We start from the raw sequence: 72,089 nt of genomic DNA on the forward strand, positions 1-72,089 counted from the left end.
ACATCAGTCACTGGCTTCATCAATAAGTACATCAATATCGTTGTCCCCACAGTGACGTACATACATACCCCAACCAGAAGCCATGGATTACAGGCAACATCCACACTGAGCTTAAGGGTAGAGCTGCCGCTTTCAAGGAATGGGACTCGAGGCCGGAAGCTTATAAGAAATCCCATAATGCCCTCCGACGAACCATCAAACAGACAAAGCATCAATACAGGACTAAGATTGAATCATACTACACCGGTTCCGACGCTCGTCAGATGTGGCAGGGCTTGCAAACTATCATAGTCTACAAAGGGAAGCACAGCCACGAGCTGCCCAGTGACACGAACCTACCAGACAAATCCACAGATGATGCAATATCTACCGCACACAACACTGCCCTTTCCCTCCTGGACAAAAGGAACACCTATGTGAAAATGCTATTCATTGACTATAGCTCAGCATTCTACACCATAACACCACTCATCACTAAGCTAAGGACCTTGGGACTAAACACCTCCCTCTGCAAATGGATCTTGCACTTCCTGACAGGCCACCCCCAGGTGGTAAGTGTAAGGAACAACACATCCGCCACGCTGATTGTCAACATGGGGGCACCTCAGGGGTGTATGCTCAGTCCCCTCCTGTACTCCCTGTTCACTCATGACTGCATGGCCAGGCACGACTCCAACACCATCATCAAGTTTGCCGATGACACAACAGTGGTAGGCCTGATCACCGACAACAATGAGACAGCCTATAGGGAGGAGGTCAGAGACCTGGCCGTGAGGAAAAGGAAGACCGAGCATGCCCCCATTTTCATCAACTGGGTTGTAATGGAACAGGTTGAGAGCTTCAAGTTCCTTGGTGTACACATCACCAACACCAATCACCAATAAAGGTAACATAAAATATACTCCAGTATGAATTTAAACGACTACAACCAGAAGTGTGTCGAAATAATGGACCTATACATTTAGAAATTATTTCATCTATAAAAATGTTTTTCTTTAAGCGTGATAAAGTTGTGAGCGGCACATTATTGTGGTCTCAAACCAGTGAGCATAACCTACATTCTTCAAGAATATGAGCAGTCTGGAATTATTTACTGCAGTCAATTGCTGCAGTTATTAAAAAGTGCTGTGAATGACACACTTCCTCACCGAGACCAATTTCCTCTTCTCTCCGCATACATCTGAGAATCACCATGAACCAACATCACCCATTGTGAGTCAAGAATGGGACAGTGACATTTCAATTTCCATAGCGTCGCTGTAAAGTTTTAACAAAGGGCATTTCAGATCCACTCTGATAGCTAGATGCTGGCATAAAAACAGTGGTGTAGTGGTAAAAAAATTGCTGATCCCAGGTTGCAGTGAAAAAAGTTATGCTCCCTATACTTTCAATTCATTTTTCTGTAAAAGGTGGATAAACGCTCACGTAAAATGAAGGTGAGTAAATTACATTTAGGCTACCCTCCACTACACTGTAAAATAGATTCATAATAATTTATGCCAACACAATCTTTCAATGGGATGATCATACCACTGAATGACACCACCGTTGCATGTTTTCAGGTAGATTACAGAACTATAGTTTAATAGTGGATCCCAAATCAATGGTAGGAAAGGGATGCGAGGCCTCATTTTACCATCGTATTGAGAAAAACAAACACCATAAGGACAGTGAGTGAGAGAATGCCAATGAATGCTCTGACTGCTGCGAGAGGGACACCTTGTGGTCAGGTGTTAACATGGCCACTGGGAGAAGGATGGTAACAGAAAAATAGTTTCGAGATTACATTCATTTAGACACACTGACATTCACATTTTATTAATAATATGGAACACTAAAATACAGGAAACAAGTGTATTAAAATACATTTAAAAAATCAGAGCCATGCATTTTTACATGACCAGTATTTAGATTTGAGTGTGTTCTTACATAGGGAATTTGTTTTTTTGGCAATATTTTGATCTGTGTAATAATAAATACATAAATAAATAGTAACCTCACCACATCACTGCTCTAAAAATCTCCCAATGGTACACTCTACAGATCACAGGCAAGCCATGCAATGTAGTAGCCCACCAGTTCCACCTTTTACACCGCCAAAACATCAGCTATGGTGGTGTCGGCTATACCCGGTTAACACCTGCCTTTCGTGCCCTGTCGTCCATGTCATGTGCCAAAGATGAAGATTGGCAATGACAATGAGTGGAATGTTCGCTCTAACACTAGCACTGTAGCACACGATTGGCAAACACCACACACACACACACACACACACACACACACACACACACACACACACACACACACACACACACACACACACACACACACACACACACACACACACACACACACACACACACACACACACACACACACACACGATCAGATCTTCTTCTAGTCCATGGGCTCAAACAGCTTCATTCTCTCCTTTGTCAGACTTTGACAAAGAGATGACACAGACGGATAAAAAGCGAAGAAATAAGGCACAAGATCAGTGTTTTGTTTTTAGTTATTGAAGAGTATTATTAAATTGGGATTGGGTGAGAGTTACCTTACCCCTGTATGCAGATGACCTCTCACCTTTGACCTGACCCCTCTGATTTGCCTAGTGAGTGTCGACCTCTCCTTCTTCAGGAAATCAGGGTTGCTTGTCAACTTCACTATGTCTTCAGTGTATGCACAGAGAGAAGACCTAAGTAACTATACATGCCAGTACGCCAGTAGTACATGCCAATAAGTGTCTATGTAGGTGTGCACATGTGAGTGTGAAGAGGTTGCACTGTGTGGGGTGGGGGTGTTTGTGTGTGTACGTCTTATTGTATACCTGAGCAGCATTGGGGCCGTCGCCGCCCCTGCCCTCATCCCTGGCAGACCCTGTTGCAGTCTGGAGCTCCTCTCGCAGTTTGGGAATGTCACATTGGACCTTGGACCGGCTGAAGCTCAGCTCAGCATACAGGGCTTTGAGCTTGTCTGTGGTGTATGCCTTATCCTGCATACACACATAGGAAAGATTGAAGTTTTGCCAGATTCCCTTTAACGGTCTATTGACAAAAAATCTGGTGAAATGGAGCGGATGGTTACAGAACCCCTGTGGAACAGGGAACCAATCATTTATTATAGACTACTTGAAACTACAGATGTGCACTGTTATTTGAATATTCAAATGTAAGTATTAATTTATGCGCTAAATAAAATTAAAACACTGAAAAATATTTTTTCGGAATTACATAAAAATATTCATGTGACATAGTTACATAGTATATACCATGACATTTTCAATTATTCATTTAATAAAAAATGGTATTTTCAATGTAGTTTTGTAGTTTTTATGACATGCACTGCACCCCATAAAAAAGACCTGTAGCCATCTGGTAGCCTTCATGTGTGTAGCTTTTTGTTTGTTGGCCAATGAAAGTGTAGTATGATCTAAAATAAGGACACGCGTCAACGAGGTTCTAGCTCCAGCCTGTTTATTAACCTAACCCTCGCATGTCATACATAGGTACGGATACCCCCAAGGGACATCCTACTACATCGTCCCCTCTCCCATGAACAAGAACTCAACATGTATAACCACTGAAGCATAACTGAAATGCAATTTGGAAACCAGTATTATTCTCTAACATGTTACTTTACATCCTAAAACAGTATGAAAACATTAAATCACACAGTATGAACATTAACTTAGGTACAGTCTCTTTTTGCTGGGTATAGTCCCCAACAGTATGTTTTCTCTTCATGTAACATAGTCTTTCAGCCACTCTGGTGGCTTCACATCCCTTTTTGGGTGCGCTTAGGGCTCTGTGAGCATTCTCTCTCCTTCACCCTCTTTTTGTGCATTTTCTGTGGCCTCAGTCTGTGTGGCTGGTAGATCTGGAAGAGCTCTGATGTGTGTTTTGTTCCTTCGTACCTCTTCTGAGCATGTGTCCACCACATAGGAGCGTGGGGCTTTCCTCAGTGCTATTGCTGGTGTCTTTGAGTTTGTAATCCACACACGTTGACCTTCGGTCAGCTCTGGCCTCTCCTTAGCACGGTGTCTCCGATTAAAGTCTCCAGTTTGCGTTTGTTCCAGCCGTTTGTCCCTTTCGGCGAAGGTCTTCCTGTTAGGCCATCGGGGTTTAAGCTGAGCCGGCGAGACAGGCAATGGGGAACGCAGCCTCCTACCCATCAGGAGCTCGGCAGGCGACGGCCCATGATGCAGTGGTGTAACTCTGTAAGCTAACAGAGCCCTGTATGGATCCTTGTTATTTTTCAGCAGTCCCTTGACTGTTTTCACAGCTCTCTCTGCCTCACCATTACTCTGTGCATGGTAGGGGCTACTGGTCACATGTGTGAAGTCATATTCTGCGGCAAAAGCAGAAAAGGAGCTTGCAGAGAACTGGGGAGCGTTATCTGTAACCAGGACCTCAGCGACCCCTTGCCTGGAAAAAATGTACTTTAATCCATTGATAACACTAGCTGATGTGGTTATGGGTGTCTTTGCTATTTCAATGTATCTTCAGTAGTAATCTACCACTAGCAGATAAGTGTCATTTTTCCAATAGAACATATCTGCCCCTACCTTTTGCCATGGCCGTTTTGGCAGCTCCGTTGCCATCATTGGCTCCGCTCAAGGTTGACATTTTGTACAGACCTCACACTGGGCCACCAGCTTGGCAATCTGAGTACTCAGACCAAGCCACCACACTGACTGTTGAGCCCTCAGTCTGCATTTGGTTATCCCCATGTGTCCATCATGCACTCTGTCTAGCATTTCTGGTTGTAGAGTCTCTGGGATAACTATCCGTTGTCCTTTCATGAGAAGGTCTCCATTACAGTGGAAGTCACTTTGGTGCACCCAATAGGGCTTCAGCAGCTGAGGCAGTTCCTCCTGCCTGGGCCATCCCCTTTTGCACTGCTGCACTATCTGTCGGCAGATGTGGTCTCATTGTTGCTCCTCTGCAATCTGCTGCAGTTTGGTCTGAGATGCAGGTAGGCTGTCCCTTATTGCATTAATGGACACCTGTACCTCACCCTCTAGACATTGCTCCTCCTCCGATAATGGGCGTTTAATTGGGGCCCTGGAGAGTGCATCTGCTGTGATCAGTGCCTTCCCTGGCACATACACCATCTTGTAGGTGAACCTCAGTAATCTGAGGCGGAAGCGCAGAACTCTGGGAGGCAAGTCGTCCAGTGCTTTTGTCCCTAACAGAGCCAACAGTGGTTTGTGGTCAGTCTCTGCTGTAAACTGCAGGCCAATAAGGTATTGGCTGAGCCTTTCACATGCCCGTGTGATAGCCAACTCCTCCTTCTCCACTTGAGCATACCTTTGCTCTGTGTCGGATAAGCTTCGGGAGATGTATGCTATTGGATGCCACTCCATGTTGTCCTGCATCTGTGTGAGGACCGCCCCTAGCCCAAAGGACGATGCATCTGCTGATACTTTTGTCTTAGTATGGGGACGGTACTGGGCCAGCACTCTCTGTGAGGCCAGGTCTCCTTTGATTTTGTCAAACGCTACCTGTTGCATGTGACCCCATGACCAGTCATTCTCTTTGGCTAGTAGGTCTCTCAGAGGTTTGGTTGTATCTGAGAACTGTGGGAGGAACTTACCCACAAATGTGGCCATGCCTAAGAAGGTCCTGACTTTAGCCACATTCTGGGGTCTGGGCATATCTGTGATGGCGCTGATCTTCTCCAGGTCCGGCTCTATTCCAGCTGCACTGATTTTGTGTCCCAAGAACAAGACCTCTGACTTTGCAAAAGTGTATTTTTCATTGAGTGTCAGGCCAGTCTCCTGGAGTCGGGTCAGAACTGCTGTGAGCCTTTACATCATGTTCTGCTCTGTCCCTTCCGAGCACATCGTCCGCGTGGACTATGACGCCACTCAGCCCATCCAACAGCTGGGACATGCGTCTTTGGAAATGCTCAGGACCGGAAGCGATTCCAAATGGCAAAACATTAAAACAGTAACGGCCAAACAGTGTTATAAACGTTGTGAGTGCCCTGCTCTCTGATGACAGCAGTTCTGACCCGCCATCCAACTGCCAGAAACCTGAGCGGGCATCCAGCTTTGTGAAGACTTGTGAGCCATCCAACTGAGCCAGTGACTGCTCCACTGATGGTAAGATGTCTCTCTCTGCAGAGTGCCTCATTCAAGTTAGTCATGTCCACACAGATCCTTATGTCCCCATTGGCTTTTGGGACCACTACCATCCGTGCACACCAGTCTGTGGGACTCTCTATTTTAGACACCGCCCCAATTTCTTCCATCCTCCCTAACTCTTCCTTTACTCTGGCCAATAAAGGGATAGGCACACGGCGAGGGGTGGTAAGGGCATAGGGGACAGCATCCTCTTTCAGGTGGATTTTGTAGTCACTTTATATCCTTCCTAGACCAGAAAACACTTTTGGGAATTTCTTTTTGAAAACCTCACCTGGGTCCTCCAGTTCGCTCACTCTCTCAATGAGTTGCAATGCTTCAATTGCTGGCAGCCCCAGCAACGGTCTGGCTAGAGAGTCAGTGACGAAGACAGGCTGGATGGCACTTTTGTCTTTACTCTCCAGTTTAATCACCAACTGCCCAACCACTGGTAAAATCTTATTACTGGGCCCGTACAGTTTTTTGTTTGTCGAGAGCAAAGGGCCATCTCTGCTATAGCTATACAGTCTAGTTGGGATAGCTGTCACTGCTGCCCCAGTGTCTAGTTTAAATGACACAACCTCCTCATTGAGTTTAATGTCTGAATGCCAGCCAGCATTATTTTCCTTTACTTCCCCCAGAAAGATGCTGTCCTGCTGTACCTCCTCTGAGACCTCATGCATTTGCTTTAATCGACAGACAGCTGAAAAGTGTCCTCTCCTGTGACGTTTCCTGCGTTCCGCATCCTTTGCTGGGCAATCTTTCCATCTGTGGAAAGGGGATTTCCCACATTTGCGACAAACACTTGAACTAGCTACTGCTGCTGTCTGTGATTGTTTTCTCCAAGTCTGTCTCTGTTTTGTGTTCCCCTCCGTTTTTTTAGCTCGTATGAAAATGCATTTATTTCCTCACTCTCTTCGCTCTGCAAGCAGCTGCTGTCGAGTAGTATCGTCTGCTGTCTTTTTACTGTCTCACTCTGCCTAACCTGGTTTACAGCTTTGGACAAGGTAAGCTGGGAATCCAACTGTAACTTTTCAGAAAGTGATATATTTCTTATTCCCACTACAATCCGATCTCGGATCAGCTCTTCACTGAGCACGCCAAACTGACAATGTTTTGCTAGTTTGTGAACAGCGGTGATAAAACTGTTGGTGGTTTCACCCTGCTCCTGTTTGCGCATATTAAACCTAACTCTGTCAAATATAATGTTGTGTCTCCCTACAAAATGCGTTTCAAAACAGTCTTTAACGGCACTGTAGTTAAGTTTCTCTCCCTCAGTCAACGTTGAAGCATTTAATATATCCTCGGCTTCATCACCCATAGAGTAGATCAGTGTATTAACTTGAAATGCCTCATTTTTCACATTTAAGCATGATGCTACCCTGTACCTTTCAAAGCGCCTGATCCATTTCGGCCAGTTTTGAATGTCCATACAAACAAAATTCTCTGGGGGACTAATGCGAAGTCCGTCAGCACTAGCCACTGGCCTGTCCGTGTTTGCGCCAGAGCCCGTTGAACTTGGAGTCGCAAACCCTGAAATCCTGCCAGCTTCTTCCTCTTGCAACATGTTGCTTAGCAGTAACTTAGTCCTTGCTCGTTAGCTAGCAAAATAATGATATGCGCTGTTTTATCTCCAACACTGTGCCCTCCCTGCTTTGAAACAGCCTGAATGTATGATTTACTTGGTACGTCCTTCACGTTTATGTGAATTTTAAAACCACTTCTGACACAATGTAGTATGATCTAAAATAAGGAGGCGTGACAACGAGGTTCTAGCTCCAGCCTGTTTATTAACCTAACCCTCGCATGTCATACATAGGTACGGATACCCCCAAGGGACATCCTACTACACAAAGAGGCTCATTGTGTAGCAAGTGTAGTGAGAGTTCACTAATGCAATGCAAGATTATGGAATTAAAAGCTAAAATAAACAACTTCCCATCCTGCTGCTGATAAAGGACAGCTCCAAGGCCCTTCTCTGAAGCATCGGTTTGCAGTACGAGTGGTAAGTCTAAGTTAGGGTATGCTAATACAGGTGGGTTTACAAGCATGTTAACAATTTGTTCAAGTGTGCTCTGGTGTTTGCCTGTCCAATCCACAGGGGTCCTGGAGGACAGCTGGGGCCGTTGGTCTTTTCTCTGCGCGGCTGGACTTTGGCATTCCAGATTTCATTTGGAGCAGCTCATAGTGGTTTGGACATATGATCTGTAGTAGCTGAGGAAACCAAGGTTCCTCCTGACGCCACCCACTGTCTGTGGTGTCTTGGTTTTCAGGGAGAGCACAGCTTTCAGGTCCTTAGGGTCAATCCTCACCCCTTTGGCCGACACGAGGCGCCCCATGTACCAGGTCTCAAGGCGGAAGAGTTCGCACTTCTCTGGCCTGAGTTTCACTCCATGATGTTGGAGAGTCTTGTTGACTTTACGGATTCCGTCCACAAGCTAGTCAAAGGACATTGTCCAGGTACGGAATACAGCATTCGTCCCTGAGGGAGCTCAGCATCTCCTCCATGCTAGGCCTTGGAGGACTGACATTTCAGTAAAAGCATTCTTCCCCAATACAAAGAAACAATACATAAACACAAATGTGACCATACATTTTGTGTGAGTCATATACACATACGATCTTGCTTCCATTCAGCCACAAGAGCATTAGCGAGGTCGGGCACTGATGTTGGGTGCTTAGGCCAGGCTCGCAGTCGGCATTCAAATTCATCCGAAAGGTGTTCTATGGAGTTGAGTTCAGGGCTTCGTGCAGGCCAGTCAAGTTCTTCCACACTGATCTCGACAAACCATTTATGTACGGATCTCGCTTTGTGCATGGGGGCATTGTCATGCTGAAACAGGAAAGGGCCTTCTCTAAACTGTTGCCACAAAGTTGGAAGCACAGAATCGTCTACAATGTAATTGTTTGCTGTGTAATACTAATTCGCTAGCTAGCTAACTAACTGATTTTAGCTGTCTGGCAGCTAACATGTTCCTGATGTGTTCAACAACTTTAGCTAAATAGTAATTACATATTAATACCTAACATCACATTTTGATAATATGCACCAAGTGTAGAACAACTTTGCAACAAATAAAATAACATTTGATTAATTGTTCAGCAGTCTTATGACTTGGGGGAACAACCTGTTAAGGAGCCTTTTGGACCTAGACTTGGCCCTCCGGTACCGCTTGCCCTGCGGTAGCAGAGAGAAAAGTCTATGACTTGGGTGACTGGAGTCTTTGACAATTTTATGGGCCTTCTTCTGACACGCCTAGTAAATAGGTCCTGGATGGCAGGAAGCTTAGCCCCATGATGTACTGGGCCGTAAGCATTACTCTCTGTAGAGCCTTACGGTCGGATGATGAGCAGTTGCCATACCAGGCAGTGATGCAACTAATCAGGATGCTCTCAATGGTGCAGCTGTAGAACTTTTTGAGGATCTGTGCCAAATATTTTCAGTCTCCTGAGGGGAAAAAGGTGTTGTCGTGCCTTCTTCATGACTATCTTGGTGTGTTTGGACCATGATAGTTTGTTGGTGATGTGGACACCAAGGAACTTGAAACTCTTCTTCTCCACTGCAGCCCCTGTCGATGAGAACGGCCCTCCTTTTCCTGTAGTCCACGATCAACTCCTTTGTCTTGCTCATGTTGACGGAGAAGTTGTTGTCCTGGCACCACACTGCCAGGTCTCTGACCTCCTCCCTATAGGCTGACTCATCATTGTCGGTGATCAGGCCTACCACTATTGTGTCGTCAGCAAACTTAATGATGGTTTTGGAGTCGATCTTGGCCACGCAGTCCTGGGTGAGCAGGGAGTACAGGAGGGAACTAAGCACTTCATGGCTACAGACGTGAGTGCTACAGGGCGATAAACATTTAGGCAGGTTACCTTCGCTTTCTTGGGCACAGGGACTATGGTGATCTGCTTGAAACAGTAGGTATTACAGACTCAGTCAGGGAGAGGTTGAAAATGTCAGTGAAGTCACTTGCCAGTTGGTCCGCGCATGCTTAATAGGCTCGCGTCACTGGGCAGCTCATGGCTGGGTTTCCCTTTGTAGTCCGTAATAGTTTGCAAGTCCTGCCACATCCGATGAGCGTCAGAGCCGATGTAGTAGGATTCAATCTTAGTCCTGTATTGACACTTTGCCTGTTTGATTGTTCGTCTGAGGGCATGAAGGGATTTCTTATAAGCGTCCGGGTTAGTGTCCCGCTCCTTGAATGCGGCAGCTCTAACCTTTACCTCGGTGCAGATGTTGCCTGTAATCCTTGACTTCTGGTTGGGATATGTACGTATGGTCACTGTGGGGATGATGTCGTCGATGCACTTATTGATGTAGCCTGTGACGGAGGTGGTATACTCCTCAATGCCATTGGATGAATCCCAGAACATATTCCAGTCTGTGCTAGCAAAACAGTTCTGTAGCGTAGCATCCACGTCATCTGACCACTTCCATATTGAGCGAGTCACTGTTACTTCCTGATTTAGTTTTTGCTTGTAAGCAGGAATCAGGAGGATATAATTATGGTCAGATTTTGCAAGTGGAGGGCGAGGGAGAACTTTGTATGAGTCTCTGTGTGTGGAGTAAAGGTGGTCTAGAGTTTATTTTCCCTCTTGTTGCATATGTGACATTCTGGAAGAAATTAGGTAAAACATATTTAAGTTTTACTGCATTATAGTCCTCGGCCACTAGGAGCACAGCTTCTGGATGAGCATTTTCTTGTTTGCTTGTGGCATTATACAGCTCGTTGAGTGTGGTCTTAGTGCCAACATCGGTTTGTGGTGGTAAATAGATGGCTATGAATAATATATATGAAAACTCTCTTGGTAAATAGTGTGGTCTACAGATTATCATGAGGTACTCTACCTCAGGTGAGCAATAGCTCGAGACTTCCTTACTATTAGACATTGCTGTTATTGACAAATACACACACACACACACCCACCCCTCGTCTTACCAGCCGTAGCTGTTCTGTCCTGCCGATGCACAGAAAACCCAATCAACTGTATATTATCCGTGTCGTCATTCAGCCACAATTCGGTGAAACATAAGATATTATAGTTTTTAATGTCCCGTTGGTAGGATAGTCTGGAACGGAGATCATCCAGTTTATTATCCAGTGATTGCACATTGGCCAATAGAACGGATGGTAGAGGCGGGTTACACACTCACCGACTAATTCTCACAAGGCACTCTGATCTCTGCCCTCTGTAGTTCCATCTTTTCTTCAAGCAAATGACGGGCATTTGGGCCTGGTCTCGGAGAAGCAGTATATCCTTTGAGTCGGACTCATTAAATAAAAGGTCTTTGTCCAGTTCAAGGTGAGTAATCGCTGTTTCGGTCATAAGAGATGGTAGCAGCAACATTATGTACAAAAAAGTTACAAACAATGCGAAAAAACATCCCCCCCCCGGGGCCATTATACAAACAAATATGTAGCTAGTTTCCTGTGTCACAGGAGTTGGGGGAAAAAGTGGGCATAGCTACAGTGGGTGAAAAAAGTATTTGATCCCCTGCTGATTTTGTACGTTTGCCCACTTACAAAGAAATGATCAGTCTATAATTTTAATAGTAGGTTTATTTGAACAGTGAGAGACAGAATAACAACAACAAAAAAATCCAGAAAAATGCATGTCAAAAATGTTATAAAATAATTTTTCCCCCACTGTAAGAGCTATTGTCTATCCGATCAGAGACATTGTGCTCACAACTATCTTCTAAATGCTGGTGTATTTTGTGAAAGAAATTGAACAAATTGCGCAATATATGACATTTTTAACAGGCTCGACTCAACAAACCGCCTATGACAAGAAATGTAGCGAACTTTCACCCACCTTTTAGATGGCCATTCTGTCATGTCAACCATCCATCCAAATCAAATAATTCCATGTGTCCTCCTTTTGTCTTTATATGTGGCTAATCCCGGGCCCAGGTCCACGAGGGGGCCCCTCAGTTTTATAAAAACAAAATTTGTACCCCCTTTTTCTCCCCAATTTCGATCTTGTCTCATCGCTGCAACTTCCCAACGGGCTCAAGAGGCGAAGGTCGAGTCATGCATCCTCCGAAACATGACCCGCCAAACTGCGCTTCTTAACACCCACCTGCTTAACCCAGAAGCCAGCCGCACCAATGTGTCAGAGTGCTAGAGGCGTCGCTACAGACCCGTGTTCGTGATCAGGAGTCCCATAGGGTGGCGCACAATTGGCCCAGTGTAGTCCGGGTTAGGGGAAGGTTTGGCCGGGGGGGCTTTACTTAGACCGCTGTGCCACACGGGAGACCTCAGTTTATGTTTTATGTCCCTATATAAAAATAGCAAAAAAGTTTCAATGATTGAGTTACAGGTTGGTGCAAAATCTGTATATCCACTGCGCTGTGTCAGCACAATGGACAGAGTGAGCCGTGGTGTGTTTAGGGGGCTATGGAAAGCCACTGGACCGGGTAGGTATGACTCCTTTGGGTTGCCATAAAAAGCGAGAAAAATGCTTCTCATTTGTCATCGGCTAAGTCAACAACATACGCCTCCATCTGTAATATTTGCCACTGCCACAATGGATATCAGAAATTAGCCTCAACAAAGTATCTAAAAAAAAGCCAAAGTAAACGTAAACAACTGGCTACTGTGTCAGTGGTTGTTAAATGTTATGACAGCATTGTGATGTTCCTCTCTGAACATCGAATGCACGCGATCGTACAACACAGAAGTAAGATGCAACGCTACAGGGCAGCTGAAGGCAGTGACTGACCCCAGCTTTAAGTTTACAGCCACCATGGTGTACAGAATCATCAGGCTTCTCGATTCTCTAAACAAATTACTCCAGGCAAAAGCAACAGATCTTTACGCTGGAGTCAAAGTGGTCCACAGTGCATCGAGAAGCTGAGGTGTGACAGCGAGTTCGAAGTCATTTAGGCACTGACGCACCACCAGCTCCAAACAAACAATGACATTATGTCAGTACAAATCTCCAGCAATACGTGGTGGACAGTACAGTAGGCCAGTAAGACAGAAGAGACTGAGTGTAAAAGACTGTTCTTGGATGCTGTCATTGGTGAAATGTCAGAACAATTCAGCTAATGCAAACATCCAACTGATGAAGGCCCTATGTGCCTTTGACCCAGAGAGCCATGACTTTCTTGATGTGAAAAAGGTGAAACCACTGCTGGATCAAAGCAAAACAGATTCGGTGGAAACTGAGTTTAGTGTTGTTTGACAGTTTTTGCACACTGAAATCGCCCGGTCCAGATCAAATGAGGACAAATGGACCCCACTTGATGTCCTGCAACAATTCTCTGGGCCTCTCTCCAGTATGCTGACCATGCTTACTGCACTTTCACATGGATTGACTTTTGGGGCGTCCACAACTACTCATCTAATCCAACTGGCATTTGAGTGGGATCTAACAAGAATGTTTCATGGGCTGAAATAAAAGATCCCAGAAATGTTCCATATGCACAAAAGGTTTATTTCTCTAAAATGTTGTGTACATATTTGTTTACATCTCTATTAGTGAGCATTTCTCCTTTGCCAAGATAATACATCCACCTGACAAGTGTGGCATATCATAAAGCTGATTAAACAGAACGATCATTACACAGGTGCACCTTGTACTGGGAACAATAAAAGGCCACTCTAAAATGTGCAGTTTTGTCACACAACACAATGCTCAAATGTATCAAGTTTTCAGGGGGTGTTAAACTGGCATGCTGACTGCAGGAATGTCCACCAGAGCTGTTGCCAGGGAAGCCGCCTCCAACGTCATTTTAGTGAATTTGGAAGTACATCCAACCGGCCTCACAACCACAGACCACATGTAACCATGCCAGCCCAGGACCCCCACATCCGGCTTCTTCACCTGCAGGATCGTCTGAGACCAGCCACCTAAACAGCTGATGAAACTGAGGAGTATTTCTGTCTGTAATAAAGCCCATTTGTGGGGAAAACGTATTCTTATTGGCTGGGCCTGGCTCCTAAGTGGATGAGCCTATGCCCTCCCAGGCCCACCCATGGCTGCGCGCCTGCCTAGTCATGTGAAATCCATAGATTAGGGTCTATGAATTTATTTCAATTGACTGATTTCCTTATATGAACTGTAACTGAGTAAAATAGTTGAAATTGTTGCATGTTGCATTTATATTTTTGTTCACTATAGAACCATGCAGTTACCGCAAGTCACAAAGAAAACAGGATCTGCCTCCACTCTTCCAGCACCATTTCAACTTCAACATTTCAACACAATCAAAACACCTATGCTTAGTCTAATACAGTGACAACTAAAAGACACCCAAAACTATTTAGTACAATCAACGTAAGCTAAATATGATGTGGCTGTCCATTGTACTGATTTCTACAATCCTCCTCTTTCATGTTGCCAAAACAGCCTATGACTCCATCATACAGTACACGCTTTTAGTTTTTGTTGTCCTAGGCCACCTGACTAAAATGCTTGCTTCTAGCCTAACTTCCTTACATGGGCAACGGCCAGCCAGGCCAGCTAGTTAACGTTAGCATACTACAAATAGCTACATTTTGAACTTCCATCCTCTGAGGCCAGGAGCACAATGTATGAATTAGAGTTGGATCAGAATCACCGTTGTAATCATTGGCCAGTACGGAGAATTAAGTAAAACCACAAGTCCACATTTTTAGGTAGCTAGCTAGCCAACAGAGGACAAGGACACAACAAGATGCAACAACTTAAGTTTTTTCTGTCAAGCCAAATCTAAACTGGCTTTCCTTGACACTTTTTTGAGGTGCACCAGGACCATTCACAGCTAACTTCACTCAGTTTAGTTCAACGCTGATTGGCTATTATTTTATTTAAAAAAATATCAAGGGATGCCAAATGCTTACATTAAATGCTAGGGCTGGCAACACTTTCATACTCTTTTTGACCAGAGAGCATCAGATAGATACGCTACAAATACTGAGACAGAGGGGCTCTGTTTTGCTCGCTTGGATGCTTTCTCCGGTGAGATACATTCAGTCTCTTGCGAAGTGATGGAAATGTATGAAACACAGAGTTGAAAGATACATTATTTGGTATCTTTTTTTCTTGGTACATTTTTGGGGGAAGCCTGGCTTCCCTTGGTATCCATGAATACATGCCACTGGCATCAAGGAGGCTGCAGCTCTTCTGATAAGTTAAGAAACAATCTAGCTGTTTGGTTTTTATCAAAATCTTAGTGGTATAGCCAGTGGTGTCATTTCAGGAAAAACCTAGGGTATGGAATGGCAAAATGACTTCCTTAGCCACCAGCCTAGGTTTCCAATGGCTTTGCTTCAATGTGTAGGGCGGTCTCCATGTTGTTGATAGAGTACGCTGGAGATTACACGCCAACCTGTCACTTCTTGGTCAAAAGCACTCAATGGTCTCAGCATTTGAACTTTTATGTATAATTATCTATATAATTCCAATGCAAGAACCCAAATGATGCCTCTGGGTATAGCTACATATCGGTGTGTTTCATCATACAAATAGATACATTTGCCTCCTGAGTGGCGCAGTGGTCTAAGGCACTGCATCGCAGTGCTAGCTGTGCCACTAGAGATTCTGGGTTCGAGTCCAGGCTCTGTCGCAGCTGGCTGCGACCAGGAGACCCATGGGGCGGCGCACAATTGGCCCAGCATCATCCGGGTTAGGGGAGGATTTGGCCAGCAGGGATATCCTTGTCTCATTGCACACTAGTGACTCCTGTGGTGGGCCGGGCGCAATGCATGCTGACACGGTCACCAGGTGTACAGTGTTTCCTCTGACACATTGGTGCGGTTGGCTTCCGGGTTAAGTGGGCATTTTGTCAAGAAGCAGTGCGGCTTGGTTGGGTTGCGTTTCGGAGGACGCACAGCTCTTGACCTTCACCTCTCCCGAGTTCGTACAGGAGTTTCAGCGATGAGACAAGGCTGTAACTACAAATTCTTATTTACAATGACAGCCTACTGGGGAACAGTGGGTTCAGGGGCCGAGATGCAGTGCCTTTGAACTTTATATTTATTATGATTCCAATGCAAGAACCCCAAAAAATTGTGCGCCCTCACTGATTTCAACTGCCCCCTTAGTCATTTTATCCTGGTGCCAGATGTGGGTAATGCAAAGATACCCAGAGAGCACCGTCCGACAACATCCATGGATGTTGAAAAGATGTTGCAATTTGGTCCTGGCTTTGATTTCAATTTCAACAGATGTCCGGACCGGACGAAATCTGAAGTAATAATAGACAATATGTGGTAACACTTTACTTGACACCTAGAGTCATAACCATGTCATAATATGTCATAACAGCTGACATAACTTGTCATAACCTGTCATAATATGGTCATAACTCTGTCATGACCTTTTGTGACATATATTACATTATTCTATTCAAATAATTTTTTTCCCAAGAAGTTTCCTTTCGTTGGAGAGTTTGTTTCTTAAATCTTTTGTCGTTGTTGTTGTTGTTTTTTCATCATATTATAAATAACTTTAAATACACTTTGACACTCACTTGGACTAAGAAAATACAATTTATGACACTTTCAAGATGCATTATGACCATCATAATCATATTGTTACATCTGCTACTCCCACGTCCTCTACTGCTCCTCCTGGATTCCCCACTCTACTGCTCCCTTGGATTCCCCTCCGGACCTGCTTACCCTGTCCCAACCCCTCTCGCTCCAGCCTCAGCCTCAGCCTCCGCACCTGGTTTCCTGCAACCCGCCCGAGCTTCCCCTGGCCTGCACTCCATCTTCCCCCTGTGTTTCAATAAATACCTTGGTTACTTCATCCCAGTCTCCTCATCTGAGTCTGCTCTTGGGTTTCCCAGTTCCACTCCGCGTAACACATATAAGCCAGATAGGCCTATCAAGTACATGCACTTATATCAGTCATCAGTCACAAAGAGGGTGTCTTGACCAGCTCCTGAAATCTGCTCCTGCATTCATTCTATTCATCAGCAACAGAGCATTGGGGTCGGTGCATGTCTGACATCAATGTGTGCGCAATTACAGTGATAATTTAACATGGTCAATTTAAAATCTGTATATATGTAACAAATATATTGTTGATGTGTAGGCTATGGTGTATTGGAATGGTAGATTCTGTGGGGTTTTACACTCTTATGTAGGTGTCATAACCAGCCATAAAATAACTACCATGGTAGATTTTGTGGGTTTTTAAACTCTTATGTAGTTGTCATAACCAACCATAAAATAACACAATATATGTCACAAAAGGTCTAAATATATGTCATGACTGTGTTATGACCATATTTTAAGAGGTTATGACAAGTTATGTCAGCTGTTACAACATATTATGACATGGTTATGATTGTGTCATAACGTGTTATGACGCTGGGTGTCAAGTAAAGTGTTACACTATGTTTGATTCTGGTCCGGCCTCGATTTCGCCGAAACATAGACATCTATGACTTGTTCAGATTTGATCTGGTCCTGACATCTGTGAAAGGTGAAATCAAGGCCAGTCCGGATGGGACCTAATCTGAACCAATTAGGATTGAGCGTATCCAGATATCCAGATATCGATATACAGTCCTTCTCTCATCCCGGGATTTAGGGTATTACCAATTTAGTACACAAGGGAGCGCCAAAAACCGCAAAAAAGTAATAGTAATCGCAAAAAAGTAATAGTACATCACTAGGGGTTGACTGCAAGCATAATAAAACAACTCGGACCCTTTCCTATTTTGCAGAACATACTCGGAAACATGCGTGCTATGTTCCCGTTATCAACTTCTGTCTGCAATTGCATTAATAAAGGTTTTTGATTGATTTACTTAAATATATTGTCTGAATACTGATTTCACCAATAAGCAAATGATTGACAAGGAACAAGAAACCTACCCCAACACTTGGCGAGCTCGCCAGGAGTGCGTTTCCACCCCGGTTGGAGGAGATTCTACACCATGGTGCCAGAGCTCCAAATTAAACAAGGTAAGCAGACACCTGTTTATTCTAAGTCTGTAATTAATTGGCATTCACTAGTGTGGTTTCCCTCTAACAAGTAAGTGGCACCTCACTCATTCTAAAATTATACATACACTTTGAATATGACATAGTCGAATTCTAGAAATTACATAATGGGCTATTGGAGAAATGCATGATGTCAATTTATGATGAATGAAATGAATGATTGATAAATTTTATTTCAGGTGGAAATGAGAGGTGATTCAGTAATAATCATCTATTTTATTTTGGGTTGTAATGCGGGCGACCATTACTTAATACTAGTTATTTTGGTTTTGGAGAGGTGGTGTCACGATTCTCTAAGACAGAACCCAGAAGCAGACCAGGACAAGGTGAGTAAAATGAAGGTGAGTATTTATTGGTAGTCTTGATGTGTAAATTGAATAATCCAGGAGACGGAACGGCAGCGGAGGTGAGTTGATGAGAGTGAATGGGTTGATCCAATGAAGTCACTGAATCCACCGACGGCCAGGCAAGGGAGTCGAATGTTCTGGGAGAATGACTGTAGACAGAGTAAACGGGAGTGAGTAACCGGCAACAAGTACAGAATAACAGAACTATCTCAGGAAACATGAGGCTGATACGCTGGCACAACATACTGTTCGTTGCTAACGATCCGGCAGGGAATGGATGTCAGGTCAGGGCTTATGAAGAGGTGATGATCAGGACCAGGTGTGCAGATGGTTGATGAGATGCAGGTGCGGGTAATCAAAAGTTCTCCCGCCTAGCTTCGTTGCCTGGCAACCAGACAGGGTGCGTTCAGGAACCTCAGACAAAAGACTCCAAAACAAAAAACAGTCAGCTCAGGCAAAAAACAGACTCAGGAAGCGGGATTCCTGACAGGTGGTTCTATAATAATCATCTCTTCTATTTTATTTCGGGTTGTAATGCTTATATTTTATTTCGACCATTACTGAATACTAGTTATTTTATTTTGGAGAGGTGGTTCAGCGATAATAATCATCTATTTCTTATTTTGTAGAGGTAATTCAGTGACAATTACCCAGGCCACCTTGACCTATGGGGGGGTGGTTTATTTTTTTTGTAGAGGTACCCAGTGAATGAGTTGAGTTGTTTATGAATAGTGGTAATTCTGTGTGAAATTTACCCAGTGAATGAGTTGAGTTGTTTATGAATAGTGCGTTGTATGTTTCATTGTTTGTTTGTCTGTGGATTATGGCGGGGTTTATTGGGTAATGGCCCAATGGTGGAATAAAAACTTAGGAGTAGGACAGAAGTTATTTGAATAAAAGGTTGAACATATTTGTTAGTGGCACTTTCCTACCATAGGACAGTATAGGAAATGTACAACCCTTAGTATACCAGTAAAATAATTACAAGGAAGTTCTGTAGAGATTTTCATAGAAAATTATTTTGTGATGCTATCACCAGGGGGCAATGGTGTATAACATAATACTGTTACTCTACACCCTTAAGGTATAATATTAGGAATTTAAGTCTGTCATGCGGTTGTCTCTATGAGGCCCGTGTGTGAAATATATTTGAGTTTAGTAGAACCATTCAATATAGCCTGGATTAAGTGAGAGTAGAATTAGGATTACAGTATCACCCACTGTTGTTTAACACACACTGAAAGGAGATAGAGAATAATTTATATAGACATATTCCTACATATTACACCCACTTTAGGATAACCTTATAGAAATCGGACAACCCATTACAAGCAGACTGTCTAAATAAAAAGCCAAAGCACCATAGCAGTCAAACCAGAATAACCAGAATAAGGAGATAGGAGCAATGAAGCCTGTCACAGCTGTTGAATATATGCAAAATAAGTTTCCCGCTGTGGAATTTACATTCACTTTTAACTCTTACATCTAGATGTTCCGCTAGCGGAACGCCTCGCCAATATCCAATGAATTACAAACTCCTCAAAAATCCCAAAACTTCAATTTTTCAAACATATGACTATTTTACACCATTTTAAAGACAAGACTCTCCTTTATCTAACCACATTGTCCGATTTCAAAAAGGCTTTACAACGAAAGCAAAACATTAGATTATGTCAGGAGAGTACCCAGCCAGAAATAATCAGACACCCATTTTTCAAGCTAGCATATAATGTCACAAAAACCAAAACCACAGCTAAATGCAGCACTAACCTTTGATGATCTTCATCAGATGACACTCCTAGGACATTATGTTATACAATACATGCATGTTTTGTTCAATCAAGTTCATATTTATATAAAAAACCAGCTTTTTACATTAGGTGAATTTACTAAATTACTCACGATAAACGTTCACAAAAAACATAACAATTATTTTAAGAATTATAGATACAGAACTCCTTTATGCAATCGCGGTGTCCGATTTTAAAATAGCTTTTCGGTGAAAGCACATTTTGCAATATTCTGAGTAGATAGCCCGGCCATCATGGCTAGCTATTTTGACACCCACCAAGTTTGGCACTCACCAAACTCAGATTTACTATAAGAAAAATTGGATTACCTTTGCTGTTCTTCGCAGAATGCACTCCCAGGACTTCTACTTCAACACCCAATGTTGTTTTGGTTCCAAATAATCCATAGTTATATCCAAATAGCGGCGTTTTGTTCTTGCGTTCAAGACACTATCCGAAGGGTGACGCGCCGGCGCGTATAGTGACAAAATTTCGAAATATTCCATTACCGTACTTCGAAGCATGTCAAACGCTGTTTAAAATCCATTTTTATGCGATTTTTCTCGTAAAATAGCGATAATATTCCGACCGGGAGACGTTGTATCCGTTCAAACACTGAAAGAAGAAAATGGTGTCTTCACATGCACGCGCGCGCCCGTGTCATTGTTCTCAGATCGACCACTTTCCAAATCCCCTACTGTTTTTCGCCCAGGGACTGCAGAGTCATCATTCCCCATTCTGGCGCCTTCTGAGAGCCTATGGGAGCCTTATAAAATGTCACGTTACAGCAGAGATCCTCTATTTTCCATAAAGAGGCTATAGAAGGACAAAAAATGGTCAGAGAGGGCACTTCCTGTATTTAATCTTCTCAGGTTTTGGCCTGCCATATGAGTTCTGTTATACTCAGACACCATTCAAACAGTTTTAGAAACTTTAGGGTGTTTTCTATCCAAATCAAACAATTATATGCATATTCTAGTTTCTGGGCAGCAGTAATAACCAGATTAAATCGGGTACGTTTTTTATCCGGCCGTGAAAATACTGCCCCCTATCCTAAACAGGTTAAGAAATGGCATATCTGGACAGATGGCAGGAGAAAATAGATATCCAATGGATGGTTCATTCAACAAGACTAGGTTGGATTTAGTCAAGGAGATAATTCAGACAAGAAAAATGGACACAAAGAAGGGGATAAAGAAAAGTACCCTTGTATCAGAAACTGTGATAGGAATAATGATGCTTCATAAACAAGGCTACCGTGACCAAACTAAAGCTGGAGAGAACAATAGAGAGTGGGAGGAAAGAAATGAGTCAGGACAGAGGCAGAACATGAGAACTCCCCACCGCCCCGTTGCCGTAGGAGAATCAACCCAAAGGACCCCCGGGTGACTATATATATCTACCCTCTCATACCACTGACAGAACAAAATGGAGAAGCAACCACGATTATCCTCAAGGGGACTCTGATGAAGGAGGTGGATGACACAACAGCAGCAACAAGTGACATGAGAACAATAGAATTTGATGAAAAAAGGAGGCACAGTTCCTGGAGGGAGTTTCCCTCACCACCCCAACTCACTCCACAAAAAGGAACAGACTGGAAGACCCTAGACATATGGCCGCCTGTAGAAAACAAACTAACTACTAAAGAAGTAAGAGAAAAGTACAAAGTGTTACCATCCATGGGTGACCTATTCAGAGACCAGAGAGAAAGGGAAAAAAGAAAGAGAGAAGAAAGACTGGAAAATTATGTATACATTATGACAAGAGAAGAGGAAGTTGATAGAAGATCTGCAGGTGCTAATTGCTGATAAGATTAAAGAGACAATGGACACAGATGTGGACAAAAGTAAAAAGCTAAAAGAGGAGGTAAGAAAAGCCACGGATATGGTAAGACAATACCAGAGGGAGGTAGAAGAGTGTGAAGAGGAACTGAGAGATTTAGGGAGAGATAGAAAGGGAGAGGCATATTCCATGATGCCCTTGGTGTATCGTACGGGTCCAGGGGGACAGGTGACTCAGGAATACAAGGCTTGGAGTTTTGGAGACCTGAAAACAGCAGTAAAAGGCATGCCCAGGATCTCAAAAGGAGCGGATGGGTGGATACAGACTTTTGAGCATTTACACGGGCACAACGAAAACCTGTGCCTGGGGGACATCAAGGCGCTGCTGGCGAGGATAATGACACCAGGGCAATTGGAGACACTGTTGTTGAGAGCCCGCATCAATGATGCCCCACCTGAAACAGTACCCCTGTGGAGGACTTTAAGATATGAATATCCCACTGTAAGAGATATGACCAGACTAAGCCATGTGGCCCTCGACGAAAACACAGATTTCGCAGAATGGCTTGAAAAGTTTAAAGCAATATGGAATGAGGAACTCGGAGAAAGATATGACCAGAATGACAGTGGAGAATGCATGTTCTATGATTATACTGCCAAGTGTCATAGGCGTCGTAAGGATAGGACCAAAGCGCAGCGGGTATAGTGCTCATCTTCTTAATTTATTTAAAGATAACACTTAAACAAAATAAACAAAACGACGAACCAGTTCCGTAAGGCAACACAGGCTATACAGGAAAACAACCACCCACAAAACACAAGTGAAACAAACACAACTAAATATGGCCTCCAATTAGAGACAACGACAACCAGCTGCCTCTAATTGGAGGTCATTGCCAAAAACCCAACATAGAAATAGAAAACTAGATATAAACATAGAAATACATAACATAGAACATAAACCAAAAACACACAAAACAAACACCCCTTACCACGCCCTGACCAAACTACAATGACAAATAACCCTTTTTACTGGTCAGGATGTGACACCAAGAATTGCCCTGAACCCATCAGAAAAAAGGTTGAAGATGAAACAGTCACATCTGGCACCCGTGAACCTGGTGCCTGCAGGGTATGTGCCTTTCCCCATTCAGCCTTATGGTGATCCAAAAACATGGTTTGGAAGAGGAATATGGGCCCACCAGAGCTCCTCGTGACTGGAACAACACTCAATGCTGGACCTGTGGGCAGTTGGGGCATATGAATTTGCAGTGTGGGGGACATGGAAGTGGAAGGGGTTACAGCAGGGGCAGAGGAAACCTTGGGCCTGGCAGAGGAAGAGGAAATTTTGCTAATGCACATTCTGAAGTGAACTACCCACCATGGCAACAGTATGCTCCTCAGCCACAGTACCACTCGCCCGGAGCTGAAAATGCTCCCCAGGGGCCACCTATGCCCTTTGAACAAGGAGGACAAGTTAATGATAGAGGACAGCCATGGCCAATGGGAAATCAGAACACCAACAGTTCTTATTTCCCTCAGCATCAAAAATGAAGGTGCCTAACTCCCCTGCTCCAGTGTCCCCAGTACGAATTCAATGATGGAAGAGGAGAGCCAATGGTTACTCTTAATGTTAATGGACATGACCTACCATTTCTAATAGACACTAGAGCTCACTGTTCCTGTTTAGGCAAACCTGGACAAGTTATTCGGGCTTCTCTGAGCAAATCATCAGTAACAATAACAGGGACATCTGGACAGCCCAGGAATGTGTACTGGACAAAGACTTGTTTGATGAACCTCTGTTTGACTCTGACATGGTGCTGTTCGTTGATGGTTCTGCTTACATAGATCAAAGCACAGGGAAGAAACATGTAGGATTTGCTGTAGTAGATGTGGAAGGTGATATTGAGGTTATACAGCCCCTACCAGAACATTTATTAGTGCATCAGGCAGATTTATTAGCTCTGAACACAGCTTGTGAATTGGGGGAAGGGAAGGTCCTTACTGTCTACTCAGATTCAGCATATGCTATTGGGGTTTGTCTGTCCTGGTGTGAGGTTTGGAGAGCAGGAGGGTTTACTTATACCACGGGCACACCTATTAAAATCAGACCTTATGTTGAACAGTTGATTGAAACTATGTGAAAACCTAACAAATTGACTATTGTTAAGGTTGAGGCATACACAGGTAGGAGTGATTATGCTAGTATTGGTAACAGCATAGCTAATGAGGCGGCCAAATTGTCTTCTTCCTGTTGTCACACACATGCATTCTATTTTTTGTCGTTTGTGTAATCTGAAGCTACTGATCTTGAGAAACAGCATCAGGCTGATATTCTCAATTACCATGTGTGGAGGGAGAGAGGGTGTGCTCTCTGTCCTAGGTCTGGCTTAAGGCTACATCTTTTGTCTGGCATGCCCTGTTTACCATCAACCATGATCTTTAATATTTGCCGATTGGCTCACTCCATGAGCCATTCGTCAAGGTGGGATATGGAGGAGGAGAAGATTTAGGAGGAGAAGATTTAGGAGGAGAAGAGTTTGGCTCAATGGTTTTGCCAAAATTTGAATCAGCACATAAAAAAACTGTTCATTTATCATTGCGTGACATGTTTGTTATATAACATAGACAAGGGAACTCCATTGCAACCAGTGAAGTTCCCCACTCCAAAAGGACCTTTTGTCCACCTTGCTATGAATTTCATAGACATGGTAGAGCGAACAGAAAGAAAGAGATACTGCCTGGTGATAATTGACAGGTTCCCCAGGTGGGTGGAAGTATTTCCCACCACCAACTGTGTTGTGTGAACAGTTGCAAAATTGCTAGTCAGGGAAATCATACCCAGGTTCGGAATGCCTGAGGTTTTGTCTGCAGACAATGGGACCCATCTCATAGGAGATGTGGTTGCCCAAGTGGCCAAAATGATGGGTGATGACCAGAAGTTTGTGTCTATCTATCATCCGTGGAGTAACGTGAGTTACTGAGAGGGCTAATCAGACCCTGAAAGGCTCCCTTGCCAAACTATGCCATTCCACAGGAATGACATTGGTAGAGGGATTGCCCCTTGTCCTCATGAAAATGCGCAGCAGCCTTAACAAAGGTATTGGGTGTACACCTTACGAGATGTTAACAAGACGACCAATGAACACCCCAGGGGTGAGACCTATGACTGAACGACAGATAGACATAACTGAGACACAGTGTGACCATCTTGAGTACATGAAGGAACTAACTTATGTTGTAAGTTTTCTGCACTCTCACACTAGGAAAGCAGCAGAACCAATCCCAGGTGAGGATCCAGATGCTCTGACCACCTACGTAGCAGACTGGGTGAAACTACAAGTCCATAAAAGAAAATGGAACCAGCCAAGATGGATGGGACCCTTCCAGGCTTCTCCCAGGTTGGCAACTGTCCTGCTTGGAGGACACAGAGGAGGAAAGAGGCTGAGATCCACCGATGAGGTGGGGCCAGAGGAGAAACGGGGAAGACCATAGCCAAAGGGCCGAGACCAAAGGCCAGAAGATCCAACAGAGGGTTCAGCCACAGAACCTGAAGAGTCATCAGATGTCGAGGAAACCATCATACACACACACTATGGTTGTGAAACAAGAAAATCGCAACCATGGAAACACATGCAGGGTATTTATTGCTCTCCAAATCCTACTCGTTCCCTTTGTGGACGGGGATATAGAGAATAATAAATGGGTGAAAGCAGTGACATACATAGGATTACAGGGGAAGGGGAACACATCTGGCACATGGGTAATGATTTTACAGAAACCCACCTCCACAGCCTTTCTGTGGGGAACCCAGGCAGTACCAATTGGAAAGAATTATTTTGGATGTAGATTATTCCATTTTATGCAAAGGAACAATACCAGGGTTCGTCAAAGAAACAGCAATTATACTATTCTGTTGGTCACTAGGGGGAAGGAAGCAGCATGGGAAGGTGGATTATCCAATAAGACAATGGGTAATAGTTCAGATGCAGCTAAAGAATTTAAGGAGGGTGGACCCACAGAGACTAAATGGCCAAGGTGGAAGAAGGTTCCTAGCGTACAACCAGGTAACATTACCCAGCTGATCAAATGCATAGGACCTCCAAAAGTACAATGGGAGAGTATCTGACTGGTAGTGTAAAGCCCCTAAATGATAAAGGAGATGTTGTGTTGACAGGATTAAAACCCACAATAACTCCCCCTGTTTGTATCTGCAACTCAGGGAATGTGGATGTAGGAAACACCACTAATTGCCTGTCATACACAGGCCTAAAAATGGATACCAGTAGTTTTGATGTACTGGATGGGCAACAATTGATAACTAGGGTAAATATGTCAAACATAGGCAAAGGCGTGGGGACACCTCCGGATCATCTCTGGATCTGTGGGGGTAAGGGCTACATTTCCCTCCCCATGGGATGGAAAGGGATGTTGTTATTTAGGGAGAACAGAAATGTACATGTTAAGAACTCCGGTCACTGATCTTTTCAATGAGACAGGTAAAACCAACTCTGGGGAACTGAAGTGTACCAAACAACTCATACCAGACAATCAGGAAGACTATGGTCATGTCCTACACCTGGGTGAGATTTTTGGTATGTCAGATTTTTGGTATGTCAGTCATACCCTCCTGGGGTGTGGCTGTCCTGGGAAAGTGGGTAAACAATTGAACCTACTCTTTACAGGCCCATATGAATTTAATGATCCGAGGATTTAGCCAAATCTTATTAGATGTCCAAAATCTGAAAGCAGTCGTCAGCCGCCATGAGTTGGCTTTAGATTAATTAAAATGGTGCTGGAAGAATGGCAGCAGTTTTATTGGCGCCCAACCAATTGTGCTATTATGTGTTTTTTTTCGCGTTATTTGTAACTTATTTTGTACATAATGTTTCTGCAACCGTATCTTACGGCAAAAAAAGAGCTTCTGGATATCAGGACAGCGATCACTCACCTCGGATTAGACTAAGATTTTTTCTTTAACAAGCAAGACGCACAGGACATTCTCCAAACACCCGACAGGGCCAACATCCCCATTATTTGCAAGAGGAAGTGTCACGCCCTGACCTTAGATTGCCGTTTAATTTCTCTTTTTTGGGTTAGGTCAGGGTGTGATGTGGGGTGGGCATTCTATGCCATTCTATGTTTTCTATTTCTTTGTGTTTAGCCGAGTATGGTTCCTAATCAGAGGCAGCTGTCTATCGTTGTCTCTGATTAGGAATCATACTTAGGCAGCCATTTTTCCCTCCTTCTGTGTGGGATCTTGTTTTTGTCAGCTCAGTAAGCATGCAGAACGTGACGTTCGGTTTTTCCTTGGTTTGTTATTTTGTTTGAGTCTTCTGAGTTACAATAAATATAAATATGAGCACTTTCCATGCTGCAAAATGGTCTACTCATTTTGACGATCGTCACAGGAAGAAACGCAGGCACAGAGGACACAGAGTGGGATGCCTCGTGAGGACCCACAGAAGGCGAGTGGGAAAGCTGCCGTTACCGTCATTATTACTCGCCAACGTGTAATCATTGGACAATAAATTAGACGAGGTACATTCTCGAATATCCTACCAACGGGACATCAAAAACTGTAATATCCTATGTTTCACGGAATCGTGGCTGAATGACGACATGGATATTCTGCTAGCGGGATATACGCTGCACCGGCAAGATAGAACAGCACACTCCGGTAAGACAAGGGGGGGGGCGGTCTGTGCATATTTGTAAACAACAGCTGGTGCACGAAATCTAAGGAAGTCTCTAGATTTTGCTCGCCTGAAGTAGAGTATATTGTGATAAATTGCAGGCCACACTACTTGCCTACAGAGTTTTCAGCTATGCTTTTCGTGGCTGTTTATTTACCACCACAGACAGATGCTGGCACTAAGACCGCACTGAGTCAGCTGCATAAGGAAATAAGCAAACAGGAAACCACTCACCCAGAGGCGGCGCTCCTAGTGGATGGAGACTGTAATGCAGGGAAACTGAAATCAGTTCTACCAAATTTCTATCAACATGTTAAATGTGCAACCAGAGGGAAAACAATTCTAGATCACCTGTACTCTACACACAGATACGCATACAAAGCTCTCCCTCGCCCTCCATTTGGTAAATCCGATCTAAAATTAAAGCAGGAAGCGGTCTATAAAAAAAGTGGTCAGATAAAGCAGATGCTAAACTACAGGACTGTTTTGCTATCACAGACTAGAACATGTTCCAGGATTCTTCCGATGGCATTGAGGAGTACACCACATCAGTCACTGGCTTTATCAATAAGTGCATCGAGGACGTCATCCCCACAGTGACTGTACGTACATACCCCAACCAGAAGCCATGGATTACAGGCAACATTCGCACTGAGCTAAAGGGTAGAGCTGTCACTTTAAAGTGCGGGACCCGGAAGCTTACAAGAAGTCCTGCTATGCCCTATGACGAACCATCAAACAGGCAAAGCGTCAATACAGGGCTAAGATTGAATCATACTACACCGGCTCCGACGCTCGTCTTATTTGGCAGGGCTTGCAAACAATTACAGACTACAAAGGGAAGCACAGCCGCGAGCTGCCCAGTGACACCAGCCTACCACACAAGCTAAATCACTTCTATGCTCGCTTCGAGGCAAGCAACACTGAGGCATGCATGAGATCATCATCTGTTCCGGATGACTGTGTGATCACGCTCTCCGTAGCCGACATGAGTAAGACCTTTAAACAGGTCAACATACACAAGGCTGCGGGGCCAGACGGATTACCAGGACGTGTGTTCCGGGTATGTGCTGACCAACTGCCAGGTGTCTTCACTGACATTTTCAACATGTCTCGGAGTGAGTCTGAAATACCAAAATGTTTCAAGCAGACCACCATAGTCCCTGTCCCCAAGAACACAAAGGCAACCTGCCTAAATGACTACAGACTCGTAGCACTCACGTCCGTAACCATGAAGTGGTTTGAAAGGCTGATAATGGCTCACATCAACACCATTATCCCAGAAACCCTAGACCCACTCCAATTTGCATACCGCCCGAACAAATCCACAGATGTAATCTCTATTGCACTCCACACTGCCCTTTCCCACCTGGACAAAAGGAACACTTACGTGAGAATGCTATTCATTGACTACAGCTCAGCGTTCAACACCATAGTACCCTCAAAGATCATCACTAAGCTAAGGATCCTGGGACTAAACACCGCCCTCTGCAACTGGATCCTGGACTTCCTGACGGGCCGTCCCCAGGTGGTGAGGGTAGGTAGCAACACATCTGCCACGCTGATCCTCAACACTGGAGGACCCCAGGGGGCGTGCTCAGTCCCCTCCTGTACTCCCTGTTCACCCACGACTGCATGGCCAGGCAGGACTCCAACACCATCATTAAGATTGCAGATGACACAACAGTGGTAGGCCTGATCACCGACAATGAGACAGCCTATAGGGAGGAGGTCAGAGACCTGGCCGAGGTGGTGCCAGAATAACAACCTATCCCTCAACGTAACCAAGACTAAGGAGATGATTGTGGACTACAGGAAAAGGAGGACCGAGTACACCCCCATTCTCATCGACGGGGCTGTAGTGGAGCAGGTTGAGAGCTTCAAGTTCCTTGGTGTCCACATCACCAACAAACTAGAATGGTCCAAACACACCAAGACAGTCGTAAAGAGGGCACAACAAAGCCTATTCCCCCTCAGGAAACTAAAAAGATTGGGTCCTGAGATCCTCAAAAGGTTCAACAGCTGCGACATCAAGAGCATCCTGACTGGTTGCATCACTGCCTGGTACGGCAATTGCTCGGCCTCTGACCGCAAGGCACTACTGAGGGTAGTGCGTACGGCCCAGCACATCACTGTGGCTAAGCTGCCTGCCATCCAGGACCTCTACACCAGGCGGTGTCAGAGGAAGGCCCTAAAAATTGTCAAAGACCCCAGCCACCGCAGTCATAGACTGTTCTCTCTACTACCGCATGGCAAGCGGTACCAGAGTGCCAAGTCTAGGACAAAAAGGCTTCTCAACTGTTTTTACCCCCAAGTCATAAGACTCCTGAACAGGTAACAAATGGCTACCCGGACTATTTGCATTGTGTGCACCCCCAACCCCCAGCCTCTCTTTTTACGCTGCTGCTACTCTCTGTTTATCAAATATGCATAGTCACTTTAACTATACGTTCATGTACATACTACCTCAATTGGGCCGACCAACCAGTGCTCCCGCACATTGGCTAACCAGGCTATCTGCATTGTGTCCCGCCACGCACCACCCGCCAACCCCTCTTTTACGCTACTGTTACTCTTTACGCTACTGTTCATCATATATGCATAGTCACTTTAACCATATCTACATGTACATACTACCTCAATCAGCCTGACTAACCGGTGTCTGTATGTAGCCTCGCTACTTTTATAGCCTCGCTACTGTTTATAGCCTGTATTTTTACTGTTGTTTTCTTTCTATAGTTACCTATTGTTCACCTAATACCTTTTTTGCGCTATTGGTTAGAGCCTGTAAGTAAGCATTTCACTGTAAGGTCCACACCTGTTGTATTCGGCGCACGTGACAAAATAAACTTTGATTAGAACTGACCCGATGACTCCCCCTTGTAAAACTCAGTGCGATATCGCGGACAGATATCCTCGTCTCAGTTCGCAGGTATTGGAAGCCAATCTAACCAATCTAATAACAACGTGGCTGCTGACAACTCGTTCAAAGGGTTCGATCTTTTCGTTTCTGCCTCGGATACCAACACCAACTGGGGGGGGGGGGATACTAGCCCAGACCCATTATGAACCTTTTCCAGGCCGGTTGGGGGTTGAGACTACGGGCAACACTGTACGAGGCCGCCAGAGCAGGAAACAAATCTAGTTGTAACCTTCCCCATAAGAACAGAGAGGAGCGGACAGGCCCCTCGACGGGGATAACCTTAGAACACATCTAAAATATCACTGAGGTGTACCACACTGGTCGCAAAATACCACCGCAAAAACAATTGGCAACAATAATCATTCCTTGCCATGTGTCATTTAAACTACAATGCAACTAGTAAAATGCTCTAATCATGTGTTCCGCTAGGATAACATTTCAGAATAAATCGGTAGGATAACTGGTCCCCTTGAGTACCTGTACCAATAAAAGCACAGTCAGTCCAGCCACAATCAGTAAGGTTAGAGACCTCACAAGTCAAATTGCTATTGATAACAGCGACAGAGGAGTTAGTAGTCAACACGTGGAAGGGAATCTCCAAAACACTCTTCTGATGGTTAACACACATTGCCACTAATAAACAGAACCCTCCAATCAGGAGGAAAGTTAGAAGTCATGAACCATGATCACACCACGTACGACTGGTTCAGTGCTTATAGAGTACTTCCATCGTGAGGTTAGCTCCTCTGTGGATAACATAGCTATGAAATAGACTCCTTCATACCTATCGCCACTACAATGGTGTAAGACATTGACATGTAGTAAAACTACTACAGGTCCCCTTAATATATGTCTTGAGGTCGACATCAATTCTTACGGACTGTTCACTCATTCTGAACCAGTTGCAGCCGACCAGGATACTTGGTTTTCTTTCCCTTGGCATGTGCGCTTGTCTAAGCATAAACGCACATGTACAACAGAACATTTAATGAGGATTTATGCTAGGATCACTTAAGGGTACGAGCAAAATATCAGCCTTGGTAAAGTTGAAAATTTACCCTGAGGCCTTTGGCTCTACAGCTACCGTACTCACCAGTTTCTCCCCAGAGGTCCATAGGTCATCCCTGTAGACTGTCCGAAGTTGGTGCCTTAAAGCTGTAGACTTATCATGTATTTATCAACTTAGGATAGTGCCCTAAGTAACACACCACTTATTAGGAACGTCCTAGATATGACATTAGACAAAGTGCCATGACCTTGGACGTATGTAGAATACAGTCCAATTAGATGATTAAGGTGTGGTAACTATATTTTGTGTATCGTTTGTTTATGCTTTTATTCATTCTTGTTTTTTTTCTTTAACACTTAGGAAGTGATAGAGCCATAAACAAGTTTCCCATACAACAATCAGTTAGTGCCATAACGCCCCTCATTTGGGTAAAAATGTAATTATGTATTTCTTGAGTGTGTGTGCGATGTTAACATCTGCCTAAGTTACTGCCCAGATCTACCCGCCTGGACGACCAGACGACGGGTTCGGAACGGCAATCCCCAACCCGGACATCCGATTCCCATTCTTGTGGTGGACTGCTCCGTTGGCAGAAACCCTACCAGGGTAAACCACCAGAGAGGGATCGCAACAGCGATCACCAACCAGGACATCCCCTGGCCATTCTTGTGGTGGTATGCAGCTTTGCAGTTAATTGTTACATGATTAATTTAATCGAGTAATAATGAAAGGTAGTAGGTAATTATTCGATGAATAGCAGTCATCACATTAATGATAGTCACGTCACGACACTGCTGATGACGATGCCCCTGAAAATGCAATTGATGCACCCAAGCTTGCCGATGCGATGGCACTGGACTCTGACCCTGATTAATAGTATGGGTCAGCACAGAGATGAGGCTGTGTGCAGCCGAAACCACCTCTGAATACTCTCTCTGCTTAACACAAAGTGAACATTAGTTGGATATAGAGACAAGCGAAAAGCATCAACTGACTTGAACAACTTTGAATGTCTCTAGTTTCAATAGCCAGGTAGTCCAGAACATTTTGCTAAGGGTAATGCAGATACAGATATGTATGACTAGTTTGAACGTATGCTTTCCATAAACCAAGTAGCTGTAAGAGTGTTGTGTCATTGTGGATACATGTAACGTTGCCTACAGCTAGCGAACTGGAGACATTCGTGATGTGATTTTAGTCCTAATGGCCTATTTCGGCGTGACTTGGTTTAATAAAAACATACTGACAACCCTACGGCTGGCAGTGGCTGCGACCATGTAGTGTCTTGCGATTCATTCCATTTCGCTAGCTAGTCAGACAACTTAAGGCTGCTGACTAAACAATGTAGTTAAGTAACGTACTTCAATAGTCACAGGTCAAAATACACTTAACAAAAAATATAAAACACAGAAATGTGTTTACATACCTGTTAGTGAGCATTTCTCCTATGCCAAGATAATCCATCCACCTGACAGGTATGGCATATCAAGAAGCTGTTTAAACATCATGATCATTACACAGGTACACCTTGTACTGGGGACAATAAAAGGCCACTAAAATGTGCAGTTTTCTCACACAATGCCACAGATGTCTCAAGTTGAGGGAGCATGCAATTGGCATGCTGACTGCCGGAATGGCCACCAGATCTGTTGCCAGAGAATTTAATGTTCATTTCTCTACCATAAGCCCTCTCCGTCGTTTTAGGGAATTTGGCAGTACGTCCAACTGGCCTCACAACCGCAGAACATGTGTATGGCATTGTGTGAAATCAGTCAAATCAATGAAATTGTTACATGTTGCATTTATATTTTTCTTCAGTATATTAAGCGTCTCGTTATACAATTCAATGGATGGTATCAGGCAAGATTGTGTCTAGGCTTCAGGTACTGTTATGGAAATAGCTATTTAAGGGTTGTCGCTTTTTAATCTCACTCGCGCTCGCTCGCTCTGGGCAAACTTTTCACTATGGTTGGCAGTGGCTAGTGTTAGGGTTGAACTGGCTATTTGTTTGCATAACCTATATAATATACTGGGGAAGCTATGCTACAATATTAAGTATATAAACTACAGATAAGTCAACTGCTGAAGACAAGAACTACACCCGGCGACAGGAAATGCGTCACGAGGCTGGGACCAGCCTGCACGCCGACGTTAGGATGAGCAAGTTTAAACCACGCTCATCCTCGCCCTGACAGGCCAGCATTGAGTGGGAACTATCTCTGTCAGAGTATATAAGGGAGAACAATAGGATGTGACGTTCTCTTCTCTGTCTGCCCTGCGTGGTGTTACAGAGAGACCGTATATATACGAACATCATATTTTCCATTTGTACTATCATTCTACTTACTTAAAGATGAATTAAATAATCATTGCAAAACTAAGTTGCATGGTTTGTTTATATCCTAATACCAGATTCGAATTGACGCGACTTGACAATTGGTGACCCTGACGTGATTCTGGTAGAAGGACTTCGCTGGAATTTGTCCGGCCGATTGGCCATCGCTGTCGTCGGACGGTGTGTTTCACAAATCCTGACCGGTCAAATAAAAAGGTAAGTAGACACCTATTGTGAATAACTAAAGTTCTGCATATTGGACTTATCCAAATTTATTTTGTAAGACACCTGTTTGATGTAAGTGACTAAATTACGACATATAACTTAAAATTGATTAAGTATATAATTGAAAATTATATGTCTAATATGGTAAATGTGATTGTTGAAAACCATGGTGAAATAAGAATATTGTCTTACCGGCAAGATCCGTAATTATAAAGATATTACGGTTAGGTTCGGAGAAATATTCAAAATATTGGCGTATTGTCTTACCGGCAAGGTCCGTAATCGAGACGTATTACGGCTGGGTTCGGAGAAATACATAAACTCTTAGGCAAGGTCCTGTAGGTCGTGAACGTACCACAGGCTAGGTTCTAAAGTACAGGGAACTATTGGAAAGGAATATTGTCCTACCGGCAAGATCCGTAAATATGGATATATATATTACGGTTAGGTTCGAAGGAAATATTCAAAATTTTAGGAATAATAATATTGTCCTACCGGCAAGGTCCGTAAGTGTGAACATATTACGGCGAGGTTCGGGGAAATATTTAATGTTTTAGGTTCTATAAATCCTTAATTGTGAGCACATTGCGGCTAGGTTTAAAAAATAAAAAAATTTAAAAAAGAGAAATGTTTTGAACTAACAGGTGATGTCTGTAAACGAGTCGGAGAATACTTAATGTTTTAGATGCTGTAAAAGCTAACGGATAAAATTCGGGGAAGAAGTGGGGGATGATAAAGTAGTGGTACATTTTGAAAAGTTATTAGTTAACAACCGAAAAGCATACATGGCGGGGCGGGAAATGGAACGGATATTGAAGGCCCTAATATCTACACTAGAAGTAAACGGGGGAAAAGACGGTAAGGAATGGAAAAGAAGAGGAGAAAAATTATACAAAGAATGGGTGGATGATGGCTGTATCGCATCACCTGAAGGAGTCCCAGTAGAGGGGGAACCAGGACGAATATTAGAGACGCTGAAAAGAAAAACAGCAAAAGCTGAAGGAGAATGGAAACAAGAGGGAGAGCCACGAAAAGGAAAGCACAAGGAAGTGATGGAAAAAGCTAGGTTAAGGGAGCGCGTAGGTTTGGCAATGCTGGAAAAACGAAAGAAAATGTGGAATGAAGGACAAGAACAAGAACAATTGAAACGATCCAGGCTCTGTCCTGCCCTTCCCTCAGCACCCCCGCCGTATGAAGTTCCAAAGATCATGGCTCCAGTTTTAGATGTGTCCGCAGCGGTCAGCTACCACAAACGCCCGGATAAAGAGGAAGGGGAGCAGTGGTGCAAGGTGAGCGATAGGAGAGAGGAGGTGGCTGCTCTACTTGAGACAGCAAAAGCGATGAGAGACGGGGTGAACAACCTGAGCAGACTGGAAGTTGGCATTGAAAGCATGAGCCTAGTAGGAAGAAGCGAAAGTGGCAGCGTAGTATCAATGACGACGATACAGTGGAAGAGAGAGAGAGACGAGAGAGAGAGAGAGAGAGAGAGAGAGAGAGAGAGAGAGAGAGAGAGAGAGAGAGAGATAGAGAGCGAGAGAGAGACCCGAAAAAGAGAGAAATAGAGAGATGAGAGCGAGAGACGAGAGACGCAGGAAGATGGAAGAGGAAGTGAAACAAGGAGAAGTACAGATAAGAATACTAGAAAAGACTGTGAGAACTTGACGAAGAGCAAGATTGAAGTGGCAGACCAGGCCACCTAGAAAGGGGCCACTGCATAGACATAGGAGGGAGAAAGAAGGAGAGACAGAGAACCCACATTTCTGTGTGGAACATGTGAAAGGGGACATGTGGAACCCGGGGGATGCCCCAACATACCACACGAGAAGCAGGAGTCATGAAAGCATGACAATGGGGCTGTATCCGCTGAGGGATACACCTGGAGGTACAGCAGTGTATAAGCCATGGGCTCACCGGGATATACAGACCCTAATCGATAGCCTGCCTGCGCCTGAGGAGTCAGGGGATAGATGGGTAAAAGCATTTGAAAGTCGGACGGCGGCTGACGAACTCACGGTAGGTGATATGGCCGCGGAAATGAACAGGTATATGGGAGACCAAGAATACAGAGAAGTCATGACTGCTGCAGGACTAAGAGGAATGGTGGGAGCAGCTACCAGGTTTGATCAATACCGAGGACAAGCATGGGACACTGTCAGGTGCAAATACCCGACCCAGCCAAGACCTCAGCTGATGCAGACACTGACACTGGAGGAAGAGGAGAGTGTGCCCGTATACATGAAAAAGGCAAGGGGCCTCTGGAGGCAGGCTTGGAATGAAGAACCAGGGAAAGACACCATGAAGCACTTATTCCTTGCTAACTGCATGCAAGGGTTGCCAGACCAGGTGCGGGTGGAATGTGAAAAGGTGGTGGGAATCACAGCTAAGAGTGTGCTGGAATTCACAGAGATCGCTCAACACCATGTTGAGCAATGGAGTGAGGGAGTGAGTGAGAGAGGCATATTTCTACCAAATTGAAAAAGGCCTGGAAATGTTGTTTGTTTTTAACTAGGGTTAGCAAATACCCATACACAACAAATCGTGTATAACTATTTGTTGGTATCTTTAAAGTACTATGTTGGGATATGCTATTTCTTTTGGATTTGGAGAGATTTCCATTTGCTGTACAACTAGCAGACACGATATCTTAAAGGGATACACACACACATATGGAATCTTAGAAGTTATACATACATGGAGCCGTTGAAGTTTTGTTTTCTGAGTTTTAATTAAACACGTGAAGTCTTTGGATAAGGGAAATGTTCGGGGAACCTGAGATAAAATATGTAGAAAATGAAGGTTTTTCTTTAATTGGTCTAATGTAGTAAGGAACATGGTCCTGAAAGGGTGGTATGACTTTTGACCTCTATCAGGGCTCCCCCTTGTGGTCTGATCAGCCACATTGGGAAGCCATTTGGATAGTGAATTTAAGGTCATTGGTGATATTGATTTTAAGGGAATTTGTAGAACTAATAATTATGATGGAGTTAAAGTTCTAAGACACAATTGATAATTTAAACCAATGAGAAGACAGAATGACGATAAGGGTATTCCACATTTTCTTTGTGGAGTAGTTCAGATTAATAAGCAGGGGTATTTTTTTACATTATCTAGATAAGTATTTTCCCTTAGGAAGTCAGCTGTGGTTGTAAGCAGTGTAAGAGATTTAACACAACAAGGCTGTGGAATTGACAACAGTATTATTATATTTTGTTGTGAATAAGTTTAATAATGGTAGACTTATGTCAACAGGACAGAGATATATGACATCTGTAGGTGATCCAGGATCATTGAGGGTATCGAGATAGCTACTTAAATTTATGTAATAAGACAATGAGACATTTAGTACACCCCTGCACTGCTGAGACCTTGGTGGGTTGGAAGTAGCAGGAGGAGAGCATAAGCCAGGAAGAGAAGATAAAAGTGACACAGAAGAATTAGATAACGGTTAGTGAGTGAAGACCAGCATAGTTAAATTTCAAACAGGTGAGGACAGAAATAACACTGGGACAGAAAGAAAAGACATAAGAATAGAAGATAGGAGGATAATTTAGTTTGGTTCGTTTAGTTAGTCTCTCCATGTATTAATATCCTATTGGCATGTATTTTAGTTTTGATTTTAAGTTTATGTTTGGTAAATTCTCTAAGGAGAGATATGACTATTTACACAGACAAGCACATAGGCATTTAAAACCACACAAAGCAGCACAGATAAATCTTAAGACACTTGACAGAGAATTGTTACAGGGTAACTAAGGATGAATGCCCCAGGGAGAGTTGGACATGTGGAAAATGAAAGGGGGCAATCCTACAAGAGAAGGGCTGACATAAGGATAATTTACTGATCTTATCAAAGACAGTGTTTAGATATGCAGCAAAATTGATACATGGCTTGAGCCATGTATAAATAGGGGGAGTATGGTAGAGCAGACGATAGAACAGAATAGGATATTACTTAAACAAAAACATTTTTTGTAGAATTTCCATTCCAACATTTGGAAATAGACTTATTGAACTATTCCGAATTAAAGGGAAGAAGGGGTGTTTAACAATAACAGATAAGTATAGCAAATGGGTAGAAGCGTTCCCAACTTACTTGGTGGACATGATTATGGTAACTAAAATATGAGGTCAAGATATTATCACTAGAGTTGGTTTACTGGGATCTCTCTCTTTAAATGATGGATGACATTTTAGCTAATCAGGTAGAGCCTATAGAATGCCAGAGATAGGGAGAATAGAGATACCAGAACAGGTAGACATAGAAGTTGAAGAAATACTAACAGAACACATGAGAAGACTGTTTGTTAACCAAACCCGTATGTCCAAGATTTTGTGTCCAACAGGTGAATCACAGGAGAAGGGGATTCACTCAGTACAACCAGGAGACTGGGTGTGGATCCAGTCCCTGAGGAGAAAAGACGGGAAGAAGCCCCGTTGGGAAGGCCCATACCAGGTTCTGTTAAACCATTGCCTTTGCCATTAGAAAAGCTGAGAGAGTTACTTGGGTCCACGTTATCCACTGCAAGAGGGTATGTAGACATATGAGCACTGCTGATCACACACAGAGTTAGGAGAAGAACTGAGTACCAACAGGGTCTGGGGGCTACCTCCTTAACGAAGATTTCCTATCCCGACCGTTCATCACTGTGTGTGCTCCTAGAGGTGTGAGTATGGGGTGGTACCAAGCAGAGAGACTAAGGGCAGGAGAGGGTTGGCGGTTTTTGGGAAGAGTAGAGACTCTGAGCTGCATCATATTCTAATCTTTCTGATACATTCAGATCCACCACCTTCTGGTACTAATCATACGATACCGTTGTCATTGAGAAGAAGTAGAAGATAAACTATATAATACACTGATGAGTGACTTACAGAATTAGGAGTCAAAGAAGATCAAGATGTAGGATTTAAGGTAAACATTAAACAACTTCCTGGGAAAGCAGACAACTGTACAGGGACTGGGTGGGTCAGATTGAAGTACTCGGCCAACACACCTAAGCAGGGGCGGAAATCCCGGGGGGGGACGGGGGGGACACGACCCCCCCATCCTGGGAAAAATATGATTTGTCCCCCCCAATATATCACTGAAACATAACTATGTAATTTAAATAATATTAATAATACGCAATGAAAGCAATTGTGCTGATTATAGACACTTAATAGCGTGTTTTTAAGTTTCAAAAGATTGCAACCCCCCCACCCTTTGCCTCACAATGGTTTGATCCACTGCCAGTTCCTTAGTTGGCAAGGTAACAGAGGGGTCGTGTCTACTGTCTGAAAGGCACTCAATGAACGTAACTGACTTAAAGTTAATCCAGTCAATCCCGCACACACACTAGCTGAATATGCAGAGCTAGCGCGCAAATATTAACTATTAAGCTAGCTAGTACCTATTCCATTTATGTGGCCTCGTCAAAGATGGAATCTTTGCTATCGTCAATTTATTCCAAGATCAGCATGCAGATGATGTAAGTTAGTGCTTCAAAGTCCCTGTGATAAGGTTAGCGATAAACTGAAGTCCAAACTGAACAGAACTACACTCTCTTCTACCATTGTCTTAAATATATTTAATGGTCTCGTTGCAAAAGCTAAATTGTCGCAAGGGAACTTTTATTTATTTATTTTATTTCACCTTTATTTAACCCGGGTAGCAAAGATTATAGCAAACACCACTGAAACTGAATTGGTGCTCGCTAGCTTTGCAAATTCAGCTATTGTTGAAAGCCAGCCAATATGAAACAAACTATTACAATTACAAAAGGTTGCAGCATATGTTGTGTAAATGGTGAACTCATACAGCTGTCAACTCTTGTCATTTTAATCCGTTTCACATTTGCTAGCTACCTATTAGATCGAAGCCCAAATAGAATGATAGAAGATGATAGAAGCCCATCTCCTACTGTAAATAACCTACACACTTTGTGTGTGTGTGTAGCCAGCCAGCCAGGTAGAAAAATAAAAGACGGACATCAGAGTATTTTTCAATACACCAAAATGCATAGTAAGAACCCTAGTAGCCTAATATCTCAAAGACTAGTTGATAAAATGTTCATAAGAAAGAAATGAAATTCTAATGGAAATGTTTCACAATGATGTCATTAGGCAGAGCAGGCAACAGATGGCAGACAGACAGCAGAGTTGGGGACAGATATGCAGGGACAGACTGGCAGAGACAGGGAGTCTCAGGTAAGTTTGTTGAGTCTTTGTTTGGCAACATTATGAAAGGTTCTTAATTTTTTTGACTTGTCAGTCACGAGTCAATAATGTATAGATATGAGAAGCGTGTCTAATACATTTAATAACAAACCATGTACCTCCTTAGGTAAACATATGAATTACCTGTTGCCCAAAGATCGGCGCAGCTGTTAGTAAGTGGTTCGCCATGTTCAGAACATGCGGCCACAGAGGGAAAGATTTGGCGTGTAGTGGTGATGTCAGACCATCTAGTTAAGTAGCCCAAAAAATAAATAAACTCATGTTCATTGATTAGGTTAAGGTAAACCATCCCTCAAATTAGTGGACCAATGGAGACTCATTGTCTACACCTCCCTTTAAACCCTGCCCTTCACAACAACAACAAAAAGCCAAAACTCACAATTTAAAAAAAAGTCAGTGAAAGCAAAGAAATCGAGAGCAAGACGAGTAGCATAACCAAAAGGTAGTAATTGCAGCCAAGAGCATAGTGGAAATGGATTCAATATGATTGGTTGTTGGGGAACTTGAACTGAAAACTATTTTTGCATTGGTTTTCAAATACATTTTTCAATAATTTCCGGTTTTTGCTCTGGCTTTAATATTGTCTTTGCAAGTTTTGGGGTTTTGCTTTTGATATAGTTTAGAATTCTATACATTTTGCTTCAAATCGTTTGGTTTTTGATTTCAACATCAATTATTTCACTCTTCCTCAAAAAAATCATGTTTACATTAGCAACTTTTTCATGTTTACGATGGATTTCAATTCAATGGTGTGAAATTGGTCACAAGGTACGATTGATTTAGTTTCTCCCAGTTGCTGGCCCGCACTCCAGTACAGTAGGTGGCGGTAATGCACCATAACGTTGGATGCCAACCAATGATGAACCTGGTCATTTAGATTACTGAACAGGATGACACTGACTGACTAAATGTTTCAACAAAAACAAAAACTTTATTTCAGGAGAATCAGAACAATTTCATTCAGTGGGTTCCTCAGTCTTGCTTTACAGAATAAAAATGAGCAATATTTGCCAACTCTTGTACATGCACTTTGCAACACATTTCCTTACTCCCCCCCTCCCCCCATTTTCAATAACCTGGTTTCAGGCCAAGCTTTATGTGAGTAACATACAGATACAAAAGTAATGACAGACCTTAGACATTTTTTGGGTAAATTATCCAAATGTCAAAACAAAAATACACTAGACAAAGTGGAATCTTGTCAATAAAATGAATTAGAGGAACGTCAGTAGAAACGCTTTTATGAGCAAATATTGATACAATAACCATCATATTGAAGTAAACTTGGAGTCATGTGGTCCTCCCACTACAACTAGTCGGGAAAGCATGCTGTTCATTAAACTACAGATGAAATAAATTATGAACTTCACAGGGTGGTGAAAATGCAAGGTAATTTAGCTTCATGCTACTTTCCAATAAATATCTAGGGTCTTCGTCTGGTGATATGATAACCTATGCTTGGCTGTAAAGAAAATAAGTACTATTTTGTCCATATGATGTCATCATGTAGGCTATGTGCGCTCTAGCCAACAGCACGCAGATCGTGCTATTGGTTAGAGCACACATGCCAATACCAAAGTGAGCATACTCACTATAATGCAATCATTGGAGTTGATAATGTGATGAAACCCATTTAACTAGCTTTTCATTTTTGATACATGGGAATTTAACCACAAAATGCTTTTATTTGCAACAAGTCAATAGGATGGAAACATGCGCATAATGTTTTTATGCAGATTCAAGAATATGTGCATGAAAATCTGTCGCCAATTGAATGGAAACCTAGCTGTTGCTGTACATTTTCTTGAGGGTAGACGTATGTGTCCAGACAGTTGAGTAAGACGTTCTCAGGGTTGTACTTTAAAGTAAAAAAGGAACATGAAGGCTCAAATTATGGAAAAAAAAAAAAATATCTAACATTAGATTAGGGTACTGCATTTGTGAGATCATGGATTCATACAACTCACATGGGGGGAAATGTTAAATAAAACCAAAACTTAACCCCACTAACTACCCCCCAAAAAACAACCCAGGTTGAATAAAGAAAAATACACCAACAGAGATTAAGAAAAAGAGAAACATATATTTCACCCTAACTACGCCATCTCTGCCTCGCTCGTAAAGGGATTGTAATCAGACAAGTACCTGACAGAGCAGAATGTCAGATTAAAATTCCAGTTGGGGGAGAGCGTGAATGTTAAGGGATAGTGAGCACCGTTCTCAGTTTGTTACCGAGGGGCGGGTTTGAAATAATTGTGGTGTGGACCTAGTTCTGGGGGTTCAAATACAGAAGAAACAAAACCCTACTTAACCCAGAAAACAGACAGTTTGTTTCTTATGCCTACACTGCGCCGTTGTGGTTTCTAACAGGGCAGCAGCTCATTACAATATCCTTCACACTAACAGGGAAGGGGTATGTGGGTTTGTGTTGTATAAAAAAATAAAAAAAATAAAAAAGGAAATTAGTAAAGATGGCAAAGCCCCTCTTAATATTCGTCTGCCTGGGTCTCCATCTTGTAGCCGTTCTCATTGGAAACGTAACCCTCCCCCGATTGCACCGACTCTTGGTCCATCGTCAACCCATCCTGGCTATTCTCCTCTGGCTGGGGCGGCGCGTCGCCCTCCTCCCCATTACCCACGTCGTCCTGCTCGGCCGAGGGGAGCAGGAGAGAGCCATGCCGGTCCTCCCTGCGCTCCCCGCTACCCCGCTCCCTATCTCTCTTATGCTCCCTGTCTTTCTCCCTGTCCCCCCTGTGCCTCTCCCGGTCCCTTTCCCGGTCCTTGTCCCTGTGGCTGCGCCTCCGGTCACGGTCCCGCTCCCTGTCTCTGTCCCGCTCCCTCCCGCCACGCTCCTCTCCCACTTCCTCACCCACACTAGGCTCTTCAGGCATCCTCTCTCCTCCCTCCCCCATCATACCATCTCCTAGCCCCAAGCCCTCATCCCCCTCACCACCCTTGCCCCTCTCCCGGTCTCGCTTGCGCTCTCGGCTGCGGCTCCTCCTCTTCCTTTCACCTTTGTCTCTGCTCCTCTCCCTGCTATGACTGTCTCCCCCTGGCCCTCCTCCCCCCCGCTCCCTCTCTCGGTCTCTCCTCCTGCCACCCACTACGCTCTCCTCTCCGGGCCCTGCCTGGCCCAGACCCCTGTCGCCCCTCTCCCTGGAGCGGGAGCTGCGCCTGCGTCTTTCCCGGGACCGGGACCGCCTTCTCTCGCCACCGCGCTCTTTCTCCCCCCCCCGTTCACGCTCACGGCTGCGCTCTCTGCGTTCCCCTCTGGGCTCAGGTCCACGTTCACGCTCACGTTCCCTGAGGTGAAGAGAAGGGCAAAAATAAGTCAACTGTCAAACCTCTATACAGAAAATATCAAGTCAGTCAAACAACAAAATGTCCAATCCCAAATCTACCGCTAGCCCATACCCTCAACACCTGCACAGATCTAAAATAATTGGATAGATGTAACTAAGGAATATGGTAATAAATCCATCTTGCCTTCAGATTATCCAATTCTTTCAGGTCTAATGGGTAGGGCCTATTTAAAATAGGGTGACAACCCTCCCTTAGCAGACCACCCCAAGGGCCCAGTGTAGGTACTCACCCTCCAATTGGGGGGTGGTCATCATAACGTGAGGTGTCGTCTCTTCCAGAGTGCTTGATGTTGACGTCAGCCCCGCCTCTCCTTGTCCCACCAAGACCACCGCCTGGTTGGGGACAGAAAACAGGGCTCATTGTGATACAGAAATCATAGACAGGAAATGAAAGCATTTAAAACTGACAAAATATTAAAAGGGATTCATAAATGACCAATGCCAATGTGAGAATCATCCTTTCCAAAACGCTCAGTGAATTCAGTGTTAAGATTTTAAGATGGCATGACTGTAGTATGGATAATTATGCACCGTCACAGAGATCATGTGCAGTTCCTCACCTAGCCTGCGGGGATGCCATCCCTTCACAGTGCGGCCTCTCTCCACATCCACCAGCACTCTCCTTCCGTCGATCTTCTTCCCGTCTGCATGCTTGTAGGCAGCTGGGGGAAGGGGGGGGTGATGAGAAAAGGGTAGAGAAGGGTAAGTTGTAGCTCTGCAGTTTTAAGGGTAAGTTTAACAAAGAGTGCATGAATATACTGACCAGGAGCAGGTGAGGTAGTGTGGGGCTGCTCTCTGGGCAGACAGACCATGTAGTAGTAGACCTTTTTCCACCACTAAATGCTGCATTTACCTGCACATCTCTCTTTTTTGAAGATGTACCACAGTTTATGTATTTTGTTGTGCAAGCACTTTACTTCAGTAAATCTTTATTTTGAAATGCTAGAGGGATAGAATAAAGAAATTCATTCTAGCCTCAAATCACAAGTGAGCCGGTATAGCAGATAAGGTTGACAAAACTGCCATTTAAAGCATTTATTATTAAAATTTCAAACATTAGATTTTATTATATCAAGTGTGTCATAATATATTCAAACAAAACATTAAAGATAGGCATATAATGATTGCTCTGTTCATGTGTGGTTTCTGTGGAGCACCAGAGACCGAAAAAGTGAAACACTGCTTTAAAATAATTTAAGTCTTACTAAGGTCCAGTAGTGACCACACTACTGTTGAAGAGGGTCAACCGCTTACTGTTGCATGGCTCATTTTACCATGAAGCTAAAACGGCTATAGTTTAGACCAAGGGTACGCAATTCTTACATGCTGACCACACCGCTCGCGTCACGTGCACTGCAAAATAAATGTACACACGTTATTCAATCATTTCACCCACACTGCTCGAGCGTCTACGTGGCCAGGCGCTTAAATATAAATTCTATTTGACGCTCGACGCGCTGCAAGTCCGGCCTCTCCCATCTCATTGGTTTTTAGGAGCATGTACCCACGTGGATGACTGAAAGATGAACTGACGTCCACACTCCAGTCGGTTGTAGTAACGCACCGTAAAGTTGGTTGCCAACCTCCATATAAAGTCCAAAGAAGTAAAAAAGAAGCCTGAGGAAGGAGAGATGAGAAAGGAATTCGGTTTACCGTTTTATCTGTGTATTATTTGTCGGGGTAGAGGACCTTATGCATTTCAGGTAAAATAACCCAATGTTTATATCCCAGGACAAATTAGCTAACAGCAGCAAGCTAGCTAGCTAAATTGCCATAAATGTTTAATGCTTTTCAACCTGTCCCCAAATTAATATAATTGGTTCAGAGTTTGTTTTGATATTTCAATCTCCGTGTCCTGATCACGTCTGGTGTGGGGGTACAACAACAACAACAAATCAACATGCGTGCGTCCGGTTTGGTCAGCGTGTTACCCTACGCAGTCCCGAGCCTGCTGCTTTTCTGGTCTACCTTGTAAATGCACACCTGGTGTCCCAGGTCTAAAATCAGTCTCTGATTAGGGGGGAACAGGCTTCCAAGGTCCAGAGTTGAGTTTGAGGATTTTAGACCAATCAACAGCCTTGAGTTGGCCCACGACTAAGCTAAAATATTACATCTAAGGAAGCAAGCAAAAATACTCAAAATCAATTATAAACTCAGCAAAAAGAAAAATCCTCACAGCAAAGTTCCACATACACGTGACTAACAAAAATGGTATAACGTGTCCCTGAACAAAGGGGCGGGGTCAAAATCAAAAGTAACAGTCGGTATCTGGTGTGGCCACCAGGTGCATTAAGTACTGCAGTGCATCTCCTCCTCATGGACTGCACCAGATTTGCCAGTTCTTGCTGTGAGATGTTACCCCACTCTTCCACCAAGGCACCTGCAAGTTCCCGGACATTTCTAGGGGGAATGGTCCAAGCCCTCACCCTCCAATCCAACAAGTCCCAGACGTGCTCAATGGGATTGAAATCCGGGCTCTTCGCTGTCCATGGCAGAACACCGACATTCCTGTCTTGCAGGAAATCACACAGAACAAGCAGTATGGCTTGTGGCATTGTCATGCTGGAGGGTCATGTCAGGATGAGCCTGCAGGAAGGGTACCACATGAGGGAGGAGGATGTCTTCCCTGTTAAGCACAGCGTTGATTGGACTGCGCTTGTTGTCATTGCAGGCAATGATGCTGTGACACACCGCCCAAGACCATGACGGACCCTCCACATATATCTCGCTCCAGAGTACAGGCCTCAGTGTAACGCTCATTCCTTTGACGATAAAAGCGAATCCGACCATCACCCTTGGTGAGACAAAACCACGACTCGTCAGTGAAGAGCACTTTTTTGCCAGTCCTGTCGGTGGGTTTGTCCAGCGACGGTGGGTTTGTGCCCATAGGCGACGTTGTTGCCGGTGATGTCTGGTGAGGACCTGCCTTACAACAGGCCTACAAGCCCTCAGTCCAGCCTCTCTCAGCCCATTTCGGACAGTATGAGCACTGATGGAGGGATTGTGCGTTCCTGGTGTAACTCGGGCAGTTGTTGCCATCCGGATGTACTGATTCTGTGCAGGTGTTACACGTGGTCTGCCACTGCGAGGACGATCAGCTGTCCGTCCTGTCTCCCTGTAGCGCCGTCTTAGGCGTCTCACAGTACAGACATTGCAATGTATTGCCCTGGCCACATCTGCAGTCCTCATGCCTCCTTGCAGCATGCCTAAGGCACGTTCACGCAGATGAGCAGGGACCCTGGATAAGTGTGTCTGCTAAATGAATAAAATGTAAACAAGTGGTCCAAGCAGTTGACAGTACTTTGATGCGGACTGCGTTTGAGAGTCTGTTGTGTGAAAAATGCTTGCGCACTCGAAATTAAAATCAGATGACAGTAATTCATGGTCGCACCATACTATTATATTACCCAACAAATTGATGAGAAATGTATTTGCGCATTTTCACATCAACCTCTTACCCAGAAGGAACAGTGAATAGGAGTCACCATGGGTCAAATCAGACACCCACCTCACTTACCAAAGCACGTCTAACCACTTAGGTGGAATTGGGGATTTTCAACCAGTAGCTAGGTTTCCATCCAATTGGCGACAGATTTGAAAGCAAATATTCTCAAATTCACATCAAATGCGAATTTTCCCACCAAACTGACTTGTTGCAGATAAAAAATTAAACATTTAAAAAAATCAGTGCGCGATGACGTAGTGCACACAACTTTTTCGCTTAAATTCTGATGTATAAAAAATGAGTTGTCACAAACTTGCATTTAATAGCAAATGTGCCTACGCTGGTCTTGGCGCGTGTGCTCTACCCAAAAGCTTGCATATACAGTACGGATAGGCTAGTCTACACGAGATAATAATGGATGAGAATATTTTGTCTAACGGCAGTCAAACAATCGATCATCATGTCACCAGCACAAGACCCTCGATATTTATTGGAAAGGAAAATCAAGCTTATCACCGTGCACTTTTCACCACACATATTTTAAAATCGGTAGCCTATTAAACTACATGGTTTCCCCAAGTCGTAATGGGAGGACCACACACACACACACCCATAGTCACTTGACTCCAAGTTTACTTTGATAAGATTATAATTACAATCAATATTTTGCATAAAAGGCATTTACACCGCTATTCCACACATAATTAAATTCTACAGACACAGAAAGATCCCACCATGCCAAACTAACAAATTCTGTCAGCATTTATAAAATTGCACCAAAAATTCCTGTTTCCATCACAGCTGTCGTGATCTTTTAATCCAGTATGACTTTACTCACATAAAACCTGGATGGAAACGTGGTTAGTGACAAACCACAGGTGGATACTGCACTGCAAATGCTGACATCTTAGGCACGTCCTTAGCCGCCCCCCCACAGTTCAGTGAGAAATAAAATACCAGTGACACATTGGTTTGAGTTCCTGAATATTTACTGATTGCCAGAGTATATGACCTTGAATGGCAATGCTGCAATCTTCTTACCCAATACATGTTGTGCTTCAGACTATATTGAGGCTAGAGTAAATTAGGTTGCCTTACATACAACCTCTGACCTTGTAATACTGGTCTAGAGGGGGAGATATAGGGGAGGGGTCATCTCGATACGAGCAAATGTGACCATGTTCACATACCTTAGTGGGGGGCTTTATGGGCTGCTGTGTTTCTTTTTCACCAACTACCTTACCACGAGCGCAGTGTCGGACTCAGAACCTCCCAGAGCATAGGGCTTCCAGTTGCAAGTCAACATGGCAGGCTCCTGCCAGATTTACCACCACAGACTGCAGCTTCTGAATCAAACTCAGAATAGACACAAATATATACTCCCTTGGCCCAGACAGTCTTGGGATCAGTCTATTATGACCGAAGAATTCGGCGAGATCCATGATGACCCATCCTGGCCTCTACACTGGTCTGCTCTGCTGTGGTAGACGATCCAATGGGAAACAGCACAGAGGACTCTTTCCTCTTTATATCCAATCAGAGGGCCTTACCAGAACCACTCACTTTTATAGCCAATCTGAGGGCCTTACCAGAACCCCATCTAGATCATAGCAAATCATCACTGTACTTTAATGACACCTCACAGGTTTATACTACCAGGGGGCCTTACCACAACCCCTCACTAACCTAACCAATCCAGGTTTGTCTTACCACAAACCATAACCTTCTCAACCAATCAGAGAGGACTTTAATCAAAGGGCCTTACCTCGACCCCAAAAACATGGCCTAAATACGATCTTACTATACAAGCACACATACGGTGCATATAAATGTATTTTTTTAAGAAACAGAAAGGTATGCATCTAGAGAAAATTGGATGTGTTTGGTGTAGGCTAGAATAAATGGAGACTAGTAACAGTGGTGACATGTTTCCTCACTAGACTGGTTCTATTAGCTGAATACACCGGATCCTTGCTATCAGCTGTGGTAAAGAGATCTGGGGGTGAGATGACTGCCATGTCTGAATGAGCTACCGCTATGCTCTTGTTGGCATCTGCTCTTGCCTAGTTATATAGTAGGGACAAAGCTACATGTGCGCATAAGTATGTGCCTTGCTGTAAAAGTGTGTAGAGTCCCTTCGTAACCCTATTCCATTAAAGCCAGCTCAACGCACACAAGAAAGGACCTTAACTTACAATGCTAGGGGATTTTGTTTTGGGCGTGTGGTCTTTTTGATGCAATGTTATGCAAAATATTGTCCTTTTAATGATTATGCAAGAGACAACTTGATAAAATGCTGTTTCAGACAACTAAAATACTCAAATAGTAAAAGCACTTTGGTCTATTGTACAAGTGCTAAAATGGATACATCTGAGGTGGCTTTAACACAAAAGGAAAACTCATAGGGCACCCATTAACTGACTAATGGCCTGGGGGTGCGTTCAATGGTCAAAGCACCAGATCAGTCTTATCAATGTCAATATTGTTGAAGCAACATTTAAGCAGCTTCAAAAAAAATGTGCTTTGCCCATTGAACATAGCTCTTCTTCCCTAAATAGGAGGATGGAGGGTGGAAAGAAAGCTTACCCATCATACAAACCCATCATACCAACCATATACTGAGCTGTGGTAGTAGGGTGTAGATGTATCATAATCATCATCATCATCATCTGCAAGCCAGCTCTGGCCAATAGCCATCACAGATAGGCGGCTGCAGTGGCAATGAGAACAACAAACAATTAATACACTGCAGAGCCAGCATAGACATCCCCTCACAAGTCAACCCTCACCTGAGTCACATCATACCAAGGGTGGGCGACCCTGGTCCCAGGGAACACTACTCCCTGCCTGTTCATTGCACCATGGGTGCATGACCCTAAGTGTTCCAGCAATTAATCAGTGGCTGCGTTTCAGGCCAGCTACATTGTAGTCGCGCTGTGCGGATACTTGCCTCACCACCGACTAGCAGTCAGACATCAGATTCTTATTTTATATGATTTGGTTAGCTGATATGTAAAACACCTACTCAGGTGATGTGAAATCTGGCAAGTGACTGCAATGTAGTCGGCCTGGAAGGTAGCCAGTAAGTAGCAATCTTAGAGGACAGATTTAGACCGGGAACACCAGTCTGCCTGATAATTTGTTTAAATTCGATAAATGAGAATAATACCAGCGGGCATGGTAGATCGCCAGGACCAGGGTGGAGGACCACTGATATGAGCTGATAGAAATGGCCTAGTGTCACAAAAGCACAGAGAGGGTACCCAAATTAACCAGACAAGTTGGGGGGGGGGGGGGGGGTAGTAGCCTGTTGGTGACCTGTAGCTTACCGTTGGTGGTCCAACCAGGGAACCCACCTGTTCCACAGATGACTTAACACTAACCATTACAGGCCTAACCTAAAGCAAGCAAAGGCATTCAAGGTGACCAGAAGAACAAGGCTTAGAAGTTGTTTATACATACAAGACATAGGCCAAATCTCCCCACGAATGGCACCGCCACATAGAAGTACCATGGCTGGACTAACTGCACTCACTCAGACAAGTGCAGTACAGAAACCCTTTCTTGAGTTAGTCAAGAGGTCATCATGCGCCACAAACACAAGACAGACATCACACAAACCTCCCTCAGCACCTTGTTTCCCCTAATTAATAACATAGCCATTCTAAACTCAAAGTTCTGAAAATAAAAAGGATGGATGGATTTTGGTGACCCTTGTGTTCAGAGTTGTACCTTCAACTTGTATGGACTGTGGATCCATATTTTTAACCCCCTTGCCAGTAGGCTTGGGCGGTATACCGTATACCGGGGTATTCGGAAAAAGACAAGGATGGTTTTTCCGTACTGTTGAAACAATTTCTTTGAAGTTTGATAAATTTGAACATTTGTAGCTACTTAATGTTCAAATTTATCAAACTTAAAAGAAATTGCTTCAACAGTATGGAAAAACCTGCAGTCAACTTGTACAATACGTTAGGAGATAAACACTGAGTTCTCAATTTCACCCGTCACATTATGAAGCTTACTGTAGTCCCCTGTCATGTGGTGTCTGTTTACAAGCACACAACTACAAGAGACCGGAGCCTTGGGAGTCATTCACTGTTGCGCATCATGCGCCAGGTGATCTAATTACAGTAAGTCTAAAAGTTAAGTCTAAAATGTGCTAACTCCTCTGTGTTTGGTTTGCTAATATAGTAGCTAGTTAGCCATCTAGCTAAGTGGTTAGCTTCTTCCAAAATCAAGCATTCACTTGGTAACAGCAGAGAATCCCCTCCTGGATCAAGAGCCTTGTTGGTATATATTGGTTTTGTGCATACAGCAAACTGTGTAGCATGAGTTACTTGTATAGTTTAGGTCAGAAACTGTACAAAATGTTCACAATGCGGTTGTTAGCATTCTCTATGGAATTTTACATGTACTTGTTAGCAATGCTAACCTTCAGATTAGAGTATCAGTGGGTTTTGAAAATAGCACCGCTTGTGTTCAGTGCCAGTATTACCGAATATCCCAGTATATGACAAGGTCGGTATGAAAGTATGACAATCTGGATACCGCCCAAGCCTACTTGCCAGCTAGTTCTTGTCGCCGACTCTTTTCATACCATTGTTCTAATCCAAACCATACTCTGGATACTTTCCATTCAACATGTCCTCGCAGCATAATCAGACCAGCTCAGTGTGGCTCAGCAGTGTGAACATTTTATTTTTGGCAGATATTAAGAGTGGGCCTAGGACTATGGGTAAATGTAAAACCAACACCCATCATGGCCCTTCAATGGGAAAATCGCACCAAGGACAGCAAAAGCTGCTAGTGCAGTACAGAAAAAAAATATAAACACATTTTAAAAACGGAGCCTAGTCAGTTTGCGCCATAAAAAAGGGAGTATATGCAGTCAAGAGGCTTCCTCGTACCCTGGGCAAGAGTATAAGGTGCTGATGTTAACTAATAGTCAGCAACACCAACTGCTACAACTTCTAAAGCTATAGTGAAATTAAAACCATTTGTAAGCTCCCAAAATTAATCTGGTGCGTCCTTCGTCATTTCTCACTTACACAAGTCCTTCAACAAATACTATCCCACCTACGTACCCTCCCAGCATTCAGACTCCCATTTGAGATGAGGTGGGTTATGAGGGGGTTGGTCTCTCGTGGTACTCACAGTGCATGTCTCTCTCGTGCTCGTACTCTATGAAGGCGTAGCCTCTGGGCTTCCCTGACCGCTTGTTGTAGACGATGTAGATCTGGAAGAAAGAGCGACTATAAAAAAGCTAGCTGAACAAGCTGGGGGGGGGCAAGAGGACCAACTGCCACTAACAAATGGCCAATAAGCTGTATTGTAAAACCAATGGGTGGTTTGGGAGACAGACAAAACGTACCCGTTTGATGGGTCCGTAGACCTCAAACTCACGGCGAAGCTTGGATTCCGTTGTGTCATAATTCTGCAGCAATGATAACACAGTTAACGTCGATCACATGTGCCAAATACAAAAGGTGTAAACTTCACTGGCAGCTTGGTCTTAGAATTGTCCTCAGAACACACTTCTGGCATTCATACCATTCGACAGAAAAAGTGGATGCTTGGTTTTCATTTTATTGTGGTGTATGTGTGCTTCATTTGTTATTAATCACTACCCGGTTTAAGTATCAGTGGCCAAATCAGGATGGAAGGTAAAGATGCCATGGAACATGGAAGATGGCCTGTATAATGCACACTTACAACACGAGCCACAAACAGGGTCTTGAAGGCATCCCCCTGAGCATTGGGGTCATTGTGTGGATCCCCTAGAAGGCAGAAGCCAATATTACAACCTGACTTCAACTTTCAGTAAATCCTATGAATGTCACAAAAGCTCATGTCAACTTACAGAGCTTCAGTTCTGTCTCCACAACCGTCTGCCTCCTCTCAATCTTCTCCCTCCTCTGTAAAACAGAAACAGGTTAGCTAGGCCCCTCAGACTCAAACCCCAAATGGTTACTGTACATTAAAGCCATGTACTAGTACACCCTACTGAAGACTTCAACTTATCCAATCTTATTCAGATACGCATTGAGGTTTCAGAGACTAAAAGTGAAAGGAAATGGCCAAAGGGAAGTGACACCTCTTCCAATTGTCTCACCTTTCTCTCCAACCTCTCATCACGAGTTTCTGCCCTAGTAGGGGGAGGGGCATCTCTGGGATCCTATCAAAACAGTCCAAAAAAAGTTAGGCTAAGAAATGCTAGGCATTCAATCAAATAGCCAACTATCCATCTCATTAATGAGTGTAATTGCACAACAGCTAGGTAGGTTTGCCTTACCTCAAAGTGCCTGATGAAGGGAGCGATGCCACAGTATGGCTGGTTGTGGTGTTTCTCATGGGGAAGCTTCTCCAACTGGGTCAGAAATGGTATGGGGTCCCGCGGCGCAAATAGGGCCAGCAGATTGGGGGGTAAAAACTGGGTCATCTTTCACCTGCAGCGAGAAAAATACATGTTTCGTTTACAAACTACATAGGAACTAATAATATGCGGACATGGAGTTGGTTGCATCAGTGTTGTCATTAGGCAGTGTGGACAGAGCCACAAAGGCTTGGAAGACCATTGTGAGAACCATGTGCAGCTCAATTTCTTCTGCAAAGCTAGCTAAATAATTTCCATGTAGCTAGCAAGGTAAGGCAACATCTTATTTTGATGTGTGGAACTAGCTTCGAAGCTAGTGTCGAGAACTGATCAATGTTGCCAAACAATTCTCAAATCTTCCCTTACCTAGACGCTTCAAGGAAAATTAAGGCCGGAAAGTCAGTTTAACTTTAACTCGTCAACATGAGCTAGCTAGCTAGCTAGCAGGAATAGTGAATGCTTTAGGCTGATACACCACAAATATAAAAATGCAACAACTTAAGATTTTACTGAGTTAGTTACAGTTCTCATATTAAGGAAATCAGTCAATTGAAATAAAAGCATTAGGACGTAATCTATGGATTTCACAACTGGAAATACAGATGTAGCTGTTAGAGATACCACCCAAAAAAGGGCGTGGATCAGAAAACCAGTCAGTATCTGGCCTGACCATTTGCCTCATGCAGTGCAACATTTCCATCACTGAGTTAATCAGGCTGTTGATTGGGGCCTGTGGAATATTGTCCCACTCCTCAAAAGGCTGTGCAAAGTTTCTGGATATTGGCAGGAACTGGAACACGCTGTCGTACACGTCGATCCAGAGCATCCCAAACATGATCAACGGGTGACATGTCGGGTGAGTATGCAGGCCATGGAAGAACTGGGACATTTTCAGCTTCCTGGAATTGTGTACAGATCCTTGCGACATGGGGCCGTGCATTATCATGTCGTGCCATTCATCCATCACTTCATGTTTCGGCAATGGGCCTCAGGATCTCATCACAGTATCTCTGTGCATTCAATTTGCCATCAATAAAATGCAAGTGTGTTAGTTGTCCGTAGCAAATGCCTGCCCGTACCATAAACCTACCGCTATCATGGGGCCCTCTGTTCACAACGTTGATGAACCACTCACCCACAGGACACCATATACGCTGTCTGCAATCCGCCCGGTACAGTTGAAACCGGGATTGATCCATGAAGGGCACACTTCTCCAGCATGCCAGTGGCCATCGAAGTGGTGCATTTGCCCACTGAAGTCAGTTACAATTTAGACATGTTGCAGCAGTGTGGAAAATGGAGATCGCACAATATGAGAAATGTACAGGAGGGCATAGTCAGAGGGAGTGTACAGTTAGGATAGAGAAAGCACTGTGTCAACTGTGGGGGTCCCCATGCACCTGGGGATCGAAAGTGCCCCGAGAGACAGGTTGAGATTGCTAGAGTTCGAGTGGAGCAAAAAGCATCCTATGTTGAGGCAGCGAATAGAGTAGAGGATAGCCCGAGGGTGAGAGAGTCGGCTGGGAGCCCCCAAGTGAGTAGGCCTGAAGAGAGCGCGAGAGATGTCGAGTTGAATAAGTTTGGATTTCTTGCATTTATAGCCATGGTGATCAACTATGCTGATTAGAGGTTGACCGATTATGATTTTTCAACAACAATACCGATTATTGGAGGACCGAAAAAGCCGATACCAATTAAATCAGACGATTTTTTAAATATATATTTGTAATAATGACAATTACAACAATAATGAATGAACAATGAACACTTATTTTAACTAAATATAATACATCAATAAAATCTATTTAGTCTCAAATAAAAAGTGAAACATGTTCAATTTGGTTTAAATAATGCAAAAACAAAGTGTTGGAGAAGAAAGTAAAAGTGCAATATGTGCCATGTAAAAAAGCTAACGTTTAAGTTCCTTGCTCAGAACATGAGAACATATGAAAGCTGGTGGTTCCTTTTAACATGAGTCTTCAATATTCCCAGCTAAGACATTTTAGGTTGTAGTTATTATAGGACTATTTCTTTCTATACCATTTGTATTTCATATACCTTTGACTATTGGATGTTCTTGAAAGGCACTTTAGTATTGCCAGCCTAATCTCGGGAGTTGATAGGCTTGAAGTCATAAACAGCGCAATGCTTGAAGCATTGAGAAGAGCTGCTGGCAAACGCAGTAAAGTGCTGTTTGAATGAATGCTTATGAGCCTGCTGCTGCCTACCACCGCTCAGTCAGACTGCTCTATCAAATCATAGACTTAATTAGAATATAACACAAATACGAGCCTTAAATCATTAACCTCTCTAGGGTAGGGGGCAGTAATTTCACATCCGGATAAAAAACGTACCCGATTTAATCTGGTTATTACTACTGCCCAGAAACGAGAATATGCATATAATTATTGGCTTTGGATAGAAAACACCCTAAAGTTTCTAAAACTGTTTGAATGGTGTTTGTGAGTATAACAGAACTCATATGGCAGGCAAAAACCTGAGAAGATTCTGTACAGGAAGTGCCCTCTGACCATTTCTTGGCCTTCTACACTCTATTGAAAACTGAGGATCTCTGCTGTAACGTGACACTTCCTGAGGCTCCCATAGGCTCTCAGAAGGCGCCAGAACGTTGAATGATGACTCTGGTGTCCCAGGCTGAAAAACAGTAGCGCATTTGGTAAGTGGTCGATCTGAGAACCATGAGACGGGTGCACGTGAAGAGTCCATTTTTAGAGTCTGAACGAAAACAGGGTTTCCCGGTCGGAATATTATTGCTTTTTTACGAGAAAAATCGCATAAAAATGTATTTTAAACAGCATTTGACATGCTTCGAAGTACAGTAATGGAATATTTAGAATTTTTTTGTCATGATACGCGTCCGCGCGTCACCCTTCGGATAGTGTCTTGAACGCAAGAACAAAACAGAGGATATTTGAACATAACTATGGATTATTTTGAACCAAACCAACATTTGTTATTGAAGTAGAAGTCCTGGGAGTGCACTCTGACGAAGAACAGCAAAGGTAATCCAATTTTTCTTATAGTAAATCTGAGTTTGGTGAGTGCCAAACTTGGTGGGTGTCAAAATAGCTAGCCCGTGATGGCGAGCTATCTACTCAGAATATTGCAAAATGTGCTTTTGCCGAAAAACTATTTTAAAATCGGACATAGCGATTGCATAAAGGAGTTCTGTATCTATAATTCTTAAAATAATTGTTTTGTGAACGTTTATCGTGAGTAATTTAGTAAATTCACCGGAAGTTTGCGGTGGGTATGCTAGTTCTGAACGTCACATGCTAATGTAAAAAGCTGGTTTTTGATATAAATATGAACTTGATTGAACAAAACATGCATGTATTGTATAACATAATGTCCTAGGAGTGTCATCTGATGAAGATCATCAAAGGTTAGTGCTGCATTTAGCTGTGGTTTGGGTTTATGTGGCATTATATGCTAGCTTGAAAAATGGGTGTCTGATTATTTCTGGCTGGGTACTCTGCTGACATAATCTAATGTTTTGCTTTCGTTGTAAAGCCTTTTTGAAATCGGACAGTGTGGTTAGATTAACAAGAGTCTTGTCTTTAAAATGGTGTAAAATAGTCATATGTTTGAGAAATTGAAGTAATAGCATTTCTAAGGTATTTGAATATCGCGCCACGGGATTCCACTGGCTGTTGAGTAGGTGGGACGATTTCGTCCCACATACCCTAGAGAAGTTAATAATGGGCAAATCCGGAAACTATCATTTCGAATATAAAACGTTTATTCTTTAAGTGAAATACGGAACCGTTCCGTATTTTATCTAACGGGTGGCATCCATATGTCTAAATATTGCTGTTACATTGCACAACCTTCAATGTTATGTCATAATTATGTAACATTCTGGCAAATTAGTTCGCAACGAGCCAGGCAGTCCAAACTGTTGCATATACCCTGACTCTGCATGCAATGAACGCAAGAGAAGTGACAATTTCCCTTGTTTAATATTGCCTGCTAACATGACTTTCTTTTAATGTATGCAGGTTTAAAAAAAATACACTTGTGTATTAATTTTAAGAAAGGCATTGATGTTTATGGTTAGGTACAGTTGTGCAACGATTGCACTTTTTTCGCAAATGCGCTTTTGTTATATCATCCCCCGTTTGGCGAAGTTGGCTATCTTTATTAGGAAGAAATGGTCTTCACACAGTTCGCAACGAGCCAGGCGGCCCAAACTGTTGCATATACCCTGACGCACAGAACGCAAGAGAAGTGACACAATTTCCCTAGTTACAAGAAATTCATGTTAGCAAGGCCATATTAACTAAATATGCAGGTTTAAAAATATATACTTGTGATGATTCTAAGAAAGGCGTTGATGTTTATGGTTAGGTACACATTGGTGCAAGGACAGTGCTTTTTTCACAAATGCGCTTGTTAAATCACCCGTTTGGCAAAGTATATGCAACGCAGGACAAACTAGATAAACTTGTAATATCAACCATGTGTAGTTAACTAATGATTATTGATTGTTATTTATAAGATGCGTTTAATGCTAGCTAGCACCTTACCTTGGCTCCTTGCTGCACTCGCATAACAGGTAGTCAGCCTGCCACGCAGTCTCCTCGTGAAGTGCAATGTAATCGGCCATGATTGAAAAATGCAGATTACCGATTGTTATAAAACCTTGAATCGGCCCTAATTAAAACCAGCCATTGCGATTAAATCGGTCGACCTCTAATACTGATGGAGCAGAAGTCACAGAAGATACGTGGTAATTGCAGCAGCAGATAAATATTTGGGTGTAAGATTTTAACGCATAAGATCTACAGGACGTTGAGAGAAGGCCTGGTGTAGGATCGTTTAGGGTCAAAGTAGTGGGATGGGTTGGTCGGTTTTTGGGGAGAGTTTATAGGTGTACGGTTAAACAGTGGTGCAATTGAAGTTTCCCATTCGCTTTTTATTCTATTTTCTCGGTGACCAAAATGTGCAATCCACACTGACCTGCAAAAGGCAGCAATACACAAGAGTCTACTCTGCTGGGAAACCACACAATGATAACCCGCAATTAAACAAACAGCTAATTTTAGAATCCCTACTGTTGCCCAATGAGCAACGAGGGGGCGTTGACTTTGGCACCGAACTTCCGCTTGTATTGTGGAAAACAAATGTTCGCACGAACAGCCTAAACATTTTTTTAACGGGATGCCCCCCCTCAAGAATCCTATTAATTCCTGCGTGTACATAGCGCAGGCGGCGGGGAGAGTCCTTCGAATTGCACCTTTCTCAAGACTAAAACGAACAATTCCACACAATTGTGTGACACAATTCCATAATATATGCACCAACTGTTCCGGATAAGGACGCCTTTAGAACACGCATTTTGTTACCCTCGCAATAACATTTCCTAACCATGTGTATGTGACCAATACAATTTGATTAGATTAGTCTGGCTTCCGACTAGACACCTCAGTGAGGCTAACGTTAGCCAACAACGCAGTCAAACAACGGACCTTCGCCAATCCACCAAAGTTTTAAGCTAGTTAATTGCAGAAAGACCAGATACCTAAAATGAAATATGGTACAAATGTGGTACATTTTAACAAGTTTAGTTAACGAAACTGGAATATGTAACGTTATCTACCAAAACGCGAACCACTGTCCAGCGTAGGCCTCGTGCCTCCACTCAGGGACACAACACATTTCTGGCCCACTCACCTTAACTCTTCATTCAATCCCTTTAAAACTCAGAGAGCCAGAATTGGGCAACGTGGAATAAGAGCGTGCACTCTAATTGTTCAAGGCAAGATGTATCCCCACAGATGAATATACTTGAGCTTCAGCTTGGTTAGCTTCTTGCCAGGAAAAAAATATTTGTCCTCAACTTAAAATGGCGGGACTACGTAAAGCGACGACACTGTCGCGACAGATCCTCTAATGTTTCACGAAGCTTCGGGCTAATTTACGTGAGACCTGGTTTCCACATAGAGGAAGGGGAAGAGTGAGGCCCAACTCCGCGGAAAATCTGTCTCCCTCCAGCAGGTGCGATTTTTGGTTGTTTCGCCAATCTAGAAAGGAGTTTCTGTATGGAGCAGGGGCGAAAATCTGATATCAACTTTGGAGGGGGCAATTACATGACATTTTCTCAAGAGCAATTCCTGAGGGGGACACCAAAAGTAGTGCTGTAACACATAGCCTACATTGTAATATGGTAAATGTATATTGAGGAACAAAAGAAATAAGGTGTTTGCCGTAAGCCAAAACTACACAACTAATCACAACAGTAATACCATTGCCTTTAACAAATCTTAGTTCAGTCACCAGTTTAAGTTGAGAGTGGGGGTATCCATGGCATTTTCCAATTGTGTTCCTATTTTACAAGTAAAACAAATTGAGAACCTTTCATAATGTTGCCAAACAAAGACTCAACAAACTTACCTGAGACTCCCTGTCTCTGCCAGTCTGTCCCTGCATATCTGTCCCCAACTCTGCTGTCTGTGTGCCATCTGTTGCCTGCTCTGCCTAATGACATCATTGTGAAACATTTCCATTAGAATTTCATTTCTTTCTTATGAACATTTTATCAACTAGTCTTTGAGATATTAGGCTACTAGGGTTCTTACTTTGCGTTTTGGTGTACTGAAAAATACTCTGATGTCCGTCTTTTATTTTTCTGCCATTTTTCTACCTGGCTGGCTGGCTACACACACACACAGTGTGTAGGTTATTTACAGTAGGAGATGGGCTTCTATCATCTTATCTTTTATCATTCTATTTGGGCTTCGATCTAATAGGTAGCTAGCATATTTGAAACGGCAAGAGTTGACAGCTGTATGAGTTCACCATTTACACAACATATGCTGCAACCTTTTGTAATTTGAATAGTTTGTTTCATATTGGCTGGCTTCCAACAATAGCTGAATTTGCAAAGCTAGCGAGCACCAATTCCATTTCAGTGGTGTTACCCGGGTTAAATAAAGGTGAAATAAAATAAATAAATAAAAGTTCCCTTGCGACAATTTAGCTTTTGCAACGAGAACATTAAATATATTTAAGACAATGGTAGAAGAGAGTGTAGTTCTGTTCAGTTTGGACTTCAGTTTATCGCTAACCTTATCACAGGGACTTTGAAGCACTAACTTACATCATCTGCATGCTGATCTTGGAATAAATTGACGATAGCAAAGATTCCATCTTTGACGAGGCCACATAAATGGAATAGGTACTAGCTAGCTTAATAGTTCATATTTGCGCGCTAGCTCTGCATATTCAGCTAGTGTGTGTGCGCGATTGACTGGATTAACCTCACGCCAGTTACGTTCATTGAGTGCCTTTCAGACAGTGGATACGACCCCTCTGTTACCTTGCCAACTAAGGAACTGGCAGTGGATCAAACCATTGTGAGGCAAAGGGTGGGGGGGGTCGCAATCTTTTGAAACTTAAAAACGCGCTATTAAGTGTCTATAATCAGCACAATTGCTTTCATTGCGTATTATTAATATTATTTAAATTACATAGTTATGTTTCAGTGATATATTGGGGGGGGACAAATCATATTTTTCCCAGGATGGGGGGGTCGTGTCCCCCCGGCCCCCCCCCGGGATTTCCGCCCCTGGTATGGAGGTCAATGAAAGTGTCGAAATATGGCTTATTTGCTACGTGAGGTTTATTTGATTGAATAGATGTTTCATACTGCTTAAGTTGTTACGAACGTACTGATATAAATAGGACACGTAACATCCCGGCAACTTTGTGAAAAAACACTTTATATCGGAATGGTCTCGAGATGGATACGCATATTCATGGTATGAGGCTAGTAGCATAGCATCTCTCTACATTAAATACAGGTCGTTGATATCAAAAACCCTCAGTGAATATTCAAAAAAGATAACAATAATGAGATGTATCAGGAGACTGAAAAGATTTGGCATGTGTCCTCAGATCCTCAAAACATTCTACAGCTGCACCATCGAGAGCATCCTGACTAGTTGCATCACTGCCTGGTATGGCAGCTGCTCGGCCTCCGACTGTAAGGCACTACAGAGGGTAGTGCGTACGGCCCAGTACATCACTGGGGCAAAGCTTCCTGCCAACCAGGATCTCTATACCTGGCGGTGTCAGAGGAAGGCCCGAAAAATGTTCAAAGACTCCAGCCACCCTAATCATAGACTGTTCTCTCTGCTAGCGCATGGCAAGCGGTACCGGAGCGCCAAGTCTAGGTCCAAAAGGCTTCTTAACAGCTTCTACCCTCAAGCCATAAACAGATAATCAAATGGCTACCCCCGGTGATGCAACCGGTAAGGACGCTCTTAATGGTGCAGCTGTTGAGGTAATAACTTTTTGGGGATCTGGTGACCCATGTCAAATCTTTTCAATCTCCTGAGGGGGAATAGGCATTGTCGTGCCCTCTTCATGACTGTCTTGTCATGTTTGGACCATAATAGTCTGTTGGTGAAGTGGACACAAAGGAACTTGAAGCTCTCGACCCGCTCCAAATCAGCCCCGTCGATGTGAATGAGGAATTGTCCAGCCCTCCTTTTCCTGTAGTCCACGATCAGCTAATTTGTTTTGCTCTCATCGAGGGAGAGGTTGTTGTACTGGCACCACAATGCCAGGTCTCTGACCTCCTCCCTATAGGCTGTCGCATTGTTGTCGGTGATCAGGCCTACCACTGTTGTGTCATCAGCAAACTTAATGATGGTGTTGGAATCGTGCTTGGCAATGCAGTCGTGGGTGAACAGGGAGTACAGGAGGGGACTAAGCACACACCCCTGAGGGGCCCCCGTGTTGAGGATCAGCGTGGCAGATGTGTTGTTGCCTACCCTTACCATCTGCGGGCGGCCCGTCAGGAAGTCCAGGATCCAGTTGCAGAGGAAGGTGTTTAGTCCCAGGGTCCTTAGCTTAGTGATGAGCTTTGTGGGCAATATGTTGTTGAACACTGAGCTGTAGTCAATTAACAGCATTCTCACATAGGTGTTCCTTTTGTCCAGGTGGGAAAGGGCAGTGTGGAGTGCAATTGAGATTGTGTCATCTGTGGATCTGTTGGGGCGGTATGCGAATTATAGTGGGTCTAGGGTTTCCGGGAGGATGGTGTTGATGTGAGCCATGATCAGCCTTTCAAAGCACTTAATGGCTACAGACGTAAGTGCTACGGAGCGGTAGTCATTTAGGCAGGTTACCTTGGCGTTCTTCGGCACAGGGACTATGGTGGTCTGTTTGAAACATGTAGGTATTACGGGGCGGCAGGTAGCCTAGTGGTTAGAGCGTTGGGCCAGTAACCGAAAGGTTGTTTGATCGAATCCCCAAGGTACAAATCTGTCATTCTGCCCCTGAACAAGGCACCTTTCCCCGGTTGTCCGTCATTGTAAATAAGAATTTGTTCTTAACTGACTTGCCTAGTTAAATTAAAACAATTAAAAAAATTACAGACTCGGTCAGGGAGAGGTTGAAAATGTCAGTGAAGACACTTGCCAGTTGGTCCATGCATGCTCTGAGTACACGTCCTGGTAATCCATCTGGCTTTGTGAATGTTGACCTTTTTAAAGGTCTTACTCACATCAGCTACGGAGAGCGCAATAACACAGCCATACGTAACAGAAGGTGCTCTCGTGCATGCTTGAGGCATGTAGCTCGTCTGGTAGGCTCGCGTCACTGGGAAGCTCGCGGCTGGGTTTCCCTTTGTAGTTTGCAATAGTTTGCAAGCCCTGCCACATCCGACGAGCGTCAGAGCCGGTATAGTAGGAGTCAATATTAGTCCTGTATTGACGGTATGCCTGTTTGGTGGTTCGTCTGAGGGCATAGCGGGATTTCTTATAAGCGTCCGGATTAGTCTCCCGCTCCTTGAAAGTGGCAGCTCTAGCCTTTAGCTCAGTGCGGATGTTGAATGTAATCCATGGCTTCTGGTTGGGATATGTACGTACAGTCACTGTAGGGACAACGTCATTGATGCACTTATTGATGAAGCCGGTGAGTGAGGTGGTATACTCCTCAATGCCATCAGATGAATCCCGGATCATATTCCAGTCTGTGGCAGCAAAACAGTCGTATGGCCACATAAAGAAGTCAGACTTGAAAATTCCTAATAAGCCATTTTAGTCATCAAGACGTGATTTGCGTCTCTGGCGGGTATCCCCCATTCAGAGGGACGCTATAAGCCCTCGGTAGGCCACTTTTGCATCTCTGGTGTTTAGCCTCCACTTAGAGGACCACTATACATCCTAGGCAAGCCATCCAGCCCTGAGTTAATTCGAAAGAGAATTCCTCGCAATTGCCTTATCTCAAATTCAACCAGCCACCTTCTAGCTAACCACAGCCAGCCAGAGGCTACAAGCTGTTTTTGTTGTCTATAAACCTTAGCCTACATTTTTTTAATTTAAATTTGATTACATTTTTTGGCCAATTTAAAAACAAAATAACCACACAAGGAAACAATGCATTAACAATAATTGAGTATGACACAAAAGTGATACACCTAATAATTTATAGTTTATAGCCATTAATAGCCTACATATTTTCATTAGTTTTATATATTAGGCTATATTTTTGAAGCAATAACAACTGTTCCTAGCACTTTCTTAAAGAGATGCCACTCCCTAAACCGCTTCAAACAGTGTTGATCACTGTCATTAAGGGTGAAATTATCTGTTGTCATGAAACCCATTCTAGTCTATTGTATTGATGCCACTAATACATAGCCTACATTTTAATTTAATAAAATGTAATTCCATGGCGTGTTTATTGCTTCAAACTATTTTCAAATCGAAGCCACAGTCAATGTTGCAACTTGCAGTGTAGATTTCAATAAATAGCCTACATTGCTAAACTTTAGGAACCCATAGCCATTTAATTGGGGGGGATGTCAGCCTTTTGAACTGTGACCACAGATAGTGGAGGGTAAACTCGAATCACCCCCTTTTTCCCCTCGTTTGCCAAGTAATGTTATTTGCATTTAATATACATAGGTTGCTACAGTCTATGATGTATACTCTCCTACAACTTTGCCAAAAGAGAAATACGTGCTACTTACAGTAGGTGGTGGCACCTCTTAAACCCTCACAGAAGAAGACGGAAAGACCAATGTCATCAACAGGAAGTTAGTAACCGTCCTCCCTCGAACGTGGTAGTAGCTATAGAAAAATGGCGATGGTAGGCTTTTGGAACTAAAGACAGTTTAATTGTTTGTATTTACCACCACCGAACGTTTTGAAATACCAAATATACACTAGTGGCACACTTAGATAATGCATTCATTCGTTGGCCTGGATTTTGAATCATGGAGGGCGATTCCATTGGTCCTTGAGCAAAACCCCCACCCATGTTACCACGCAGAAAGGAAAAGGTCTACTGGGATTGGTTAGTGGGCATCCACTTTATCATCAACACCAATCCATTCATTTTCATTGTTGTCGGATGGGGGGAAAAATCCTTCTCTACTACAGATATGTTTTTACTGTGACTCATCTTGTTTGTTCGTAACATTACAGCTTTCCTTCTTGTGTTACATGTTAACATTCATACTATTGACTATTTAGCATTGATTAACAGGGCAAGATGGCCGACTGAACACAGCCATGCAGATCGCCTCAAGATAAAAACGTAATATTCAATATCTTTAAGTTGGACTATATATTAGCACTTCACTCAACATACGCGTGGGTAATAACCTTCAATCTGGATAACAACACAAAACAAATGATAAGGCTAGAGAAATTTATCGACCAATATTACAAAAACAAACAAGAACCAAATATGGTGGAGAGTGAACATGGAGAACCAATCCTCAAAAGAAAACGTAACTCCTCAGCAGACATGGACAATTTATGCTTTTCCCCACCCAGCATGGTAAGGGTGGAAACCAACCTGTTAAAGTTGATAAATGATAAACTGGCTATACTTGAATTAGTCAGTAAAGATAAAGGAGTTCATGGTGAGCCTCGAGATTAGTGACGAAAAAGCTGTGACAATGGAGAAGGAAACAAACAAGCTCAAAGGTATAGTCAATAAGATGGAAACGGACGTTAATGAACTTGAAAAGGAAAACATATTTTCGAGAGAAGCCTTACTTGACATACAGACTAGATCTATGAGATAAAATCTGGTACTTACTGGTATTGAAGGGGAAAAAAAGCGAAAATCCTGAAATCGTGGTGAAATAATTATTTCTTACTTCACTACAGATCCTAGGTGATGTTGTCGAGAAAATCCAACTCGAACATGTACACCGTTTAGGACAGAGAGGACAGAGATATGAGCGCCTAATCGTTGCCAAATTTGCATTCTTTAAAGATAAAATAATGGTTAAGAGCCTGGGTAAAAGACTCATATGAATGATCAGTTCCCGAAAGAAATTGCAGAACGGCGAAAAGTTCTGTACCCACTCTTCAACCAGAATAGACTAAAGGGAAAATGTATAGCTCTCATAGTCGATAAACTGTATATTGATACCCAAATGTTTCCGAGACACCAACACTAGACCATGGCTACTCTAAATATTACAAAGTTGCCATAGAGGAGTCGAATAATGGAACACTCAATAATATCCATGGTGAGGATTTAAAGAAATAAAATAAAAAAACAAATATATACATATATATGTATATATAACAATCAAGACAGGGAATGTTGTAAAATGTTTAGTATTCAACTTTCAATTTATAAAATTGTATAAATAGATAAGATAGTATTACAAGAAAGGATCATTGTCGAAATAATACATCTTCAAATATAAGGAACTGGAACAACAAAGGTACTCAGAATCAACATGGTAGGGATAAAAACACAGCAAACAGAGGACATAGAAAGCACAATATGTGGGTATGTACATGTGTATTGTGATGGAAGGTGGGGTGTGTTTTTTGTGTTTGGAAAAGTGTGGAGTTAAGGTTTAAAAATAAAATGAATACGAATACCAGAGCCCATGTGTATCTGAGCTGGGGTTGTGAGAGAGAGCTTTCACTTTTGTGCAGATGTGGGATATACATTTTAAAATAAATTATAATTATAGTTTAGTTATTTATTGTCCTATCATGATGGAACGGTCCCCAACCCTATAAAACTAGACACCCACCTGTGTCACGACTTCCGCCGAAGTCGGTTCCTCTCCTTGTTTGGGCGGTGTTTGGCGGTCGACGTCACTGGTCTTCTAGCCATCGCCGATCCATTTTTAATTTCCATTTGTTTTGTCTTGTTTTCCCACATACCTGGTTTATATTCCCTCATTACTTGTCGTGTATATAACCCTCTGTTCCCCCCATGTCTGTGTGTGAAATAGTTTGTTGTAAAGTGTTTGTGCACTCTGACTGGTTCGCGACAGGTTATTTTGTACCCATATTTTGTTGTTCTGGGTGCCGTTGTTTTTTTTTTCTTCATATTAAACTGCTCCGGTTATTACCCAGCTCTGCTCTGCTGCGCCTGACTTCCCTGCAGCCAGTCACGCACCCCTTACAACCTGAGTGACCCATACACTAAGGAGGTCCTTATCTGTTTTATGGGTCTACCATAAGTACCCTATACGCAGCCAAAACAGAAAGATAAATGCGGTCAGAGGCCAACTAAAGCAGCACCGCACCCTCAAGATTCTGAGCCTGCCTGGCAGTGTTGGGCCTACAAAGCCAAACGCCTACTGATGGGTGAGCATAATATACAAGGAATTTCTCAAAGCTGCTAATGAGAACCTTGACGACCTTGTAACTAGCCGGTGGAGATTTCGGTGGGGTGCCCCCACCCAGGTAGTGGCAGTGCTGGCAACACTAGCTGCAGTAACCCATGGGGAGGGGGTCACAATCAGACAATCAGAGAGGGGATAAATTACTGTGGCCCTGGTGGCACGGAATAATCAAAGGTCTGACTGCACAGAGATACTTGGGAAAATGGTCACAACGGGGGACCAGCGTGTGTGTGTTTCAGGGGAACGGGGTGTACCTGATCTCCAACAGCTAGGACTTGACATTGATTAATACAATTTACATTTTTTAGCCAATTTTTTGCTCAATTTTGCATGCCTTCTCAAACAGCTGCAACTGTATTCGCACATCAAGGCCTTTCTTGAGTTGGGCTCAGGGATGGAATAACTGTTGAACATCTGAGCTTGTGGTTGTTTGTGGGGGAGAGGGGTCGAGTGTGTACGAGTATGTGTGTGTGTGTATATGTATCCCACATCTGTTGCTATGGGGTTATGATGTTAGGGACAATATAGGATGAATCACAATAATTGTTTTCTAAAATAATAATTGCTTGCCAAAAACATAATCTTTGTAATGGCAATACTGGTTATAGGTAAAACATTTGCATGAACTGTATACATTATTACGCATATTATTTGTGAATTGTGGAAATTAAGATACGCAAGATTTTTTTATATATACACTACCGTTCAAAAGTCAACTAACTGGCAGTGTCACGATATCCTTAGATAGCAGGAAAGGGGTAGAGTCAAGCGCAGGAGACTTAGGTCCGTTGAACAGACGTTTAATAATCACAGAGAAATATGCCGCAACAAGGCAGGGTGCACAGTCAAAAAATAGACAGGAGGACAGCTCCAAAATCCAAACAGACAGGGAGCAGCCCGGCAACCCTAATGCCTAACAAAATACGCGACGTAGCAGAACACAAGAGACTCCTGACTACCACATAAAGCATGACAAGCAACAATCCCGCACGAATCCACAAACGAAACAGACAAACTAAATAACCCCCACTAATGACTAACAAGAAACAGGTGCAGAACTAAACAGACATAACCAAAAGACACAGAAACATGGATCGGTGGCAGCTAGTAGGCCGGCGACGACGACCGCCGAGCACCGCCCGACCGGGGAGAGGCGCCACCTTCTGTGGACGTTGTGACAGTACCCCCCCCCCGACGCGCGGCTCCCGCAGCGCGCCGACGCCGGCCCCCGCAGCGCGCCGACGCCGGCCTCGGGGACGACCCGTAGGGCGAGGCGCAGGGCGATCCGGACGGAGGCTGTGGAATTCCTGCAGCAGGGCTGGATCCAGAATGTCCCCCACCGGGACCCAGCACCTCTCCTCCGGGCCATACCCCTCCCAGTCCACGAGGTACTGCAGGCCCCCCACCCGACGTCGGGAGTCCAAGATGGACCGGACTGTGTACGCCGGAGCCCCCCCGATGTCCAGGGGGGGCGGAGGGAACTCCGCACCTCAGCGTCCTGCAGCGGACCAGCTACCACCGGCCTGAGGAGAGACACATGAAACGAGGGGTTAATACGGTAATATGAAGGAAGTTGTAACCTATAACACACCTCGTTTATTCTCCTCAGGACTTTGAACGGCCCCACAAATCGCGGACCCAGCTTCCGGCAGGGCAGGCGGAGGGACAGGTTCCGGGTCGAGAGCCAGACTCGGAGGCGCACCCGAACGCTGCAACAGCACCGCTCCTACCCCAGCTTCGGACACGTCCACCTCCACTATGAATGACAAAGAGGGGTCCGGATGCGCCAGCACCGGGGCATCGGTAAACAGAGCCTTCAAACGACGAAAGGCTCTGTCCGCCTCTGCTGACCACCGCAGCCGCACCGGACCCCCCTTCATCAGTGAGGTAATGGGAGCCGCCACCTGACCAAAGCCCCGGATAAACCTCCGGTAGTAATTGGCAAACCCCAAGAACTGCTGCACCTCCTTCCCCGTGGTTGGAGTCGGCCAATTATCCACGGCTGTAACGCGGTCACATTCCATCACCACCCCTGTGGTGGAAATGCGATATCCCAGAAAAGAGACGGCTCGTTTGGAGAACTCACATTTCTCAGCCTTGACGTACAGGTCATGCTCCAGCAGCCGCCCAAGCACTTTACGCACCAGAGACACATGCGAGGCGCGTGTGGTGGAGTAGATCAAAATGTCATCGATGTACACCACCACACCCTGACCAAGCAGGTCTCTGAGAACCTCGTCCACAAAGGATTGGAAGACGGCGAGAGCATTCTTTAACCCATACGGCATGACGAGGTACTCATAATGGCCAGATGTGGTACTAAATGCGGTTTTCCACTCATCTCCAGCTCGGATACGCACCAGGTTATACGCGCTCCTGAGATCTAGTTTTGTGAAGAAGTGCGCCCCGTGAAATGACTCCACTGCCATAGCGATGAGAGGTAGCGGGTAACTGAAACCCACTGTGATGGAATTTAGACCCCTATAGTCAATGCACAGGCGCAGACTTCCCTCCTTCTTCTTCACAAAAAAAGAAGCTAGAGGAGACGGGTGACTTGGATGGCCAAATGTATCCCTGTCTCAAGGACTCAACGACGTATGTCTCCATAGCCGCTGTCTCCTCCTGAGACAGAGGATACACGTGACTCCTAGGAAGGGCCGCATCAGCCTGGAGGTTTATCGCACAATCCCCTCGTCGATGAGGGGGTAATTGAGTCGCCTTCGTTTTACTGAAGGTGCTAGCCAAATCAGCATATTCTGAGGGAATGTGCACGGTGGAGACTGGGTCTGGACTTTCCACCGTGGTCGCACCGATGGAAACTCCTATACACCTGCCTGAGCACTCCCTCGACCACCCCTTAAGAGCCCTCTGCCTCCACGAAATCTTAGGGTTGTGAGTGGCTAGCCAGGGAATTCCCAGTACCACCGGAAACGCCGTGGAATCAATGAGGAACAGGCTGATACGTTCCTCATGCCCCCCCGCGTCACCATGACCAGTGGTACTGTGACCTCCCTCACTTGGCCGGACCCTAGTGGTCGACTATCTAGGGCGTGCACGGGGAAGGGGTGATCCAGCTGAACCAGGGGAATCCCTAGCTTCTTGGCAACCCCACGGTCCATAACTCCCAGCTGCGCCTGAATCGACTAGTGCCTTATGCTGGAAGTCAGGGGAAAACTCAGGAAAACAAACTGAGGTGTACATGTGGTCGACAGGGGGCTCTGGGTGTGGCTGGTGCTGACTCACCTGGGGGGTCGACGTGGTGCTCTGCCTGCCATCTGAACTCCCGGGTGGACCTCTCCAGCACCGGTCCGCAGTGTGCCCTCTACAACCACAGTGGGTGCTGGAGAGGCCCCCCCCCTCCGGTCCTCCTAGCTGCAGCCCCTCCTATCTCCATGGGCGTTGGAGCAGGAGGGCTGGGAGGTGGAACAAACAGGCCCCGACTGGAACGCCTCCGGGAAGCCAGCAGGTTGTCCCCTGATGGACAAATCTATGAGCTGGTCCAGGGTGGTGGTATTGTCCCGACAAGCCAGCTCCCGGCGGACGTCCTCTCGAAGACTACATCTGTAGTGGTCAATCAGGGCCCGCTCATTCCACCCCGATCCTGCAGCGAGAGTCCGGAATTCCAGGGCAAAGTCCTGAGCGCTCCTCTTCTCCTGTCTTAGGTGTAATAATCGCTCACCCGCCGCCTTGCCCTCCGGGGGATGATCGAATACCGGTGAACTCCGGGTAGTCGCCCCTAGCCGAGTCTGGGCCCTCCCAGACGGCGTTGGCCCATTCTAGGGCTCTACCCGTGAGACACGAGACGAGGACGCTCACCCTCGCCTCATCAGAGGGAGAGGGGCGGACGGTCGCCAGATACAGATCTAACTGGAGTAGAAACCCCTTGCACCCAGCGGCCGCCCCATCAAACTCCCTGGGAGGCGTGATCCTGATCCCACTCGAGCTGGGTTTTGTGGGTGCCGGTAGGGGTGCAGGGTGGTGAACCGGCGCTGATGTGGGTGGGGGAGCACCTCTCTCCCAGCTCTCCAAACGGGCTAGCACCTGATCCATGGCCGTGCCCAGGCGGTGGAGGAGGCTGGCATGTTGAGACACCTGTTCAGCCATGGACGGCGCTTCTGCTCCTGATGACTCCATCTGGTAACGGTGCGGGATTCTGTCACGATATCCTTAGATAGCAGGAAAGGGGTAGTCAAGCGCAGGAGACTTAGGTCCGTTGAACAGACGTTTAATAATCACAGAGAAATATGCCGCAACAAGGCAGGGTGCACAGTCAAAAAATAGACAAGAGGACAGCTCCAAAATCCAAACCGACGGGGCGCAGCCCGGCAACCCTAATGCCTAATGTAATACCCTTGTTTGAACCAGGTATTGAGTTTATTTGTTATAATTAATTGGTATTATATTTAAAAGATGATTGAATTGCTCCTAAACTGTAATGTTGTTAATGCATTATGCTTTTTGAAGAAATATTTATTTAATGTATAAGTGAATAGTTTGTTTTACTTTGAAGTTTAAGTTTTGACCAATAAGGTCGCTTGTTAAGTTGTGGCCAATGGGAGTTGACCTGGTTAACTGGAGGCCTGGGAAAAAAGAGAGGGAAAAAGACGTTGATGAAAGGATGGACGTTTTACCTTAGGACGGTTGGTGAAGAAAAATGATAAAAGAAGACGACAGAACTAGAACAAAACCCATACCTACTAAGACATGAAGGGAAATACATGTTTTATTTTATAAAAGAGTTGTTATAATTTTGTTAAAACTTAGTGAAGACTGAAGCTACCGTCTCGTCGTGGAGGTATTCGCCAGCCTTGAGGTTAGCCTAGCATCGTGTGACACCGGGAGATAATTGCTTGGGAAGCTTAAC

At 44.0% G+C, this 72,089-nt stretch overlaps 1 protein-coding gene and 1 pseudogene across 1 annotated transcript; both read right to left on the reverse strand.

Moving 5' to 3' along the window:
- Nucleotides 1-41,308: 41,308 nt before the first annotated feature.
- On the reverse strand, nt 41,309-59,573 carry LOC106583923 (U1 small nuclear ribonucleoprotein 70 kDa). Its single transcript, XM_014168594.2, has 10 exons — nt 59,278-59,573; nt 53,500-53,653; nt 53,320-53,382; nt 53,068-53,122; nt 52,920-52,984; nt 52,579-52,641; nt 52,362-52,443; nt 44,320-44,421; nt 43,990-44,092; nt 41,309-43,700 (listed from the first exon to the last, which is right to left on the reverse strand). The coding sequence occupies exons 2-10, from the start codon at nt 53,644-53,646 to the stop codon at nt 42,884-42,886; spliced, it is 1,497 nt and encodes a 498-aa protein (XP_014024069.1). The 5' UTR covers nt 53,647-53,653; nt 59,278-59,573; the 3' UTR covers nt 41,309-42,883.
- Nucleotides 53,721-53,799, reverse strand: LOC123729967 (uncharacterized; annotated as a pseudogene).
- Nucleotides 59,574-72,089: the final 12,516 nt, after the last annotated feature.

Source organism: Salmo salar, chromosome ssa23 (genome assembly GCF_905237065.1).
Source record: "Salmo salar chromosome ssa23, Ssal_v3.1, whole genome shotgun sequence".
Lineage (NCBI taxonomy): Eukaryota > Metazoa > Chordata > Actinopteri > Salmoniformes > Salmonidae > Salmo > Salmo salar.

What these genes read in the sequence shown, in the direction of transcription:
- LOC106583923 (XM_014168594.2), bottom strand. Translation starts at nt 53,646, where the DNA reads ATGACCCAGTTTTTACCCCCCAATCTGCTGGCCCTATTTGCGCCGCGG. An exon ending in GGAGACAGAACTGAAGCTCT is followed by an intron (nt 52,985 to 53,067) that starts GTAAGTTGACAT and finishes TCTGCCTTCTAG; the next exon opens with GGGATCCACACAATGACCCC. An exon ending in CCCTGTTTGTGGCTCGTGTT is followed by an intron (nt 52,642 to 52,919) that starts GTAAGTGTGCAT and finishes TCATTGCTGCAG; the next exon opens with AATTATGACACAACGGAATC.